At 43.4% G+C, this 72,089-nt stretch overlaps 1 long non-coding RNA gene across 1 annotated transcript; it reads right to left on the minus strand.

Annotated features, from left to right (window-relative positions):
• Nucleotides 1-39,920: 39,920 nt before the first annotated feature.
• On the minus strand, nucleotides 39,921-41,808 carry LOC139071665 (uncharacterized). Its single transcript, XR_011521494.1, has 3 exons — nucleotides 41,778-41,808; nucleotides 41,475-41,499; nucleotides 39,921-41,363 (listed from the first exon to the last, which is right to left on the minus strand). It is a non-coding gene; the product is annotated as an uncharacterized lncRNA (long non-coding RNA).
• Between the last annotated feature and the right edge of the window lie 30,281 nt (nucleotides 41,809-72,089).

Genomic DNA, 72,089 nt, shown 5'->3' on the forward strand with positions numbered 1-72,089 from the left:
ACAGCCTAACTGAGGGTGGCAACTGGTTCCAGAGTAACGGTGCTAGGACTGAGAAAGCCCGGTCCCCACGGGTACGACACCTAGACCGAGGGACAGCGAGCAGGCCTTGGTCAGAGGAGCGCAGAGCGCGTGATGGGGAATGTCTGTTCAGGAGAGTGGCCAGATAGGGGGGAGCACCACCCTGGAAGAAATGATAGACAAAGACGAGTATTTTGAATTGTGAGCGATAGGAAATCTGAAGCCAGTGCAGGGAGGCCAGAACTGGACTGATGTGGTCCCGTTTCCTGGTCCCAGTCAGGAACCTGGCAGCGCTGTTCTGCACAACCTGTAGGCGACGCAGTGTTGACTGACACAACCCTGCGTAGAGAGAGCTGCAGTAGTCAAGCCGAGAAATTACAAAGGCATGCAGTACCCGCTCCAGGTGGGCTCTCGACAGCATATGCTTGATTTTAGCAAGATTTTGTCATGCTATGTGCAGTTACACCCCTACTTCCCAGAATAGTATCACCTTATCATTCAAAAAGCAGCTATTTGGGCAGCCAAGCAGAACCCAGGAAAAAGAAAACCAGCACTACAGTATATTTCAAATTATGCCACATAAATATTTCAATCCTAATTACTAGTATAATGCAATACATTATATTAGTACAACAAAAAGTTGTATTTTGATCCAACATCAAATTTGTAAAATATGTCAAAATTGTTGCAACATTAAAAATTGATCAAAAACATTACAAACTGATAAAACAGTAATATTTATCCTAGTATTTTCACCATCAAACAAGTGGAAAGTAAGCTCCCTGCAGGGTGCACACCCAACTTTTGCTACTCCTAAGACCCACTGTTGTAAAATTACAACATGGACAAAACAAGCTCAAAATCTCACAATATCAGTATATTCAATGATGTCATAAAATCTGCATGATCTACACACATCAATTATCACAGAAAAAATACTTAAAGCTTTTTACATACTTGAGTCTTGATTTCTCCTGTTGAAAACTACAAGATGATGTTCTCCAAAGCAGGCTCTCAGGTTGTTTGACTTCACGGCCAGATAAACGGGCCTATTTACACATTTTAACAACCAATAGTGTTGCAGAACTGAACAATAGGACCTATTAGCAATGTAAATGTGTTTTTAAAAAGAAAAAAAATGGGGAAGGTTTATTTTTCTAGACTTAAATCTGATGTTGTAATATTACAACTGTGGGTCTCTGGGGGTTAATAGTGGCTGAACAATTGCATTTTTAAAAGCAGCTGGAAACACACCAGAGGAGAAGTTGGAATTGACAATATCCAAAACAGCAGGGGCCACCGCTGGAAGCACATTGTGCAGCAGTCTTGGGGGAAGGCTGTCCTCAGGAGAGCCTGAGGGCTTCATAGCCAAGATTAGGTCAACCAGGGAAGAGAGTGTCACATGAGCAAAGCAAGAGAATGAGGGTGGACAGTGAGGTTCCACACAGGTAACCCAGTCTGTGTAAGAGAAACTGGTCCTAATTTCCTGGATTTTATGCAGGAAAAAGTTTGAAACTCATTGCAAAGAGCCCCTGTAGAGAGAGAAGAGTTGGGAGATTCTCTAAGGGATAGTACAGAGGTGAGGACACTGTACAGTTTCTTCTGGTCATTTTTATGCCTAGTGATTATTTTTGCAAAATATCTGTTTCTATCTGTGCGGACAGCTTTCTCATGGCAGGTCAAAGAATCCTTGAATAATTGTTAGGAGATTTGCAGCTTGTCCTTCTGCCACCGGCATTCGCAGACTCTACATTGGCGTCTTAGGGCATGAGTCTCCTCAGTGAGCCAAGGGTCTGCCTCAGTTTTTTTATGCCTGGATTTTAGAGGAGCGACTGCATTTAAAACAGTTGAGCAGGTAGAGATGTAAGTGGAGATGATTGTGGACTTCAGGAAAGTAACAGCCCCATCTCTCCCCCTCGTCCTGACGGACACCCCCGTCACCACTGTGGACTCCTTCCGCTTCCTCGGAACTACCATCACACAGGACCTTAGGTGGGAGCCATCCATCAGCTCCCTGATCAAAAAGGCCCAGCAGAGGATGTACTTTCTGCGACAGTTGAAAAAGGCCAAGCTGCCAACCCAGATGATGGTGCAGTTTTACACGGCCATCATTGAGTCCATCCTCACCTCCTCCATCGCTGTGTGGTACACTGGAGCCACAGTGACGGACAAACATAGACTGCAGCGCATTGTGCGCTCTGCTGAGAAGGTGATTGGCTGCAGCCTTCCATCTCTCCAGGACCTGTACGTCTCCAGAACTCGGGGGCGTGCAGGTCGGATAGCAGCTGACCCTTCGGACCCAGGTCACAGACTTTTTGAGCCGCTTCCCTCAGGCAGAAGGTTACGGTCCATCTTGACCAGAACCTCCCGCCATAAGAACAGCTTCTTTCCATCTGCCGTTAGACTTGTGAATAGCTTATAAACCCACAACCATGCTCGTCTTCTGTACTCGACACAAAGTCACTTTATCGGCCATGTTACCATTACCTGCCATTTTTTATAGCTGAAAGTTTTATTCTAGTTTTTTAAAATTATATTTTCTTCTATTTTATTCTATTTTTAATCTTATTATTCATGTTATATGTAGCACATTAGTACCGAAGCAAGTTCCTAGTTTGTGAATTGTTTGTTCACTGACAATGGCAATAAACCTGATTCTGATTCTGATTCTGAAAGAGGTCAGCAGCTCCTCAACTCCTACACAGGTGGAATCAGGTTGGGAAGTGGATAGAGTCACAGCTAGGCTAGATGCTAATAGATTAGTGGTGGAAGGGGAAATTATTTTTGTAAGGTGTTGATTATGTTGCCTAGTGGGTGTAGGCGTCAAGCCACAGATATTAAAAATAATAGGAGAATGATCAGAGATACATGCAGAGTCAACAATCAGATCAGAGATACAGATCCCAAATGACAAAACCAAGTCTAAAATGTGAGACCCTGAATGGGTGGGTGACTGGACCTGTTGCTGGAGACCAAAACAATCTAAAATGTCTAAAAAGCCACCAAAAAGAGGTTTGTCAGGGCAGCAAACATGTATATTAAAATCACCAAGAATAACCCCACGGTCATATTTTGGAAGAAAGTATGTTAAAAGATCAGAAAATTTCGATAAACAGTTTGAATTGTACTTAGGTGGGCAATAGCAGAGAATAAACAGCAGCGGAGGATTAAAATCCACCTCAAAAGCCTTAAACTCAAAGCTGGTTTGAGTCACCGGTATAGTAAGTTTTTTAGGATGGAAAGAGGATCTGAACATGGTTAGTAATCCACCACCACGACCAGTGAGCCTGGGCTCGTTCAGAACCTGACAGTCTGAAAAACAGAGCTCTGACAGTGCAGCTGACTCACCAGGAAGAACCCAGGTCTCGTTCATGCAGAATAATGTCACCTCATGCTGGAAATAATAATCCCTTAAAATTTGGGTTTTGTTCCCAGATGACTGGGCGTTTAGGAGAGCTATCCTGAAGATCGGTGGAAGACCCGAATCAGCTGACCGGGGTAACTGGGCCGCTTGGGCCACCGTAGGATAGCAAAGGTTAGCTTGGTTGATGCCCCGGTGCATCCACGGGTTGGTGGTTGAGGCATTCCGACGACCGGATTCCCCAGAGAATCTTCGACAGTGCGATGGAATACAGAAGGTCCGATGATTTCCATGTATCAACTCTGGTGGCAGGTGAGGTTTACATCCCATGCACGAAAGGCTGGAGGAGGCTCTGAGCCACATTTTGGAACCCCCGCATTTGCCACATCTGCGGCGTTTCCTTGGTAGCCACGCGGGGCGGGGAGAGCGAAGCAGCAGAGCTGGGACCGCCGTAAACAGCGGGGCGAAGGACCGTCTTAGATCCGAACAGCGGTGACAGGCAAATCCAAGTTTATGCCGAAGTTCAAGAAGGGTGAGGCAATCATAGCAAAAATTTGAGCTACTATCCACCAAAGAGTAACACAGGAAAATAAAAAGCAAAAACAACAATTGGGAGAGCAGCTGGCAGGCCGAGGACGGCGCCATCTCTAACCCCTACATGTAAGACAAAATTTTGCCAAGCCAATGACCATATAATGACGGATGAGTTTTTTTCACTCAGCCAGTATTCATTTAGCCACTAAAAAGCAAAACAGTGATACTTTTTAACTGGCATATGTCCAGACCATCTCAACCACTCCAAAGCGGTCAAGGGGTCTAGGCACACAGTTGTCTCACAAATCTTGCAGGGTGCATCAAAAATAGACCTCCAGTATCTCTGTAGTTTCAGGGACGTCCAGAACATGTGAAGAAGTGTGACGGGTGATGATCTTCAGTGCTCACATATCAGGTCCAGATCATATGCAAATGGTGCACCACTTTGAACTGAATAACACCATGTCTTAAACAAACCAAGTATTTATGAATGTTCTGTGGAACCCTTTTCCAGACCTCCTCCGACAATCCAACACTCAGGTCTAACTCCCATTTTGGTTTTAAGATCCCCGGACAGGTCCCATGGTGTGAGCTGTCAAGACAGGGACAAGAATTCCTATTGGGTACTATCGCGATGTTGAGGGTCTGACCTCATGAGGAAATTACTATGCAGTGATTTTCTCCAAAATGATTGTGCTTAAATTGCTCTGAAAAGCAAATAATCACATCAGTGCCAAGAAACTTCATTTCCCATGATGCTTTGCACACGGAAGCATTGTGATGACGTCACCGCCTAATACCAGAAACACATTCTGTGCATGTGCGGGAGTCATGGAGCTTTCCCGCGAACTCAGACTATAAATCATTACGAAAGACAAAGGAACCTCGTTCTTTTGCCCAGGATACCTGGCGGTAAGGACACGCTTGTCGAACGCTCCGACAACTTGAGCACGCGGAAGCTCTAAGTGCCCAAGTTGAGCCACGCAACCGCTGGAAAGCCACTCCAACTCCATCGGGACCTGACTGGGAATGAGCGGAGCTCCATCCAGCTCTCAGAGACGCTGTAAGTTGTCAAACTCAGCACAAAAGAAACTTTGTTCTCTTTGTGTCCAGCCCGTGGAGAAACACTCACGGAGAACGCCAAACAACGGAGAAAGCATCAGACCGACGGACGACGCCGAGAACTGTGGAGAAACACGGAGAACCGTCAACTCAAACAGTGAGGGACGCCTCGCTCTTCTGGTGATCAGAAACTCATCTCTTTCTCTCCTTCTTCTTCCGTTTCCTCTATAGTCCAGAATAAGCAATAAAACCGCGCTATTGCTTAAAAAGTAGCTTCGTGTTTTCCTCTTTCGTCCCAAACACGTCCGTCGGGTCATTTTGAAAGAATAAACTGCTTATTGATCATTGTTTGGTATCTTTAAATGTTTTCTGCTTGGCCACGTGGTTAAACTAAAAGATATTATTCGTGATTAATCTTTTGTGTTGTTTCATGATCCTTTGAAATGTTTTGAGTGAATTTAAGGTTAAGTTACTTATGATTCTAAGTGCCTTGGAAGTTAAAGTGCAAGTTGCCACCCACACTTTAGCCAGACAAATGGGTCAGCCATCTTGTATACAGACTCCATTTTAGAAACACACACACACATACATACACACAAAACACCTTGAACATTATTTTGAATATACATCCTTTTATTATATCACATGGTTATTATTCATTTATGCCACTGTTTATTCATTTGACAAATTGTTAATTAAACGTTATAAAATTCAGATTTTCGTCTCCAGTAGCTTTGTTGTGTCGAAGAGAAGTCTCTGCTCCAAGGATTCTACGAACTTCAAGAAAGACTGATAAGAGTTTTGGATTCAATTTTTCCCCGGTAGAACGGGGTGGTGCCCCATAAGATACGCAAGAGTATCTTAATTAATTAATACATCGGTAAATATTCCCATATTTACAGAATTTATTGAAGAATCCAAAAGTAATTAATTAATTACTAATTACTCGCTCCTAATAACCCCAACAGCGAACATTAGTCAATAAAGGATCATAATTTGTCCCACAGTACATTTAAACTTGTTGGGGCTTGAATGTTAACCATATAACCCACTGTATCCGGAAGAGTCAGTAACTCTGAGATACCGGAACGAGGATCTGAAATGTGCAAAGGCATAGAGCCCTGCACGGGCCTAAAATCTGAGCCCGTGTCCGGTCCGGCCCGAGGGGGTGGAGCCCCAGCCCGACCCGGCCCGAAAAGGTTTTCAGGATTCTCTGGCCCGACCCGAGCCTGAGCCCGACTTTTTTTTAACCAACTAAATGAAAACAAAGTGCGTCAATCCTGACCAATGTGTTAAAAGACGTGCAGGATCCGATCAATTTGTTTTTCCCTCATTTACCGTCACAGAGATAACGGCGCACTGGCTCTGGTGGTAATCAAGTTAAATTTTATCTCTTTCCAACAATTTTCACAAGAAAACAAAACAGTCAAAAGCAGGGCTTGTGTTGTGTTGACCGGATAGCTCCCGTATTTGACAGTTTATTTTGACGGAGAAAGAATAGAAAGAATTACCCCGATGCATGCAGATGAACTGACATTTTATTCTACGCACATCGCAGATGTAGCTAAATCACCCAAGAAAAGATTCCCATCTGAACATCTGAGCTGGACACTGCTCAGCTCAGCTCGCTGTCAGCGCATATGCGCTGACAGCGAGCTGAAGTTGTGGAGATTGGCTTGGAGCACATTGCAGAACCAGAGCGCATGCGGGAAGGTTCCTCCCACTGAAGCGAGTGTTTTCCAAACCCTGTCTCTCAGAGACTTGTCACTTAGAAAATGTTCCCTGATTATGAAACTTTGGCTGAAGAGCGCTTGTTCCTGTCTCCAATGTGGCGACACATCCAGGAGCCATCTGAGGAGAAGCCCAGAATCTCATATCCTCTTCAGCTCAGGAAGTGCCTATGATTACGCACAAGCGTGACCCATCAACCCAGTCTCACAGTAAGACCGGGTGGGGCCTGTTCAGGTTTACGCAGACAATCTTTACATAGAATTGACTTAGATATAAAATTAATTCAGTAAAATATAAAGCATTTTATTTAAATATCCATTCATTATTTTACAAGCACAGAGAGCCGCATTAGATTCAGATCAGCGGGAAGATTCCTCCGACTGAATTCAGTCGGAGGAATCTTCCCGCATGCGCTCTGGTTCTGCGACGCGCTCCAAGCCCCTCTCCACATCTTCAGCTCGCTGTGTACCTTATGTAGTGCACGCTGACAGTGAGCTGCGCTGAGCAGTGTCCAGCTCAGATGTTCAGATGGGAATCTTTTCTTGAGCGATTTAGCTACATCTGCGATGTGCGTAGAACAGGGGTGTCAAACTCAAACTCATAAGGGGCCGAAATGAAACTCTGGGACGGAGTCGAGGGCCAAACTTAATATTTTTGAAAAAGTGAAGGCAAATTTGCACATTTTCTTTATCAACATATATGCAATTTTGAACCTTTAAATTTGGAAACAAACTTATTTCTGCATTAACACTGAATGTGGAATAACCAAATTACACACGAGCAAGTCAGTTTTAAATAAAAGGCATCAGTGGTATTCATGACTTGTGGTATAATCAGCATTTTTAAAATCTATTCAGGATTTATGTTTTCTTGTTTATTAATTTTTCTTATTTTTTATTCTCCTTTTTTCTCCTGTAATAAGTGTCATCGCTGCTGTGACATCTAGCTTTCCCCACTGAGGAACAATAAAGGGATTTTCTATTCTATTCATCTATCTGCAGCCTTTCCACTTCCTGTTTTACTGTAGGTTAAATCTTTTCTCACGGGCCAACAACAAAATAAAAATATCATTTTATCTTAAATGAAAATGCAATATCTCACCTGTTAACTTTCATGTTTTGGAGCAGAAAAAGAGCATAAAACCAACATATTTAAAGCTCAGTTTGTTCCACTGGTTTACTGTGATGCTCACCTGTTCCAGCCAGATACCTGCATCATGGGGTTGATCTGAGCTGAGGAGGAGACTCCTGTTGTTTTGTTCATCTTCATCATAATAATGACAACATTAGATGACAACAGCTGCTCACATAGGTTTGTGCTGATGAACATGTCTGAGCAACTTGACCACGTTGTCGGGGAGGAAACACGACAGCAGCCACAGAGTCGTGCTGGTTTGAGCGTGTCGCTGTTCGCTGGAGTTTTATCAGCTCTGTCTGGAAGTTAGTTGAAAAACTTTCTCTTTCAGTCGTGAACACATTACTGAGTGGCTAGAATCTCTGTTTCTGGGCATCAACGTCAGAAAAGAAAATAGCTGAGTGAACTCGGCGCTGAGTGAGAGGAGTGTAGTTTGTCCGAGACAGCGGAGCTGCAGACACCGGCAGCAGGCGCTGAAAAAACACAAAGGAGGGGGCTTCGTCGGCTCCGCGCTGACACCGCAAAGCATCATGGGAGTTGAAGTCTTTGCGGTAAAATCGGCCAGCGGGCCAGTTTTAATATATTTTTGATATTTATCTCGCGGGCCACATAAAAATCCTCCGCGGGCAGCATCTGGCCCACGGGCCTTGACTCTGACATATGTGGCGTAGAATAACGACGTGAGTTCATCTGCATGCGTCGGGGTAATTCTTTCTATTCTTTCTCCGTCAAAATAAACGGTCAAATACGGGAACTGTCCGGTCAGCACAAGCCCTGCTTTTAACTGTTCTGTTTTCTTGTGAAAATAGATCAAATTAAACTTGATTACCACCAGAGCTAGGCGCACTGCGCCGTTATCTCCGTCACTGTAAATGAGGGAAAAACAAAATGATCGGATTGTTTTCTGACCTTCCCCACCTACAAAGTTTAATTACAACAATCAAACATGACAGAGCCTGGATTTGTATTCTGAACAGTCTAAACATGTTTTAAAAAGAAACGTATGACAAAAGTGGCACCTGTTCAGTAAAACCACCAACAGGGTGAAAAATATCAAAATATTGTACGCAGAGACGGGCTACAACTTCTGGATCCATTTTATATAAATCGTTTTATTGATTATCTTTTTATGAAAAATAACGTTGACGTACACGAGCGACCGGTACCGGCTGCTGTCACCTGCTGAGAGCAGCTCTCTGCTGTCTGAGGGTAGGCCCCGTCCACAACGCCGCGGCTGCTGTGGCTCCCAGTGTTTTCTTTACTGTGGGAAATGGGTAATAATGGCTCTTTGATGGGAACAGGTTGCCGACCCCTAGTTTAAGTGTTTCAATTTTTTTTAATGAATTCGATAAAAATAAAGGCGCCCGGCCCGTGTCCCAGGTAATTACACAGTCGTTGTCCCGAAGCCCGCCCGAGGGCCGTCGGGCCGGGCCGACCCAAGGGCCTAGGGCTTCAGTGCAGGGCTCTACAAAGGCATCCAATTGGCAGAAAGAGAAACTTTATGTGTAGATCCAGAATACAAGATGTCACTGATATTGGGGTTCTGCAGTAAGGCAATAGGAGGATCTTTTGTGACATCAATGTTTATGTTTCTCGCATTGTACATGGGGGTGTGTGGCAAGAAACAGCATATTTTGCCATAATTTGGTTGTTTTGCACATTTGGAAGAGGATTTAGCAAAGCAGATGGATCATTCTTGATGTTTGGTTGGTTGTTCAGCCCGTGGAGGCTCGATAAAAAGTTTTAGAAAAGATGTTTTCAAAAACATTCTCATCTTTGTATATTTTTAAATCTATGGAGTCATGTTGTTTTCCTGTTGTGATTCAGGTGTATCAACCCACGATCATTATAAAAATAAATAAATAAATAAGGACAGATTATTGAAGACTTACTGTAGCATTCTATCAGCTACCGGACCCACACACACAAACCACAAACACAGCTTATGCTTTGCTCACAGCTTTATTAATACCTGTCACCCAGGTTAGCGTAGCTGCCACACTGAAATGCAGACAGGAGCTCACCCAGCTCCTGCAGTCCTCTGTCCTTTATAATCAGCCGATGGCTGATTGCTATTCGCCGCCCGGTGCACGCTGGCGGGCTCCCAGCAGCCCCACCTGTGAGCACCACCCCATTCCTCTCTCACTTGTTCCAGGCCAGGATCATCTCTGGTCTGGCCAGCTCCCCCTCCTCTGGTCGAAGGAAAGGAGTCATATCTTCGTGGGTCGGGTCCAGCTGTCTGCCTCCACGACATCCTCACACTCATGCTCCATCTCACCGCGCTTCCATCATTGATGTGGCAGCTCCCCTTCCTTGGCCGCTGGTCCTTGTCCCTGGCTGCGGACCAGTTGCACCATCAGCCCTATCTGCTCTGATGGGTGGGGGGGGGGGGGGGCACAGGCGGCGCAGTGCAGTAATCGGCCTTCTCTGCATTTGCCCGAGAGTTCCTCTGTACTGCTGCACTGCACACCTTCCGATCGCCTTCCGTTGGAGGCAGATGATTGGGTGGGTGTCCAGGCATGGCGGTCGGTGACCCTTCTCCGGTCCAATCTACCATTTACTGCAGAATCACCATCTGCCACTCTGTCACTGCAGTGCCTCCATCCGATGGCTGCAGCACTTCGCCAACTCGTGATTCTGCCAGACCATCTCAGCCAGCCTCCAGCCCAGCACCAATGTTCCATGCTGCATGTTGCCATTGTGTGTGTTGGGCACCAAATATAGCATTCTACCAGCTACCAGACTCACACACACAGACCACAGACACTGCTTACGCTTTGTTACTCCTGCTAATAGCATGACCATCGCTTTCTGTTTTCAGAAGAAATCAGCTCAACTTTCCTCAAAACAAAATAATCGTAGGCCTCCAGTCGTTTGAAGGTCTTTAAGTTTTTATGAGTCAAAAGCACAGGGCTTTCTGTTGAGTAGGAATAAATGTCTCCCCAGCAGGTTTGTGAAAAAAAAACACTGGCGAATGGAACCAAAGTTTTCCATCAATGGGGTGGTTGTCCCTTGATTGGGATCTAGGCTTGGACTGGGGGGTTGGGCCCTGGCTTGTATGCTGCTGGTAGAAAGGCGGGAGCATGGGGTGGTGCCTGGCCCTGGCTCGGGGGCCATGGGAGAACATTGGTATCTCTTGAATTGGCAGAAATACTTCTATTATCATGAGGGAAGGCAATCTCCAGTAAAGAGAGCATGCAACTTTACCTGGGGGTCTTATGTCATACCTAGTATGCAAGTGGATCAAATGCAGGGATGGGAGTAGATATTCTGCTGGGGTTGTGTTGAGTTAGTGACATCAGGCTCTGTGAGGTTCTGTGATGCTACTGTTTTGGGGTTACTGCACCCCAATTTTAATTTGCACATTAAACACTTCCACCAATGCCATTCCATAAAAATGTACACTTAGCGCCTTGGGCTGAGCACATTCGACGGCACCTGAAGAGGCGAATCTGTTCACTCAGCCTCACCACAGGGGCCAGTGCCCACTTCCAATTGTAAGCTGCACCTAGACACTGGGGGTTGTGTGCCTGCACCAGATGGTGTGGGCCAGACAATGCCTGCTTTGCTCAAGTTGATGGACAGCCCCAGACCAAGCACACGTTGTTCGTTTAGCTTCACCATTCAGGGACACTGCCAATTTACCTTGCATATGGTCAAGTGTTCTATCTAGCTGATTGAGATGACAAAGTTCAGAGTGCCATGATTACAATCCAGCCATTATTTTTTATACTAACACAGAGTTTTAGTGGAAAATATAACAGATGTATTAACTGAAAATACTCTGACTTTAACTGCTCTTACCAAAGGGATTTTTTAGAGTGTTCACCACTGAGCTGAGTATGAATTATTTTACAATAGCACATGCGATGTACCTTCTTATGTCTGACTGAAAATCTTTTTCTGGGGCACATTCATCACAACTGAAGTCCCACAAACATGCAAGTGTTTACAGCCGGGCCTCCGGTGATGTGCACGGCTGTGTGTGTCTTTGTTTCTTCAGTACCAATGTGGTCTCCTACATTATTCTACTCCTATCATGCAGAAATTGCCTGGACAGCCATTTGGCTCATGGTTGCCATCCATTTGTAATTTGGATAGAGGGGCCATGACTGCTCGGGCCTCGGGACGGCAGCAAAATCAATTGGCTAGAAATGACATCTGCCAGAATCTGCCACTGGAGCGCTCGTAGGTACCATAAATGAAATTACAAGCTCTAATTGTGTGCTGATTTATTCACTTGTCTGAATGCATCACAGTTGTTCCAGCAAGTAGCCCTAGAGCCTTTTCTGTGTGCTTGGTCATACATAACGCATTTATTTATTTACCCCATCTCTTCTGATTCATACCATCACTTGAGGATATACAGCCCAACACCCCCTCCCCCCACACACACCACACACACACACGCACACACACACACCAAGCCCAGCTCTCATTCGTTCTCTATCCCACATTTGATTAATTCAGTTTTCTTCCTCTTTTTCGTGGCCGCCTGTAAAATGAAATGGCTGTGGAGACAACTGTCACTTGGCTCAAGTAAGATAAATATGAAGACGCCTGGAGCAGTTAGAGCATGCCTGCATCTTTGACTTGCATTCAAAATAGAGATAGCTTTTTTTTTGGTAGCTCTTGTAGGGAGAGTGTAACAGGATTTAAAAAAACAATTTATTAGGTAATTGTTCAATCAAATTTTCAGTAAAGGTGAAATAAATTCTGCACCTGTCATTTTAACAGACAACCCTACTACTTCATGCACTGCAGTTAAACGTGATGCCAATCAGGCTCTTAGTTCTGCCTAAAATCAGTTAAACAACCTTGTTTGGCTCCAAAGTGCAATTTTCTCCATGCCAAAAGACACTTTCAAAATGTCTTTCTGCTGAACCTTTAACCTTGCTCCAACACCAGCCTAAATAAAATATGAAACAATGCCTGCAAAAGTGTCCATGAGGCAGTGCAACATCAAAAATTAATACAGCTTCTGTGGGCCACACCATGAAATGTATCTAATCCCTAGAGTTGCCCCTCCTGTCACCTAGGCGACAGTCATCGGAGGTTACAAAACATGTCTGAGATGATACCACACAAAAGAGATAGACAGAAAAAAGAACTGTGTTTTATATTATGTTATAGCAAAGGGAGAAGGTGAAACAGAGAAAATGATGAGGACAGAGGCTGAGTGAAATGAACTCAAACAGAAGAACAGACAGATAATGTGACAGTCAGAGAAAAAGAACAGCAGACAAAAACTGAAAGCAATTTCTGAGAATAAAAGCCGAGTTGCCATTAAATGACCTCTTGAAAATACAGGGAGGAATATTACACATTCAGGAGAGTCAAATTAAAGAGTCATATTTGTGTTGCAAAGATTTGATTTTGATGAAGTCATCCTCAAAATATCAAACATGCCCCTGTGGTTTTAGCTTAAATGACATTTTCCAATATTTGTCCTACATTGCTGTTAGCTACAGCCGGATGTGTGAACATGTCAGTGCGGTGGCCATTGGGGAGATGGTGCTACGGCATCATTTAAGCAGTGAACAGCCCTGCCTTTTCCAGCTCATTAGCCATCCCCGTCTTTGTCCCAGGCCATTTGATAGCAGCATTAATCTATGGCTCCACTAGGCTTCCTTTCCCTATTTACCAGTATTTCATGAAGATTACACCACTCAGCCGTATAAATATATGCTTTTTTGCCTCCCCCACTTAGAGTGAGCCCCTAAACTTGCATAAACTCCTGCGACAGACTACAGATTAAATGTTGCATTTCCTTAAAAGCCCTGAGAGATGAGAGGTGGGATTGAATGAAAGGTGATCAAAGTGTGTATTTTTTTTTCTTGCTGTTCATGGTTTTCCTCTGTTTAGCATGTTACCACTGAGGAAAATGGGACCGTGCCAGAAACACAGTTGTACTTTGGTTCAGATTTCCTATTTGATTCCAGATGTCTGTTGGGTTGCACAAATTATGTCTATGAATGATTGCATTCAAGGATGTAACCCAATATAATCTTTATATCACACTTGGTATAAACAGTTTCAAAACTGATTTTCATTCCAGCGTTAAGGGTAGATATGTGATTATTCTATAAGCGGTTATTTGCTTGGTGTCACTTGAAACCTGGAATTCCAGGTAAAGTAAACTCGGTGCACCTTCAGCCTTTAAATAATCCATGAATTATAGGATTTTGTGTATTTGGCATTTAAACAGTCAGTGAGATGTTTATTGAAATACTTTTATTTGCTCTTATGCTAATATCCCCTGCAGAATGAATCTCAAAATAAATGGTTTGACAAAGATATGACAACTCTTCTAGTCATTGTGACAGTCTCCGCTCCAATTCAGCTACATGCATGCAATAGCTGTCTAGAAGTACAGCAAGATAAATTAAAATGTTCTCAAGAAGCTCAGGATTCTCCTGGGGAATAATTAAAAGAGAAGATAGCACAAAAACAAAGCGCAGCACCTAAGGCTAGAAATAGACTTGCTGGTAAGAACACATTCACCTGCACAAAGCTAATCCAGTCTCCAGGTAAATGTGGAATAATCACTGTAGAACAAACTATATGTGTCCAAATGGACACTTGTTAGAACATGTTTGAAACACTCAGCACAACTTTGATGAGGCGGTATCTCTGTAGTGTGACATTTTGTTTGATAAGGCCTTCTTCCGGCTCTTGGAGAGTATAGACGCTTTTTTCTCCTCTCCCTCCCTCCTTATCCCAAGGCTGATTGTCCTGTCTTGTGTACATGGCGCTTCTGCATTTTTTTCTGCAAACTGGAAATTATTTTAAATGGACCTGGTCAGTTGGTCTCTCAACGCGACTGACAACATTTTTTCAATGATGAGAACGGGAGAAGGGGCTCCTGTATGACCCTCTGGGACGGAGCCATCTGGGTATATCATGGACTCCTGGAAAAAGTGGAACCTGATATGCCTCTCTCAACTTTCTGTAGAGAATTCTGAAGATGTTTGGATATTCGTCGTTTTGGTGTCGGGATTCCTGCTGTTTGGCCTGAGCGGCTACCTGGTTTACTGGAAAATTAACGAGCTTTCGAGGAATATTGGCTCAATCCCGGAGCTCAGGGATGGATTACACTGTGCTGTGAACACACAAACTCATATAATTGTCAAGATGAGTCATAAGCTTGGGACTTTGGCTGAGGTTCAGGCTCTGGCACAGAAGGTTGATTCCGTCAAGGAACGAGTGGACGGATCAACACGAATTGGGATGGATTAATTACACCATTATTGGATCTAGATGGGTTGAAGACCAACAGAACTCTAAGGCAGAGAGGAAATTATCTCTGTCTGTCCCAAAACAATTTTTATCTGAATCTGGTGTCCTTGGAGCCTGTGAGGCTGAAGTGATTACTCCCCCCTCAGAAGAAATGTGGAATGCTGCTGTCACTATGGAAACTCTTTCTCCCTTTCCCAGCCTGGGCAGGACTGCGACCGGTGAAGGCCGTGAAACCGTATCTAGGAGTCAATGTGCCCTCTAAACCATTATCTCCCTCCCCTGTCCAAACGGAGGTGATGGGCGCTGCTCCATGCGGCTGCACGCACTGAAGTTAGGAGAGTCCCAACCCTACCTCTCCACCTAGTGGACACTTATGTTGTGTAATGTCTGAAGTCTGTGTGCATATCTGTCTGAGGTGTTTTTTTGCATAGCAAAGCTGCCCTCTCTGTTGAGGGTAACTCTGAAGTGCCTTTTTTTCCCTCCCCCCGACTCTATCCTCATATAAACCCTCTTTATCTATAACGGTAGCGCGACTCGGGTTGCGAATGACCACAGTCACCAATTCTTGTTATGTGTCTATGTATGTATGTCTTATCTCAGAATTGTGCGTACTGAAACTCTAATTTCCCTCTGGAATTAATAAAGTATTTTTGAATTGACTTGAACTGAATTGATGTTTAGCAGCTGACTGGGGGATGGATGTGCAACAATCTATTCTGCCTTTTGTCAATACTTCAAACTGTTGCTGCTGCTGATGATGGTGGTGGCGGTGGAGCAGTGTTCTTGTCCCACTTTTGACCCCGTAGTACCTCCTGAGCCTAGTTTACCCACCACAGTCTACCTGAGTATTGTTGCTGACTATGTCCATCCTTTTATCACCACATGGACCCATCTTCTGATGCTACTTCCAGCAGGGTAATGCACCAATCACAAAGCTCAAATCATCTCTTAACTGCTTTCGAAAACATGACCATGGGCTCACTGGAATCCAACGGCCTCCACAGTCACCAGATCTCATTCCAGCCCAGAACCTTTTTGATGTGGTGGAACAAGAGCTTGTCATAATGACTGGAGCTAATGCTGTCATGTCAGTATGGACCAGCATATCTGAGGGGAAGAGGGGTCATGTCTGATACTGTAGTCTTACCCAACCCTGGTCCTCAGGGCACACTGTCCTGCATGTTTACCATGTCTCTGCTTCAGCACACCTGATTTACATTGGCTCCTCAGGAAGACATCAAGTGCTGCAGATACTGGTTAATCACTCATTCATTTAAGTCAGGAGTGTGGCAGCAGGGAAACACTGGTGTTTCAAAGGGCAACATGGAAAACATGCAGGATAGTGTGCCTTGAGGACCAGGGTTGGGAAACACTGTGATACTGTACCCGAGATAATGGCTGGTGAGTGGCCTAGCTGCCCAGCAACGTTAACCCCTACTTCACATTGGAAGGAGCAGTGGAGCGGAAAGGCAGCAGAATGGTTTACTCGCAACTTTTGCTGCTGTCCAGTACACACCGAGAGAGTCTTGGCCGTGGAGCAGCTTCCTCGCTCGACTCAAGAGATCCCAAAATCCCTCGAGTTTATGCCATCCATCATTAGATCAGAATAAAGGAAATCATGTTTGATATTGCTTTTTGTTGTCATATATGATGTTGATCTTCTCCACTGCCAGCATTAAAGCCATGAAAAACACACCACTGCACTTTTGGAGTGATACTGAGAGTACACTGAAACATTTTGTGATTTCCTGTCTAGTCCTATGTTAACTGGGGGAATGTTTGTGTCCCAGAAGCGGCTCTAGGCAAATCTGACCTTATCGTTAGCGGTGTAGCAAGCCACTTCAAAATTTCCATATCGTGGCTGGTTTGAACCACCCCCATAGGTAAAAATGAATTCTAATTTGAAGCAGTGCTGTTCTGCGCCATTGATGCTTCCTGTGTGACGTAGGGGTAAGTCCAAAGCAGCAGCTGCTATTTGCCTTACATCATTTATTTTGAGACTTTCTGGTAAATTGATCAGGTTTATCCGAGAGAGCATCACTGTAATAACCTCAAGTCACCAGCAGAAATAACACCCCTGCTTATCTCAGACTGACGTTTGAGAGATTAGATATTTTCCTCTTTTACAACAAACAATTTTTATTATTTCAGTCAGTCAATGTTAGCAGAATCATTTTGTTCACATGCTAAATTTTGGACTTGATTCATGATGCAGTAAGAGTATCCAAGTTTGATGAGAATCAGTGTAAACACTTTTGTATCTTTTGCTCCATTATGGTCTGATGTCTTTGAAGAAAGACAGCTTTGCAAGGATGTGTGGGCAGCAGGGAGCGAACCAAAAAAGACACATAACAGAGGTAAAATGGTCCAACGCTCATTTAACGAGTTATATCAGTGAGCCATCAAAAGACTATTGGTTCAACTAACACGGTCTGCTCTCACACTCACCAACATGCCACTGTCAATTGTGAGGGTAACTATCTCCCTGCAAGCCCTCACCCCACCCTTCCTTTTCCCCCCTTAGCAACAGATGCTGCACTGAAACAACAATTACATGAGCTAGAATTCTCATCTAATGTGAACGCTGAATGTCATCTCTTTGCTATCTACCCACATGCACCCTCCAAATTGTGTTTATGCACAAACAAATTAGCCCATGTCTCTCCATGTCATTAATTTCCCCCAATTCAAGACAGGAAGATGTGACCTCACAGGTGCCGGCTTCTAGTACTTACAGCAGACAACCATAAATCTTCCTGATTTTGATGAGAGCTTATGATTTCAAAGCGAGGCTGCTGCAACAGCAACACAGTTATGTTTATAAATCCAAGATACTTCCTCGGGGTATTGTAATTTTTGAAAACACACTAGGTATTTTGACAAATTGGTTTAAAAAAAGTTTCACACAGCAAAAAACAAAACAAAAACAATTTAGCAATTACAGTGGTGAAACCAACATATGAATCACCTGGCCCCCAAACACCTCCACCCACTTTTTGGATTGCACAGAGAATAATTATAAATCACCAGGCTGAGCCTGAGGCAGACATGCCAATTCTTCAAGCCACAAATAGAGACAACTTTTACACCATTTTTCCTCCTCATCTTTCTCGTTATCACTTCATTTCTTTGTGCCGGTTTTGTTTTGGTGTAGGAAGTTGCTGTCAATAAGCATGGCCGTGATAGTGTGGAAGTGCTGCCAGTTCCAATAAACTGGAAGAGAGATCACTAGAATGAAAGGTGACCTTCGCATAACTGAGATTCATCTCAGAGAGAGCCAGGCGGCCAATTTGACAAGGAACAGAGAGAATGAAAAGACTCAACAAACAACATAAATATTACCTTCATTTATCAGAAAGCAGCCAACTCTTGGTTACTTAGTCAGGCCAAGACAATGACTCTTCCTCCCTGCCTATAGAATAGGCAGCTCTCTTCAAACTGACGTGCTCTCTAGATAGCATCACACATTGCCTCTGTGTTTTTCAGCACATTTTGACCACAGAGGGAAACAATGTCAGTCCTCCATCATATTTTAACTTGTGCTACAGCAGCATGGCGCTGTACGGTGTTAAAGGCCCTCTGGAGAGATGCAAGCACTGTGTGGGATAAATGAGGTTGGAGGAGGGTATTGGCACACATGGGGATGGATTATAGTGTTGTTTCAGACCTGCACACTGTGTCTTTTAAGGTCTGGCCTTTACATAGCAGCCACACATAGCTCACACACTGGAAGGTGGGATCCCCTATACACCCAAGGTTTTCTATGGTCTACAACAATTGCCCACATTCTGGGTCCAGAACCCACCTGGCCTTGTCTGATAAATGGTTCTGAAAGAGGACACACGACATTCCATCCAGGATGCTCTTCATGTGCCCAAATACATCACTGCCTTTTCATATTTTTGGATGGGCCATTCGTTTGACACTGGTTATCAGACTCTAGCTCTGACTATTTCTTGGCTGCTTTGAAAAAAAAAATCTGAAAATGGCATTAAAATGATCTAAATTAAAGTAGACAAAAGTACTGCTATTATGGTGGGGCAATATGAAAAAAAGAATTATGATATATTTCAGATCACTTGATATTTTCATATATCACAATATAAAACAAATCACGTTTTGTCAATCTTAATGTTCTTTAATGGCCTAAAGTGCAATTTGAAGATATCAGAAGGTTATTTCTGATTTAAAATAATTATTTTCAGACTGAAAATGTTCTCAAACATAATATAATTGGGTTGGATTAATAGCTTTATTTAAAAATTAATATCTTGAAACATTACAGGAGAACAGAAAGGGAAATGGAAATGTTCTTCTGTTGATGTCCAAGTTAATAAAGTGGTCACGTGATGTAAGTTTCTTTCATTTAACGATTTTCTTTGAACAAGGAAGGACAGTGTCCTCGTAAGCAAAATCTTTCCAGCTGTGAAGAATTTTGTCTTGATCCATTATCCTCTGCCATGAAGTCAAACTTGAGGAACTTGGGTAATTGGACTGCCTGTTCAGACCAATCAATATCTCTTAAGGGCCACTCAAAAACATAAGTGATAAAAACAGTTTTGGACCTAAGAAATATCTCCAAACTGCGAAGGTTGGTGTCAAAACATGAACTTGAAATGGTCATCCATGCCTTTATCTTCTTCCGTCTAGATTGCTGTAACACACTTTTCACATGATTTAACAAAAAAGCCCTTGACCGCCTTCAGTTGGCCCAGAACTCTGCCGCAAGGCTCCTAACTGGAGCAAACAGAGGAGCTCACATCACTCCTATTCTAATGTCTCTGCGCTTGTTACCCATTATCTTCCATTTTAGAATCCTTTCAGGGCTCTACATGGTCGAGCTCCTCCTTATATTACTGAACTGCATGGCCGTTTCTTCCTATGTGCAACCTATGCTGTTGCATAGGGCCCCCCAAGCCACTAGGGGTCCCCAAAGCTGCTGCGGTTGTGTCGATGGCGACACAAACGGGCTTTCAGTTTCCCGTAACTCTTCGACAGTTTGCACAATCAACAGATTCTGAAAGCTGAGACGATGTACTTTCCAGTGGTATACAATACATTACGGTAACTTTACGCAAGTCCCTGACCGAGAACCAGAAAATAAACTGTCTGCCATGTGCCGTGCTTAGTGGAGCGGAGGAATTGTTTTGGACACATATTTTCAACTTCTATCTCTTCTGCTGGTGTAAATAATGATTATTTTCAGTAACTTTCCTACTTTATGTTTTTATTTAGTAATTTTAGATTATATTTAGTTATATTATACATTGCATTGCCGTTTTTTGTACTCGTTCGGTCACCTGTAGTTTTGTCTTTTTTCAGCTGCGTTTTTCACTCAGGCTTTTTATTATTTTATACGTTAGATTTGCTTTTGTAAATTGTGACGTGCACCGTCTACTTTTGGCCACAAGAGGCCCTCGGTCTGCTGCCTGCACGGCTGCAGGCTGTTAGGTAAATTGAGCTTCCCTGTTAAAAGGGAGCTCTTGAAGGTATTCTGGGAGAGATGTGCAGATGGGTGTTGGCACGGAGGTGTTTGCTCTCCTCTCTAGTTCTCCTCGCTTACAGACGTTAAAGTCTTCGTTCGTTCGTGGTATTTCTTCGTTCGCTACCTGAGTGGTATTTTCGTTTGTTCTGAAACCTTAGTGGTAATTTTGTGTTTGATAATATTAATAGTAGTTTGTGTGTCCTCGTTACAGAGAGACTTTGCTCACCCTTTTGGTGCAGTTTTGTGTTTACCGTTTAGCCTTATTCCTAGCCTTATTCCAGCCTATGTGCTGCGCTTTTAGTTTATTATTAGATACCGTTTTTCTTTATTGGGAAATTCCTTCGTTTATTAATACCCAGTTTTGGATGACCCTTTTGTTCCCTTTTCAGCCTAGATCTTCGTTTTTGTTTAATAAATATCTTATAGAGAACTGTAAAAGTGTTTGTTTCATTACAGTACAAAATCTTCTTTACTCCCTTAACCACATCGTGCTCCTAGCGAAGCCGAGGGACGTAAAAGAGTGGGGGCTCGTCCGGGATTTTTTGTTATTTATAACATTTTTACCCGAAATTTTAATTTGTACTGTGCTTGAAACTAACCTTTTATTTTTTCTCTTAGAGGCGAAGCAGGAATCATGTCTACCTTTGACGTACAGGCATTTGTGGAGGCTCCATCGCGCCGGCTGCTGGAGAATTGCAGAAAATCCGATCTGCAGCAGGTTGCCGCCCACTTCAGTCTGCTCGTCCCCAAGCCGCTAAAGAAAGACGCCCTACGTCAGTTCGTCTTGGATTTCCTGGTTGCACAAGAGATTCTTCCGCCTGTGTCACGCCCTCCGTCTCCACCTGTGACTAACGAAGAAGAGAGGATGGAGAAGCCTGAACTAGCCTGCTCCTCGGAGTCCGCTTCACCTCAGCAGAGCCCTTCGTCGTCTCCGTTAACCGGAGCTCGCCTGAAACTCCGACTGGCTCGTTTGCACATTGAGGCCGAGGAACGCGCTCTGGAAAGAAAGCTTCGACATGAGATTGAACTTAAAAGACTGGACGCGGATATTCGGCTGAGAGAACTTGAGCTCACATTACAGAGCAGGAAGCGTGATCCTGCCACGTTTCGGACTGTTCAACCAGCCGAGGACTCAGACGCCGCCATTTCGCCTCCCCTTGGGGATGTCCGACCGCCATCTGAGACTCCGCTTACTCCTACGTCTTCTACGACACCATTCGACATCAGCAAATGCCTCACGCTCCTGCCTCCCTTCCGAGAGACTGAAGTGGATGGGTACTTCCTTGCTTTCGAGAGGATGGCTGCGATACTCCGGTGGCCTCGCGATGTCTGGCCTTTGCTTTTGACCTGTAAGTTGACAGGTAAGGCTCTTCAGGTGGTGTCTGCTTTGTCTCTAACAGACAGTGCTAATTATGATACGGTTAAGTCTACTGTTTTGCACGCTTACGAACTCGTTCCGGAAGCCTACAGGCAACGGTTCCGCTCTGAAACGCCGCGAGACAATCAGTCTTTTGTCGAGTACGCTCATAACAAATCGGTTTTGTTTGAAAAATGGTGTGTTGCTTCTCATGTCACTTCGCTAGCTGAGCTCAAAGAGCTAATCCTATTAGAGGAATTTAAGAGACATGTCCCCGAAAGAATTGTGCACTACTTAAATGAACAGAAGGTTACTTCCTTCTCCGAAGCCGCCTTACTCGCTGACCAGTTTTCTCTCACACATCGAGTCAAAGAAACTCGTTCAGAGCCCGTACGAGGAGTCAAATCTCCTCCTAAACTTCGCCCTGCTACGGAGAGTTCTGAGTGTTTTTACTGCCACAAGCGTGGCCATGTCATCAGAGACTGTTATGCTCTAAAGCAGAAAAACAGACGAAACGGCGACTCGCCCAGAAAAACCCGACCGGAAGTGGCTCTTTGTTCATTGAAACCCTGTGCTGGGATGAACGTAACCAAGCCCAACTCATGCTACAAACCATTTTTGTCAGAGGGGCGTGTATCACTTCCGGGTTCTGCAACAGATGAAAAAGTGGTGATATTAAGAGACACCGGAGCTTCACAAACGCTAATTAAAAAGAACGTTTTGCCTTTTTCCGAAATGAGCCGAGCTGGCTACTCTGTGATTTTACAAGGCATTGAAATGAGAACAGTTCCTGCTGAAGTGCATCAGATTAATCTGTCTTGTCCTTTAGTTTCTGGTATTTTCGCTGTGGCTGTAGTGGACGATCTGCCAACGAAAGGGGTGGATCTTATCCTGGGAAATGATGCCGCAGGTGGTTTGGTTGTGCCTGTTCCTGAGCTCATCACAGAACCAGAGGTGCAAGAGAGTACCGACAGTTTACCAGCGTGTGTGTTAACTCGAGCTCAAGCAAAGAGGGATCCAGATATAACCCTCCAAGATTCCGTTCTGAGCAAGCTTTTCTCAGATTCTGGTAAACACCCCGATTCTGCAGTTCGTGTGTTGCCTCAGGTTAATCCTGAGAACTTCCCCATAACCTGTGATGCGCTAGTGGAAGCTCAAAATTCGGATGAATCTCTGAAGCCCTTCTTTGCCCTAGCTTGTGCTGATGGTCGCTCGGCTAGTGGCACTACTGCTTATGTGCTAGAAAAGGACATTTTGTTTCGGTGTTGGGCTCAGCCCTCTGCAAAAGGGGCTGACTGGGGGAATGTGAAACAGATCGTGGTACCTGTTAAGTTCCGTCCCCACATTTTGGCTTTAGCTCACGAGAGTGACTGGTCTGGACATTTGGGAATAAACAAAATGTATGAGTCCATATTGCGCCATTTCTTTTGGCCCGGATTAAAACGCCAGGTCTCGGACTATTGTAAGTGTTGTCCAACCTGCCAGACCGTGGGAAAACCGAACCAGAAAATAAGACCAGCACCCTTACATCCCTCTCCTGTGATCTCCACCCCGTTCGACCATATAGTCATCGACTGTGTAGGTCCACTTCCTCCATCTCGTTCAGGAAAGAAATACCTTCTCACTATTATGTGTTCTGCCACCCGCTTTCCTGAGGCTGTACCGTTATCTTCCATTACAACTGCTAACATCGTTAAGGCCCTAACAGGTTTCTTTTCTGTGTTTGGAATGCCTAAAGTCATACAATCGGACCAGGGCACCAACTTTACCTCACGGGTTTTTGCTCAAGTAGCAGAGACCTTGCTCATTGAACATCGCAAGTCTTCTAGTTACCACCCGGAAAGCCAGGGAGTCGTGGAAAGATGGCATCAGACTCTGAAGTCCATGTTAAAGAAATATTGTTTTACCTCTGGCAGATCTTGGGAAGATGGTCTGCCATTTGTGTTATTCGCTGCTCGGGACACCATTCAGGAATCTACTGGATTCAGTCCCCACCAACTTGTTTTTGGCCACTCTCCACGGGGCCCCCTCAAAGCCCTAAAAGAGAAGTTTTTGTGGCCAGCTCCTTCTGCAGGTGTTAGTGCACCTTTGTTTGTCAAGACATTCCAGAAAAGGTTAAGGGAGGCTAATCTACTAGCTCAGCAACACTTAAGCAAAGCAAAGCAGAAAATGAAAGTGAAGTTTGACAAAAAGGCAGTTGTCAGAGTGCTACACCCTGGAGACCAGGTTTTGTTATTGAGCCCTGTTGTGGGTTCCTCTTTGTCTCCAAAGTTTTAGGGTCCTTTTGAGGTTCTCTCCAAGCTCAATGAAACCAATTATGTAATCAGGACTCCTCTAATGAGGAAGAAAACCATGACTTGCCATATAAATCGTTTGAAGCTATTTCATGAACATGTTACTGCTGTGACTCAGCCTTGTTTAGTCTCTGCAGATGTTTCTCCCCCACTGCCTGCTACTGTGCCAGATGATACTGTGACGTGGAGTTCGCTTCCCCCTGTTACCCCACGTCTCTGCAACTCCGAAGCTCTCTCCAACCTGTCGTCCAGTTTGGGTCACCTCACCGCTTCGCAACAGGAGGAGCTTTCTCATTTAATTCACTCTTTTCTAGAACTCTTTTCAGATGTGCCCAGTCAGACCCACCTAATAACTCATGACATCAGCCTTACTGATTCCGTCCCCGTTCGTATGCACCCTTACAGGGCTAACCCGATGAAGAGGGAGCTAATGAAAAAGGAGGTAACTTATCTATTAGAACATGGCCTAGCAAAGCCCAGCACCAGTTCCTGGAGCTCGCCATGTTTATTGGAAAATAAACCTGATGGCTCATATAGGTTTGTTACGGACTACCGCAAGTTAAATGCTAAAACTGTCCCTGATTCGTTTCCTTTGCCTTGTGTAGAAGACTGTGTGGATAGTGTGGGGACAGCCACGTTTGTCACTAAACTAGATCTTTTAAAAGGCTATTGGCAGGTGCCACTAACTCCATTTGCTTCTAAAGTGTCTGCTTTCGTCACTCCAGATAACCTGCTCCAGTACACCGTGTTGCCGTTCGGGTTGAGGAATGCCCCCGCTACTTTCCAGCGTCTAGTGAACCAGGTTTTGGGTGATGTGCCTCATTGCAGTGCGTATCTTGATGACATAGTCATCTACACTCAGTCCTGGGATCTGCATCTCCAGATTTTAACTCAAGTCTTTGACCGCTTAAAGATGGCTAATCTGACCCTAAACCTCGCCAAGTGTGAGTTTGTGAAAGCCACTGTTCGTTATTTAGGGAAAGAAGTAGGACAGGGCCAAGTGAGGGCGCTGTCTGATAAAATCCAGGCTATTGTTTCATTTCCGCCACCGACCACACGCAGAGAACTCCGTCGATTTCTGGGCATGACCGGTTATTACCGCTGTTTTTGCCGTAACTTCTCCACTGTTGCTAAACCTCTCACAGACATGCTAAGCACCAACATCCCATTCTCTTGGACCTCCGAATGTAACCAAGCTTTCCTTGCTCTGCGTGACCTACTGTGTTGTGCTCCAGTTCTTACAGCTCCTGACCTTTCTCGACCTTTCAAGCTTGAGGTCGATGCCTCTGATGCCGAAGCCGGGGCTGTGCTTCTCCAGGAAGATGCTGGTGGACTTGATCACCCCATCTGCTACTTCTCAAGGAAGTTTAACATAGCACAAAGTCACTATTCCACAATAGAGAAGGAGACCCTAGCCCTTATATGGGCCCTGCAACATTTTTCTGTTTATGTTGGCAACAGTGCATTCACCACCATTGTTTTCACAGATCATAATCCGCTGATTTTCCTCCACCGAATGTACAACCACAATCAGCGCTTGATGAGATGGGCCCTCCTCCTCCAGGAATTCAGCTTGGACATCCGCCACAAGAAAGGGACGGAAAATCTCATGGCTGACGCCCTTTCCCGCAGTTTTTCGATTGAGACTCCCTTGTAGGTTTTAGATTGTTCGATCTCTGATAAGGCTAGTGTTGTCTGTTCATTCAGACATCTCGGGAACACTCCGCGGCGCTGGGGATCAGCGCCGTGAGATATTTTGTGTTTAATCTGCCCACCTTTGAGATCTAGGGGTTAGTTAGTTAGTTTTTTTTTGTGTGTAGATAGCGGGAGTTCTCTTTAGTTCGTTCGGTTACAACAACTGTGGTCATTTTTATTTCCTTTTTAGTTGTTGTTTTGAGGGGGGGAGTGTGACGTGCACAGTCTACTTTTGGCCACAAGAGGCCCTCGGTCTGCTGCCTGCACGGCTGCAGGCTGTTAGGTAAATTGAGCTTCCCTGTTAAAAGGGAGCTCTTGAAGGTATTCTGGGAGAGATGTGCAGATGGGTGTTGGCACGGAGGTGTTTGCTCTCCTCTCTAGCTCTCCTCGCTTACAGACGTTAAAGTCTTCGTTCGTTCGTGGTATTTCTTCGTTCGCTACCTGAGTGGTATTTTCGTTTGTTCTGAAACCTTAGTGGTAATTTTGTGTTTGATAATATTAATAGTAGTTTGTGTGTCCTCGTTACAGAGAGACTTTGCTCACCCTTTTGGTGCAGTTTTGTGTTTACCGTTTAGCCTTATTCCTAGCCTTATTCCAGCCTATGTGCTGCGCTTTTAGTTTATTATTAGATACCATTTTTCTTTATTGGGAAATTCCTTCGTTTATTAATACCCAGTTTTGGATGACCCTTTTGTTCACTTTTCAGCCTAGAGCTTCGTTTTTGTTTAATAAATATCTTATAGAGAACTGTAAAAGTGTTTGTTTCATTACAGTACAAAATCTTCTTTACTCCCTTAACCACATCGTGCTCCTAGCGAAGCCGAGGGACGTAAAATAAATAAACCAGAAACCAGGAAACCTTCTAGAAAGTAGAAACTTCTCTCAAACATTGTTGATGAGGAGCAAGCTGTGCCCACATTGTTTTTCCATCCCAAAAGCAGTAAGTATCTCTGCACTAAACACGTTCCAGTTTCTATTGTCTAGTATTTCTGCTAGTACTATTACTATACTATTATACTACTACTGCTACTTCGAGGAAAGCAAAAGGTCCATGTACATCTGTGGTTGAGGATTCAGGTGTGGATGACGATGATTTGCTATTACAGCTGCAGTAAGTTTAGCTACAGTTCAAATATATTTTTAGTTTTGCTTCTGTATTTTTTTTAAATTTGTTTACAGTTTTCATTTCTAGTATTTACCACTTGAGTATGTTTTATAAAATCTGATGTATTTATAATTTTAGAGATTCTTCTGATGAAGAGCCATCCACCATCACCAGTAACAGACAATGTCAGAGACAAGGTGCTGCTGGAGATGCTGCACATCTTCTGGACTCCTGGACAACAAAGTCAAACCCAGGTACCGCCGGCCAACAACACCCAGATTTATCCCCAGAAGAACCCCTGGCTATCAGCTACCTCTCACCACCAGCTCCACAATAAATCAGCAACAAGTAGCAGAAGGAGGCCGTGAAACATCAACAAAAAACCCTCCAGTGACCTCTGCTCAAGGTCACATCCCTGTCCCATGAACCAGTGGATAAGGAATAGATAACACACAGAGGACAGGTCAGAGGTGAAACAGGTACACTCTGAGCAAAAAAAAAAGAAAGAAAAAAAACACTCTCTGGATGTGCAAAGAGTGCAAGAAAGGGTTTTGTCTGCAGCAGGGCAAGAACTGCTCTGCAGAATACCACAACAGCTAAAAACACCTGAACATTGACAGACAATATCTACGGAAACTCAGACACTGAAAGTTGTACATGTAAATAAATCAATACAAGGTTGTAATTAGGGCTGAAACAATTCCTCGAGTACCTCGAATAATTCGAGTACAAAAAAGCCTCGAGTCAAATTCTCTGCCTCAATGCTTCGTTTAATTCATGTTTGATTAATTCATGGCTTTGCAATCGCCCGGGGTCATGTTTCACCCAGACCGAAATAAGTGACCCACATACACACTGCACTACACGGCACATGCGAGTAGCGAATGTAACGTGGACCCCGGTGGAGTGCGAAAAAGACAGAAAATGTCAAAGGTGTGGGACCATTTTTCACTTCGTAAGGCAGAAAACAAAGTCCAGTGTAAATACTGTAAAATGGATCTAGCCTACCACAACACCATATCCAGGGGCGTTGGACTGGGGGGGGGGGGTACCGTTTACCCAGGGCCCACTGCAGGGAGGGGCCCTGAGACAGCTTTGAATAAAAATGTTTTATTGTTGTTGTTTTTTCCCCCCAACTTACTTAATGTCTTAATAAACTTCCCTTTACCTAAATAAAGAGGTTAAGAAACAGAATTTCACCTTAAAAATAACTGAATAATCTCTGAGGTATCTATCACCCCTTAAAAATGTGCAAAGTGGTTTAGTCCACACCTGCTGCCAGGGGCTGCACAGCCGCATGTACAGCTAAAGCTTGGTTTATGCTTGACACATTCACTTTCCGCTTGGTGATGCGGCTCACAGATGGAACGCGCTTCACAACACGCAGCTTTTATGGTTCGTGCGGCTTGTCTCTGCGGTGAGCCAATATTCTCCCAAACTGAATGGGGCAGTATGGAGCTCTACGGCATGCATCCAACACTACACTATCGTAGAAGTAGAAATTACTGTTTACAACACGGCATTTCAGCATTTTTAACAGCGTTCTCGTCTTTTCCGACAGTGCGAGCTATTTCTCTCCAAGAATTATTAACAACATGTTGATCACGGTGATCTTTGAGAGCTGAATCATACAAATGTCTGTATTTACGAACCTCTGCCATACTAGTTTTTGCCGGTCCGCCATGTTTTTCCGCGTCCGTCCGTCCGTCCGCGTGGTTAGAAATTTTCCGAGGTGCGCGTTGTGGAAATTCTGGGCCGTGCGGAGGCGCGGTGGAGGGGCGTGGTTGTTAGAATGATGCAAAATGACGCAACTTTTCCGCGCGGAGCCGTGCGGACCTCGTGGACGCGTCAAGCATAAACCAACCTTAAAGCTTGGCTTGAAGAGATAGCGAAGGCGAACAATGGAGTCGCTCCACTTATATACCCACAGGGGTGCCCACCATTGGTGGGCGTGCATTTATGCTCTTCATGATTGGCTGAGATCACCCTTCCAATAGCAGCTAGCTTAAGGGCTAAGACCAGACGAACTAGAACATACTGTTTTGGTTTAAAATCCCAATTCTAAACCACACACCAGCTTTAAATGTTAATAGCCCAATAAAACCAGAGTTCTGCTTAAAATAATTAAATGTCAGACCATCAGAAAGATTGTCATCTTGACCACTGTGTTGATACAGTAATCTTTAATTAATTGTCATACTTGTTTACTTGCACTTTGCCCCTTTTTTATGGGATGTGTGATGTGAACACCCAACCCAGGGTGGAGGTCTGCACGCTGGCTGCTTTCTAGTTTTTATTATATTTCTTGAGTGAGTGTGTAATTTTAATACTGTACAATGTTTTGCTTGCAATTTGTTACAAGTCATGGTGTGTTTATAGATCATCATTTGCAGTTTGTCAAAATAAGGGGGCCTGTTGGGTATTTTATATGCGCCATGGTCCTTTACCTGAAATAACACACCTTACACCAAGAGAAACAGAGGAGAGAGAGAGAAGGCCCAAACCCCCTGCGGAGCTTTCCATCGTCTCTCTCCCATATTACCTCTCCTCTATTACTTTAAGAAAGTCAAAGCACATATAGATAATTTGGTAAATTGTAACAAACCTTAAAATACGTTACAAAGCTTCCTTTGCAACGGGTGAGGGAAAGGCACAGAGACACACTGGAGTCAGAAGCCATTTTCCTCTCACAAAGAGCCAAAGCTTGTGGAGAGCTTTTATTTGAAAACATACACACACCCAAAAATTCCTCAAACACCCTTCTTTGCCTCAGAAAACAAAAGGGATCCTTCTGATAGCGTGAAACTCCCCGTCTGACTAGTTTAGCTTCAAATAATGGAACAAAAACACCTCGAGCAGAAAGGAGGTTCTGAAAACATTCAAACGTATTTGGGTCAGTACTTTTCCTAAAAACATCTAAACATATATGGATGAGGTGAACTCTGCTTGATATTCAGCTTTTATCCAACAGGACCCAGAACATTATCTTGCATAGGGTCCCCACGATGCTAGAAACGGCCCTGCTGAACTGTCAAAGCCTTTTGCTCCAACTCGAGCCCTGAGGTCAACAAACCAGAACTTTTTAGAAGTTCCAAAGACCAGACATAAAAGTTGAGGTGATCACTCCTTCCAGACTGTTTCACCCAGACTTTAGATTGAACTTCCTCTTACATAGTATTGACAGTCGACCCTTTTATTTAAAGCTGCTCTTGCCTAAATCCTTCGTGTTTTCTTCTTTTTTAACTCAAATTTACAATCATCTTTCTTTTGTTTTGTGATACTTATGGTCATTTTTTAATTTCACAACTTTTTTTTCTGATTTTCATTGATTTTATATTTGCCATTTTGTTTTTTTAAAGCATTTAGATTTTATGACTTGATTTGTTTAGTTTTGTTTAGTTTGTTCAGTTTTGTTGGTCTCTGTGAAACCCCTTTGTGATTTTCTTATTGAAGCAGGGTTTCCGCTATGTGCAGGGTTTCCGCTTCAGAAGTATAAAAAAATAAAACAATTAAAACAACATACCTTCAGAACAAATTTTTGTGCTTTAAAGTCACAACCTGTGCTCAACATCAACATGTAGCAACTTTGTTCTTGTTTGACGCTAAAGCTGTTATCGTGAATCTACCAAACAAGCTAGGTTTTGAATGCAAACACGGTCACGCAACACTCACCTCTCCCATTGGGTATCTTCTTTGAGACGCCTCTGCCGGGACCAGAAAACCATGATGCTGGAGGAACTGAGAGCGATAAACACCAGTTTCCATTTTCTATGTCTAAATGTCTTTTGTTGTCCACAACTTCAAATGGTGTTTTTCATTTTGGGACTCTGGTAGTTTGTCCTAAAGTTAAAGTGGTAGCAGCCGGCTGCTTCTCCTCTCTGATAATATTGAGTGGAAATCCTGTCACAACAGTGGTATTCTGTTGCTAATTACACGAGTGTGTAATGAATGGAGAACCCAGGGAAGTGAGACCAACGACCAGATGGTCCAAGAGTTGCTTTCAGTCTGAAACATGTTATTGGCGGAGGTTTTTGGACAATTGCGAAAAAAATAAACACTTTTTTATTTTTTATTTATTTCCACCACATATTAATGTCTGTATAATGTAACGTGATGGAAGTGGAAACACTTATTAAATGATCATTAAGATTCCATACAAATATAAATTATCAATCTGATTGGTCTTTGAATATTTAATTAGATTCTTTGATGATAATGAGGATGAATGACTGAATCTCAGGAATAGGAAACAAGGAAATCTGGAGGAGGGAGAACACAGGAATGAACTAGGGAGACGGGATATGGAACGGCACAGGGTGACATGGACAGAAGACAGGAAATGACAAACTGTTGTTTACAAATTTAGACAAATACAAATGTAACAAGTTTAAAGGGTGTCACCAAAATACCTCAGACACCCTTCTCCAAACACTTAGGTTATTTCTTAATGTTAAGTAAAATCTTATTCAACATTACTGTGAAGTAAATGTTAAACATTCATAATAATATTATTAATGTGTGAATAGAATGATAGATTAACATTAAATTCAACAATTACTAATCTGGTGTAATGTAAGATCTGAAATAAATCTTTACAGGAATATAACATTCATGTTGATTAATTAATTAATTCATGAATTAATTAACAAATTAATTAATTAATTAATTTAGATTTAAATATATTGTCCATGAAACAAAATATGACTATATGAAACTTATACAATTGTATAGTCATTTTATGAGCCAGGAAAGATAAACTTTATTCAAAGAGGATAGAAATGAAGTCCTGTGTCTTCTGCAGCCCTGATGACTTCTGACATACCACAGGATGAGTTAAGAATGTTGGCTCAAGTTCATAGACCTCATATCAGCAACACAGTGTCAGATTTACCTGTATGAAGAAGTAAAATTTGGTCATAGTGCTTAAATACACATTGCTTTTGTTTAATTGCCCAGCCCCAAGTACGTCTGCAAAATGTTTTTTTTAAATATAAAATTGTAAATTCTCTTTCTTGCCACCTTCATCTGAACCTCAACAAATTCCATGTGTAATGTAAGCATTCTGTACATCTAGAAAAGCTTATTAGGATGTAAACAAGTAATTGCCTCAATGTTCTATAATTAACTGGCTTAATAATCTTTTAAGGATTAAAAGACCAACTAACACCACCCCTCTGCCAAAAAGAAAAAGAAATTAAGGAATTTGGGTAAATCAGAAAGGATTAATAACTTCTTATACTTTGCAAGGTTACAGTAATTACTTTCATCCACTTAAACAAAAAAGAGAATAAAATAATTGGTAGACACTTAATTAAAGGTTATGGCTTTGACATAATTGTGAAAGGCAAGACAATTAAAAATCCCTTTATTCAACCAAGATATACAAGGAGTAATTTGTCTGTTTTGGTCTCTAGAGGCTTGGCAAGTGTGGGCTCTGTGAAGGATGGAGAGTATTCAGTAAACACTGAGTGGATAAAGAGAAATATGGACTGCTGCATTATTGCCACCCATCCAAACAAGGTTACAACTAGGCTTCATACTTTGGAGACACCCCAGGACGAAACTCAGCTACCTCTGTAACAGATTATGGCAAGCCCCAAAAGAATTCCGAATGTGAAAACCTTTCATTTATGTCAAGGTTATATCAGTGAGATGTCTGAAAAAGTCGAAGGATTTACTCTCAGGAGGCTTGTTGTGATTTGTTACCATGACTTTTTCAACAGCAGCGCTGCACATACCTTGAGGATTGTGTAGGGGGTAAATGGCAGGTACTGCTTTAAAACTCTCTCGTTTGAAATATTTCCATACCAAGGAAGTGACAAGGCTTTCTCCAATTTAACTTTATTAGCAATATTTTATAAATGGTTCTATCCAGATAGCATAACTGACCATAAAACCTGCCAACCAACTGAAAATGTGTTCTTGTGAATGTAAATGTTTGATGCTGGTGATAAATGTGTCTGTAATGCCGTCAAACGGATAGATCATATTTGCTTCAATGAGTGTCTGCAGTCATTTAAACCATTAATATACTGTATTGTCTTTGGCTAATAGCCAAACTTAAGTTTGTAAAAACAAACTTTTTTTGATCGAAAAGCTAACATTGGGGCCCCTTCCAAAGTGCAGTTCACTATCTAAAAAAAAACAAGGTCACTCATTTATTTTCAATACAGTGGCCTCTAGTATAAATGAATGCCTCGTGAGATGATTTCTGGGAGAAAAAAAAAAGTTCTTGTGAACTCGAAGTGACCCAGAGGAAAGGTGAGATTTGCACACCACAGCAGGATTTGCAGTTTTATGTACTGATATTCAGACATCTGACCTCTGATTGGATTACAGTAACACAACTCCAATTGACTCAATTTGCTGTGCAACAATCCAGAAGAAGCTATTCTGTGTTGTGGAGTTGCTAATGCTGACAGTTAGCTTCTACTAGCCGAGATGTGCTCTGCTGTCTCCTGGATGCTGAGCCTTCCCAAGGTGGTGTAATTAATCAAAAGGGTCAATTTTTACCATCACATTTACACAGTAACCTTTCATACACGCCAGAGCTGCAAAGTCAAGGTTACACCAGCTGAAGGATTCAGACGCACAAATCAACCTTTTGCTCACTCATTGTTCTTCAACGCAAACATAAATAAAGTGTAAAGGTCTCCCACAAAAGCCCTTCTCTCTCTGCCCAGACTGCTGGATCCTACAAGGCTTTACAACTTACATGTTAATTAATCATATGGTTGAATGAACAAGATGTTTAAATGAAATGTTTGAATAATCTTTGCTTAAATCAATGAAGTCGAAATGAATATTGCTCTTACAATGATCCATGGCAGATCTTATGATCAATATGTGTTTGATTTAATAAGTTAATCATTATCTACACTCATACACATCTTCATAAGATACAAATTAAGGGTAAGGTTCACCTCACATAAAGTTAAAAGATTCTTATTCATAGTGTTATGAATCTTGCATCTGAAGGAAGGTGTGGCTTTCTGAGGCATACCATAAATCCTCTAATACAGGCCGGTATCCAATTAAAGGCCGGGTCTCCAATTTTGGCCGGTGTCAGAGTCAGCGGAGGTGAATAATGGCCGGCCTCTTATTGTGGCCGGGTGGAATGTGGTAACAAGCAAGTACGGGAGGCGGTTGTGTCATCGTCTCACTTTTGATTTGCCAGTGATAGACCGCGAGGGTAACTTTAACCGTGCGGAGACGAAGAGGAGGCGAAAATTCTATATCAAGTTCAAAGAGAACGTGCTGATTATGCTGCAGAACACTCTGGGGAGCAGTAGCAGAGGTTGTACGAACTAGTCAACTTCACTATAGTGCAGGGGTCGGCAACCTGTTCCCATCAAAGAGCCATTATTACCCGTTTCCCACAGAAAAGAAAACACCGCAGCAGCCGTGGCGTTGTGGGCGGGGCCTACCATCAGACAGCAGAGAGCTGCTCACAACAGGTGACAGCGGCCGGTACCGGTCGCTCGTGTATGTCAAAGTTAACTTTCATAAGAAGATAATCAACAAAATGATTTATATAAAATGGATCCAGAAGTTGTAGCCCGTCTCTGCCTACAATATTTAGATATTTTTCACCCTGTTGGTGGTTTTACTGAGCAGGTGCCACTTTTGTCATACATTTCTTTTTAAAACATGTTTAGACTGTTCAGAATACAAATCCAGGCTCTGTCACGTTTGATTGTTGTAATTAAACTTTGTAGGTGGGTTAGGTCCGAAAATGATCCGATCATTTTGTTTTTCCCTCATTTACAGTGACGGAGACAACGGTGCAGTGCGCCTGGCTCTGGTGTTAATCAAGTTAAATTATATCTATTTGCAACAATTTTCACAAGCAAACAGAACAGTTAAAAGCAGGGCTTGTGTTGACCGGATAGTTCCCATATTTGACCGTTTATTTTGACGGAGAAAGAATAGAAAGAATTACCCCGACGCATGCAGACGAACTGACACTTTATTCGTTTCGCGCAGATGTAGCTAAATCACTCAAGAAATGATTCCCATCTGAGCTGGACACTGAGCTCAGCGCAGCTCGCTGTCAGCGCGTACGTACGGCGCACAGTGAGCTGAAGATGTGGAGAGGGGCTTGGAGCACGTCGCACAACCAGAGCGCATGCAGGAAGATTCCTCCGACTGAAGCGAGACTTGTCACTTAGAAAATGTTCCCTGATTATGAAACTTTGGCTGAATAGCACTTGTTCCTGTCTCCAATGTGGCGACACATCCAGGAGCTGAGGAGAATCCCAGAATCTCACATCTTCACCTCAGAATGCGCCGATATGATTACGCACAAGCGTGACGCGTCACCCCGGTCACACAGTAGACCGGGTTGGAACTGTTCAGGTTTACGCAGACAATCTTTACATTTAGAATTAGCTTACAGATGTAAAATTAATGCAGTAAAATATAAAGCATTTTATTTAAATATCCATTCATTATTTTCCAAGTACAGAGAGCCGCATCAGATGGATGGAAGAGTAACAATCAGGTGTCGCCACCTCAAAAACTAATTTAACACGCGATCGTTCATGTCGGTTCATTTCCTTTGATGTTTTCTGTCTTTTATTTGCGCCTGATGTGTTTTGCTGTGGAGCGGGGCGCATCACCTTGTCCTCCGGTGACGCACTGATCACTGATGTGGCCGGCAAGCAGCGAGCACTCCGCTGTTTTTGCGGTCGGTAGATCTTTTAGAACTGCAGCTCAAAGGTAACTCATGAGGTGAATATATATGAACCCAGGTAGCAGTTTCTCTTTAGGATTGAGAGGAGATGCAGGAAGATAATAAACAGAGACAGGACAGAAAAATAGTCAAATAAAAACAAGTTAGTTTTTGTACCTGGTGGTTGCAACAAACAGACACCATTGAAGGTAATCAGAAGTGAGGAACAGAAAATGAAATAATTATTTTAATGTTTAGAGCAGAAGGAACACTGAGAGGCTGCAGGCGCATCAGTGAGTTTGCGGCCGCTGCGCAGGGGAGGGGAGAGAGGGCTGAAGCAGAAACCACCGTTGTTAAAAGAAATGTGTTTAACTTTGAAAATATGGGCGCAATTTTAATAGTCAAAAACTCCAGCGAACCATTAGTTCATTTTGCTCAAATGGAAATAGAGGCCTGTCTCTAATACTGACCCTCCTTCCAATAAAGGCCTGGAGCTTGATGAGCTTGAGTCAAATACAGGCCCGGGCCTGTATTAGAGGATTTACGGTATTTTAGTAAAGCCTTCCAGACATGGCACATTCTGATTTGCCAGAATATGCCAGAGATCATAACAAAGTAGTTTGATAAAACAAGAATTTCTTCCCGAGTAATTCCATTTCTAGCGGAGTTCCAAACCGGTCATTTCGGAAAAAGCATCCTTGAGACTTCTCTTTTGACATACAGTCAAAACCTGTTTGCACGCTGCAAGCTGACACAGCCAGATGCTCCCTAAGAGCCTTATTCACTCTGGATGCAAGCAAGCATTACAGCTACATTGGTGACCTTGAGACATCTAAGACTGGACGGGTCATATCGGAGTTTAATCTACTGGCTCCCGGTGCCGTGAGGTCCACCCGACTTCTGACAGTCCGGATCTGCTGGGGGTCTCTGCCAGGGTTTGTAGACACAACAGATTGCGTCTGATGCTGTTTTATCAATAATAAACTCTCTAGTTAATAGCAGACAACAAATTATTTTACACCCAGATTTCACAATTTCTTTCAGATACAAAGATTCTGATAAACATCTAGCTTACATCACACCACCTACACATCACATTCCATCACCGCATGTCCACTCCATCACATCTCATTATTCACATCTTGTCATGTATAATCATTAGTTTAGAAAATAATAAAATTCCTTTTTAACTATATACCTGACTCTGTCTGAATTAATACGAAGTGTGTTTATGGTCCCTGAACAAGTAAAAGTAACTATAATCTTCCGATTAAACATTCAAAGATCAATCAGATTGATATTTCATATTTATATGGAATCATCACATCTTATTGGTCATAATTAATGTGCAGTAGTCACGTTGCAAAGTGTGACCACTACAGTGGGTGAGTCCATGAGTGCTAATTTTCATCGTGAAAATTAATGTAAAAATGTCAGTGTCTAATTGGAATGTTTCTCTGTCACTTTTATTGGCAGCTAATACAGGAAATAGGGGTAGAACATTTTTTTCACATTTAGACTGCATGTGAAACTTAAGAGTAACCGACTGTATTAAAAAAATTAAAAGTAGTAAACAGTTTCTCAGTAAACTTGGTGCTTAACTTTGGACAGCAGTAACTCAGGAGGTAGAGCGTGTTGTCCAGTAATCGGAAGGTTGCAGGTTCGATTCTGACTCCAACCAGAGAATCCTGCTGTTGTGTTCTTGGGCAAGACACTTAACCCCCCTTGCCTGCTGGTGGTGGTCGGAGGGATCGGTGGCGCCTGTGCTCAGCTGCCTTGCTTCTGTCAGTGCGCTCCAGGGCAGCTGAAGACACATTGTAGCTCATCCTCACCAGCGTGTGAATGTGTGTGTGAATGGGTGGATGACTGATTGAGTTGTGAAGTGCCTTGGGGGGTTATAGAACCCTATGAAGGTGCTATACAAATGCAGGCCATTTACTATTTTTAAAAGGAGCAGCAGTAGCTCAGGAGATATAATGGGATATCTAGTGATCAGACCCACTGTGCAAAGTTACGTCCCATTGGTGTCTTTTCTAGTTAATTTCTACACATCTAGATTATGTCAGCTGAAATTGCAGACTTTGATGACAGGTGACATCTATTTTTTTGATGTATTCTGGACATCCTGTAGCAGTGTCCTCAGGACATCTAGGACTGAACTAATTTTGGTCCAAATTAGGCCAATGTGGACATTAATTATAAGTCACCTAGACAAGTTGCAGTGACAACTTTTCTAGGTCATTCCTGCACGTTAAGTTCTGGTCCAGGTACAGGCCCTCTTTATATAGGCTACTTCTAGTCAGATTAAGGTTGTTCCTTCCTGCAACATTTATGCTAATTTTAGACAGGTTAATGAACACCTGACTTGCTGGAACTACAGCTACACATAACATGCTACACAAATAAATCAAGCCCAACGATCTTATTCAGTATTCTTTTTATTTACCACGCGCACATGCACACGCATGCACGCACACACACACACACACACACACACACACACACACACACACACACACACACACACACACACACACACACACACACAGTCTAAGTGAAATTGACAGGAATTCCACATCGACCTCCTTTGAATCAGCTTTAGCCCATGTCTGGAGGTCAAGGAGCTGTCGATGAAAGACGTGACTGGCATCAGTCTACACCTTCAGTGGACCAAAACTGGATGTTGAGAAACTACCTGGAAAAGACGTCGCTACAACAGGTCTTTGAGCAGTGAGCTACAATAAGTTACCCAATCCAAGGTCCACATGTTTCACGTTATATTGATGTCCAAGTGCGGACATATTTAGATGTTCAAACAATGGGCCTGGTTTGCACATCCAGCAGACATCTAGAATTGGTCTAGACTGATGGATTCGATATAGACTTGATCTGCACGTCCATGTGAAGTTGATTGTTTGGTGGGGAGGGGTTGCAGGGTTGATTCCAGCTCCTGCCAGGGTACTCTGCTATTGTGTCCTTGGTCAAGAAACATCACCCAACCTGCCAGTGTTGGTGGTGGATAGAGGTTGATAAAGCAAATGGCAGCCTCTTTCAGACTGCCCCAGGGTGGCTGTGACTACACAGTAGCTTACCATCATTAGCGGTGTGTAAAGTGTGCGAGTTCATGGATAATATGTAAAAGGCTGTGCGCCTGATTACGATCGCAGCAGTCTGGCTCCGCTTGTAATTTAACAGTCCCAGTCCATATATGATCTCCACAGGTGACCAGCATGACTACAGCCTCGCACGGGAGCCAGTCTGCCATGCGGGTGGGATATCCCAGTCCAAGGAGCCCTTCTTACCCCGGCTTTCCACAGCAGCCGTCAGCAGCACGTTACTGCAGCAGCACGTCATAGCTGCTGATAGGAACCGCTGTGGTCAACAGAACCTTTTCCACTGGAGCCATCAGCAGCCGTCAGCAGCGCAAGTCAGCCGCGTCTCAGGAGCAGCATGTCGTGGCCCTTACGCGCCGGTTCTATTTTCTACGCGCGACGCCTCTGAAACGGGTCAAGTACGACATTTTTGGGGAAGGAAAGACAGGAAATCGGACGTGGAAATGGAGAGAAGCTCGCGAGATTTTCAGAATAAAGAAAGTACTGCCTTCCGGTTGCTTTACTTTTAAAAAACGTTACTAACTGTGCGTCCCTGTGAGAAGTTATCACCTAACTAGCGGTCTCCTTTGTTTTTCAGGTCCGTATTGGCGATTATAAAACGGACAGAACATAAAACACAAACCATGTTGTAGTTTTCTCCTGCTTGTTGTTGTGTTTACTGACGAAGTCACTCGTGTGACTTCGTGCTCCGTCGGTGACAGCTGCTCCCCTGCTGCTTCGCTTCTCGTGGGAAGGGCCGAGCAGCAGCTTACGCGAGCATGACGTGCTGCTGCAATAACGTGCTGCTGATGGCTCCTGTGGAAACCCGGGGTTAGCTTCTTGGGTTAGTTAAGTTAGGTAGTAGCTACACTGGTTAATTTGTTCCAACCCTGTTCCAAACGTAACAGCCCCACCCTTAGCTACACCTCTTTTCCCAGTTTTGGATTATCTGGACGTGACGGGACCTGTGACACGGTCAAAATGGCGGTGGTGGGAAGCTCCCATTTGGACATAAAAACTTATAATTCAAGCCCATGGATATGATTTGTCCAGTATATATGTCGATGGTATCATTTGACAAATTTACTCATTTCCATGCTTCAACATCAAAGACGTCCTGAAATGTGCCGATTGTAACCGGGTCACCTTAGTTCCCGGAAGTTATTCTGGTTATACCTGTCATGCCGCTGACAGGGGATCCAGGTGTGTAATCAGAGGGCTGCTATAATTAGGGCAGCTGGGATCTAGCTGCAAACGCTGAATGCTTCGCTTTGGGTCCAGACGTGCGTGCGGCTAAGTGGTGAGTGACCTGGCCTTGCTTTAGTTTAGTTAACGGTTATATTTTTAATTGGTTCCTCTTTACGAAGGGTGAGCAGGACTGAGGGGTGAACAGCCGGAATTTTCATTGGCAAGCGGTCGGCCGATGAGGTACTGGTTTATAACATTCACAGCATTTTTATGGGTCGTTAGAATAGGACTAACAATGCGTGTTTTGTTCACAGACCTTAGCCTGCTACTGTTTTCCCAGTTCATTTTATTAAATCTTTTCTAGTTCTTTTAGTAAACCGTTTACCGGTTTTATCTTGTTATTAATCGTTTTCCTCCAGAGGGGGAAGGAAACTTGTTTGAGTCGGGTGGTTAAGTGTTAAGCACAGTGCTGTCTCTGGGAGGCTAGTTTCTTTTAGCGTATCCGCTGTAGGGGTTTGTCGGGGGTTTTACTCACTTCTGGGTGACGTGTGTATGAGCTTTAGTTAAAGGGAGCACTGAGTGTTTTTCTTTATATTATTGTCTCTTGTCTCGGGTCCCTACAGCGGCTTTGTGCTTTTAAATAGAAATAGATGGCGTTGCGTGTGTAGTCCCAGGGCCAGCATTGTCGTCGCTCCTCCCTCCCGTGTTTTAGAGTTTTTAGTCTACTTTTTATCCCGACCTGGGTTGTCTTCAATAAATCTCCTGTGTTGTATCTATCAATAAAAATTGTTAAACTTGTGAATAAGCCTCTGCTGTTTTCATCAAGGGTTATTATCACCTACGGTTTTAGGATCTTAAGCATCCAACCCTCTAGGTCACAATTGGCGTTGTTGGCAACTTTTTGAAAAAAAGTAGATGTGCTGTGGAGATACTTTAAAACAGCTGGTTTACTGAATAGATCGGGTGTAGGAGTAGTTTTCTGGAGTTTTTTTTTTCTTTCTTCCTTTCCCTCCGTTTTTTTTCTCTTCTTTAACTGGAACAGTAGCAGGTTTAGGGTGGAGCCACAAGCCTCACGGAAGGTGGATCAAGGCACAATGGATGCTGAGCTACAGGAGCTACGGAGCAAGCTGCGACGGCTGCAGGAGGAGAATCAACTTCTGCGAGAGACAAATGAGGATAAACAAGACTCACAACCCTCTACATCAGGTGGCACATGTCATGCAGAAAGGGAATCAGCCACAGAACGGATTCTCAACATTCCAAGGGAACGAAAGTGTCCCGTCTTTAGAGGTAATGTTGGTATTGGAGTGACTGATTGGATAGAGGAGGTCCGGGCAAGCCTGAGGGCAAGGTATTTATCTCCTTTGGATCAGGCTTACTTTGTGTATGATCACCTTGAAGGGGAAGCAAAGGAGGAGATTAGATATAGGCCCCGGGCTGAAAGAGAAGACCCTGAATGCATTTTGACTATTTTACAGGAACTGTATGGGTGCTCAAAATCTTACGTGACTCTGCAGGAAGATTTCTTTTCTAGAAAGCAAAAGGAGGGGGAATCATTACAGGAGTTTTCACATGCTCTTTTCTGTCTGATGGAGAAAATAACTGTAAATGCACCTGGTGTTGTGTCTGATGCTGCTGTGCTCTTACGAGATCAATTTACTGAACATGTGCTTGAGCCATCTTTACGTAGAGAGTTAAAAAAGCTCGTTCGGGGAAACCCTACTCTTACATTGCTGGACGTAAGGAAAGAGGCTATACAGTGGGAACAAGAGGGTCAGCCAGCTGATGTAAGAAGTAGAAATAACCACCTGACATCTTTTTGTGCTGTGCAGAACTCCCAAAGTAATAGATCTGCCTCAGAGTCGGTCCCAAGGGCCTCAGATGGTCTGTCAGAGATCAAGGAAATGCTGGTAAAACAGCAGGAACAGATTAACCTGTTGTCTCAAAGTCTGTTGCAGCTACAAGGGCCTCCTGGGTCCCAACATCTAAACCGAGCATCCCAGATTATCTGCCGACGTTGCCAGAAGCCTGGTCACATAGCCAGGAACTGTCGCCAAAAAAGGGCTACTGCATCACAGCCTGGTAGAGAGGAGATGGTGGTCTCCCACCAGCAGATGGGAAACTAGCCCCTTCTGCTTTGCAGGGCCTCAGGGCAGAAGGAGGGGGATTTGGTCCAAAGATTCCTAGTGTGACAAGTTCTGTGTCAAAACTGGTAGGAGAGTGTCCCACAGTTCTGGTGCAAATGGGGGGTGTTCCACTTCAGTGTCTTCTAGATACTGGTTCTATGGTGACCACTGTTACACAGAGTTTTTTTAACCAACATTGTCAAGGGGCCTTGCAGGCATGTTCTTGGTTGGAGCTTCATGCAGCCAATGGGCTGAGCATCCCTTATGTTGGTTATTTTGAAACTGATCTAGAAGTTTTAGGTAAAGTGGTACCTAGGAGAGGGGTGCTGGTGGTTGAGGATCCCCCGCCCCATTCTTCCCAATTGAAAGTGCCAGGGGTATTGGGCATGAATGTCATCAAGGAGTGTTATGATGAGCTTTTTAAGCAACATGGTGCTGCTCTATTTGAGCTACCAGGACTCAGTCAGGCTGCTTCTGTGTGGCGTGTGGCTTTTCTAAAATGTCAGGAGGTTTCAGTACAACAAAGTGACTGCAAGATGGGTCTGGTCCGAGTAGGGGGTCGCAAACCAGTATGTGTGCCGGCTGGCACAGTAAAGCTGGTTCCAGCGACGTGCCCGCGAGCCAGGCTTGGCCCTCCATATGGCGTGTTCGTAGAGCCACTTGGAACAAAAGGGGGCATCCCGGGGGGGGCAGTGGTGTCACAAAGTTTGGTAACAGTGGCTAGAGGCAGCACATATATCCCAGTTATGAACGTGAGTGAAAGGGATGTGTGGTTGCGTCCTCGTACGCCAGTAGGGATGTCTGGTCCAGCCCACATTGTCAGTTTACCAGAAGGGGTGTGGGAGGGGGTTGGATCAGTCCAGGCTACTCTCTCTTCCCAGGTCAGCTCAGTGTCCCAACAGTCAGACAAAATGGTAAATGTTGACTTATCATCTATAAGCAGTGGGGATCAGGAAAGGGTCCGGTCCCTCCTAAGAAAGTATGACAGTGTGTTCTCCGCATATGAAGGGGACCTGGGTTGTACAGACCTGATGGAGCATGAGATCCCTCTGTCGGATGACGTGCCAGTGCGTCAAAGATTTAGGAGAATCCCACCTTCAGAGTATGAGGCAGTAAAAGCACACATCAGACAGCTGTTGGAGAGTCAGATGATACGTGAGAGCAGTAGCCCCTATGCCTCCCCCACTGTCGTGGTGAAGAAAAAGGATGGGAGTATTCGTCTATGTGTTGACTATAGACAACTGAACAGTAAAACACGTCGTGATGCTTTTCCTCTACCCAGGATTGAAGAGTCTCTGGATGCTCTATCAGAAGCAAAGTGGTTTTCCACCCTCGACTTGGCAAGTGGCTACAATCAGGTACCAGTGGCTGAAGCAGATAAAATGAAAACTGCCTTTTGCACTCCCTTTGGATTGTATGAGTTTAACCGTATGCCCTTTGGTCTGTGCAATGCACCCAGCACATTCCAACGATTGATGGAACGGATGTTTGGGGCCCAGCACTGTCAGTCTCTGTTGTTGTATCTAGATGATGTTGTGATCTTTTCCTCTTCAGTCGATGAGCATCTGCTGCGCTTGGAAGCGGTGCTGGATCGCCTGAGACAAGAAGGGCTAAAGGTGAAGCTCGACAAGTGTGCCTTCTTCAAACAGGAAGTAAAGTACCTGGGCCATGTCATCTCTAGCGAGGGGGTGTCCACGGATCCAGACAAGATCTCTGCTGTAAAGAGCTGGCCTCGTCCAAACAGCCTTACAGAGCTACGATCGTTTCTGGGATTTGCCAGCTACTACAGACGGTTCGTAGAAGGGTTTGCAAAATTGGCAGCTCCACTTCACCAACTTGTAGCCCAGCTACAGCAGTTACGAGGCCAGCGACGGCAACAGCAAGTGGGTAATCATTGGTCCCAAGCATGTGAACAGGGTTTCGAGGAACTAAAAGCCAGACTGGTCAGTGCACCTGTTCTAACATATGCAAATTTCTCCCTGCCTTTTATTCTTGAGATTGATGCTAGTTATGGTGGCCTGGGAGCAGTCCTTTCCCAGGAGCAGGAAGGCAGGGTACGCCCTGTTGCCTTTGCTAGCCGTGGATTAAGACCCACAGAAAGGAACATGTCTAATTACAGTTCCATGAAGCTGGAGTTTTTAGCTTTAAAATGGGCCATGACCGAGAAGTTCAGAGACTATTTGCTGGGTCAACGATGCATTGTGTGGACTGGCAATAATCCTCTCAGCCATCTGAACACAGCTAAGCTGGGTGCAACTGAACAGCGCTGGGCAGCACAGCTAGCAGATTTTAACTTCACTATTCGTTACAGATCTGGCCGAACCAATGTGAATGCAGATGCCCTTTCAAGGAAACCTGGGGCCCCCACGGAAGCTGACATTCCCCTTCCAGGAACTCCAGTGCCGGTGCTGAGAGTGCCCAGAGGTATTGACCTGGCTCAACAAGCCATCCAGGCAGCCGTATCTGTTTTTCCGTCCTATTCCCATGATGACCTCAAGGCTCTCCAAGAAGCTGATCCCACCTTAAATACATTTATGGGGTTTTGGAAGACCCAGAAACGCCCAGACTGGGCAGAAAGAGCGAGTCTCTCGCCTCAGGTTTTGGAGCTGTGTCGACAGTGGAGTAAAGTCGTTCAGCTAAATGGTTTGCTCTACCGACAAGCGCAGCGGCCTGAAGGTGGGGAGGATATTAATCAACTGCTACTTCCAGAGACATTGAAGGTGGAGGTCATGAAGCAGCTGCATGACTACCATGGCCACCAGGGGGTGGAGAGGACTACAGAACTCATCAGAGAGCGATGTTACTGGCCGCTGATGCTGAGAGATATTAAGGAATGGTGCCACCAGTGTGAACGCTGCACCTTAGCAAAAGCCCCTCGTCCTCAGAGTCGGGCACCTATGGGACATGTACTGGCATCAAGACCAAACCAAGTATTGGTGATAGACTTTACACTGCTGGACCCATCTCAGGATGGTGTAGAAAGTGTGCTTGTGATGACTGATGTTTTTTCAAAGTTTACCCAGGCAGTGGCAACCAGGGACCAGCGAGCGGCGACGGTGGCTCAAATACTGGTGCAGGAATGGTTCTACAAGTTTGGTGTTCCAGCAAGACTGCATTCGGACCAAGGCCGTAATTTTGAGAGTGCACTAATCCATCAGCTGTGTGAGCTGTATGGGGTTCAGAAGACACGCACCACACCGTACCATCCAGAAGGAAATGGCCAATGTGAAAGGTTCAACAGAACGTTACATGATTTGCTACGCACTCTCCCTATTGAAAAGAAAAGCCGTTGGCCCCAGTATTTACCACAGGTATTGTACTCTTATAATACCACTGTTCACCAGTCTATGGGTGAGTCCACTCACTTTTTAATGTTTGGTCAGGAACCCTGCTTACCTATTGACTTTCTCCTTGGAAGGGTCCCAGAGATTCAAACGGGCAGAGTGGAGGACTGGGTTCAAGAACACCGCCGTAGACTCCAGGTTGCCTTAAAAGGGGCACAGGATCGTATACAAAAGGCAGCGGATCGTCGTAAAGAGCGCCATGATGGAGAGGGTCTGGCCAGCGAACTGCAGGTACAGCAGTTGGTTTATGTTGAGGACCACAGTAAAAGGGGCAGGACCAAGATCCAGGACAAATGGAGCCCTAGGATCCATGTGGTACTAAAGTCCCCGACACCAGGGGGATCAGTGTATACGGTGGCGCCCCTGGACAACCTACAACGCCATAAGACTGTCCATCGCTCTTTGTTGAGGCCGGTCCCTGAGGGGCTCTGTCCTAAGCAGTCCAGGGTGAGAGAGGAGAGCCCTACCCTGGAGGAAGAGGATGAACCAGAGTATGTATTTTTAGTAACCAGAAAATTAGAGGGAAATTCACAGGGTTTGGTGTCCCATGGAGCTACGAGTATAGGTCATCTCGACCTACCTCCACTGGCCCCTGCAACGACCCCCCAAGAGCACGGAGAAAGTAAGGCGGTTACACGAAAGTCATCCAGAAAAACAGCTGGCCAGCATTCAAATCCTCATCATCTCCCAAGGAGGGCCGGGGGGACGGCGGATGGGGCTGCTGTCTCTTAGATCACCAGTAGTGGCAGTATTGAAGCAGCAATATTTTGACCGTGGTGCTAGTTTGTTTTCATATCGACGGGCCGCCGATACATTTTCTAGGGGTGGATTGTAACCGGGTCACCTTAGTTCCCGGAAGTTATTCTGGTTATACCTGTCATGCCGCTGACAGGGGATCCAGGTGTGTAATCAGAGGGCTGCTATAATTAGGGCAGCTGGGATCTAGCTGCAAACGCTGAATGCTTCGCTTTGGGTCCAGGCGTGCGTGCGGCTAAGTGGTGAGTGACCTGGCCTTGCTTTAGTTTAGTTAACGGTTATATTTTTAATTGGTTCCTCTTTACGAAGGGTGAGCAGGACTGAGGGGTGAACAGCCGGAATTTTCATTGGCAAGCGGTCGGCCGATGAGGTACTGGTTTATAACATTCACAGCATTTTTATGGGTCGTTAGAATAGGACTAACAATGCGTGTTTTGTTCACAGACCTAGCCTGCTACTGTTTTCCCAGTTCATTTTATTAAATCTTTTCTAGTTCTTTTAGTAAACCGTTTACTGGTTTTATCTTGTTATTAATCGTTTTCCTCCAGAGGGGGAAGGAAACTTGTTTGAGTCGGGTGGTTAAGCGTTAAGCACAGTGCTGTCTCTGGGAGGCTAGTTTCTTTTAGCGTATCCGCTGTAGGGGTTTGTCGGGGGTTTTACTCACTTCTGGGTAACGTGTGTATGAGCTTTAGTTAAAGGGAGCACTGAGTGTTTTTCTTTATATTATTGTCTCTTGTCTCGGGTCCCTACAGCGGCTTTGTGCTTTTAAATAGAAATAGATGGCGTTGCGTGTGTAGTCCCAGGGCCAGCATTGTCGTCGCTCCTCCCTCCCGTGTTTTAGAGTTTTTAGTCTACTTTTTATCCCGACCTGGGTTGTCTTCAATAAATCTCCTGTGTTGTATCTATAAATAAAAATTGTTAAACTTGTGAATAAGCCTCTGCTGTTTTCATCAAGGGTTATTATCACCTATGGTTTTAGGATCTTAAGCATCCAACCCTCTAGGTCACACAAGCAAACATAAAAAAAAGCAAACTTTGAAGATCCTGGCAGTGTAAAGGGCTGTTTGGCAATGTGCTGCATATAATTTAATGCCTTTTATGTTTCATTGTTGGCTTAATGTTATGGTAACTGAACAGGTAATAAGTGATGGCCTAAAGCCAAAACTGGGTGATTTGAGAGAATATTAACTTCTGTAAAAATAGCCAGTCATCAAACATTAATAAAGTAGGTTCGACTCATTATCTGAAGTTGTTTTAATATGAATCACATGTATGATAGTAAGGAAAAAGCATCTGACAGTGCGAAAGCTGTTTATTTTCAGCTCCAATGATAAAAGCGATACCAGATTTAATAAATGTTAGCTAACTGCTCATTTACTGCTCATTCATTCACATTATTTTTGTAGCATAGTGTCTTTTCTGACCATCAGTAGAACTAAATATTCACAATCATGCATTTACATGTTTATTGTTCTTGGTGTAAGTGCATCATTGGTATGTGTGGTGCCAGATAGTATCTTGGGTTGCTAAAGCAATGGCCATTTGGCTAAGCAACAGCCACCCGCTCTTTAGTCCGAGATGACGGAGAACGGCAACCAGTAAAAAGTTGCGATTTGTCATTTAAGTGTCTCATTTTGTGTCTTTGAGGGCTGCTATAGGTTGTTTGACCGCTGTAGTTCATTCTCGTCTTCAGTCTCCATCAAAGTTATGAAAAGACAAGTTGAGTTTGTGCATGCTGTTCATGCACACAACCATGCAGCAAATGATTATCATTTTACTCTGAAATCTACAAAATAAAGTTGTATAAGAACGGGTTGTTTAACCTTTTATTTATTTATTTATTTTTTGGCTGACAGTTTCGACCACTCCTGCAGTCTTCTTCAAAGCTAGCTAGCGGTGTCACTTCCTTTTCTGTTTATTTGCGAGCAGCAGAGGAGCTGCCCGTGCTCTTCTCGCCTATGACACAGTCCCATGCATGATCCAATGTGTAGACCCCATTGTCTCTGTTTATGGTTGTGTGTCCACGTCTCCTTATTTCTATGGCTTCCTTAATCCATCTTTTGTATTTCTGTTGTTTGGTGTTAATGATCCTTGTGTTGTCCCAGTCCATTATACGGTTTTCCCTTGTGCAGTGGTCTGTTACGGCAGATTTCTTTTTTGTGCTTTCTGCTTCTCGCGCCGGTGCTCTGGTGTCTTCGGCTTTTTTCTTTCTCACACTCTTTTTTTTTTTGTATGTTCCATTGTTCGTGTGTTGAGTTGGCGTCCGGTTTCCCCAATGTATGTTTATTGCAGAGTTTACATGGTATTTTGTGTGTGACCAGTTATGTCCTGCTGATATCTTGTCTTTTGGATGTAGTACTCTTTTTCTAACTGTTGTGTATGGTTTTGTTGGTGTGTTTATGTTGTGTCTTATCATTGTTGCTGTTAATTTTCTGTTATGTCTTTGAGGTATAGAAGGGTTATGACTGGTTTTGGTTGTTCTTGTCTTTCTGTTGTTGTTTGTTGTCCGCAAAAAAAAAAGGTGAAATACTATTTCCCGTGTTTAAAAAAGAACAAAATAATGCAATCAGAAGAAACACACAGACTGAAAATACAAAGAATTAAAGAAACTTAACAAACGTTTAAAGAAAAATATGGACGAGTAACAAAGGACTTCCACCCTTTGGATTGTTAATTCCAAAAACGAGCATGTCTAAGGAACCACCTCCGCTTCAACTTAAGATGCCGGGACGAGAACGTCACGCCAACAAGCCTACAGCTGAAAGCTCCAATCCAAATCAAGACGGCACAGCACATAATGGAAAGAACACAGAAAACACTACTCAGACAAAGGATATGAAACATCACAACCAAAAGAACCTGGACCTCAAAAGAAAATACAAATTAGATGAGAAAACAGAGGAACACATTAAAGGACACATGATAGAACAGCAAGAAAAATAATTCATAAAAGTAAAAGAAAGACACATAAGAAAGTTAACCAAACTCATCAACAAGAAAAGGAAAAATAACAGGATAATGCCACCAAAGGTAACCTTTCACAATGCAAACTAACAGAAGTAGAAAAAAGCATGTTTAAAAAAAGGTTTAAGCTCTGCCATAACACCTGAAAACAAACCATATCATGAATTTATTGTAGTGTACGGTTGGTAAATTGAGTGCTTTAAGAGCTCAATATGTTATCTCTACTTATGACCAATAAGCTGTGACACTCTATATAAATGTAGAATATCAACCTGCTTGGTCTTTGGATGTTTAATCAGAAGATTCTAGGATTCTTTGTTTTATTTAGGGATTGTAAACACTTCGTTTTGATTCAAGGAAAGAGTCAAGTTTGTAAAAGTAAGAATTTATTTTCCAAACAATTAAAACATGACAAGTTAACTAATATTTACTGTGATGGATGGATCTGGATGGAGATGTGGTATATGGTGCCTATGTGTGAATGTGATGTTATCAGAACTTCCGTATCTAGGAAGGCTGAGTCCTGGACGTAAAAGAATTTGGTTTGTGTTAAGCTATGAAGTTGATTCTTATCAAAAAGCATCAGACGCAATCACACTGTATTCTACCTCACCCTTCGCAGACCCTCTTCACGGATCCGGAGGTCATCGAGGTCGGATGACATCTGAGCACCCAGGTCCAGTAGATTGACCACAGCGCCGACTTCTCCAGTCCAGAGATGTCGCCAGGCACAAAGGTTGGATGGAACTGTTTGCGTCTAGACTCTTAAGGAGTCTGATCAAAATCAGCTTTGTTCTGCAGGAACCGTTTGCTGTGTCAGCTTTGCAACATCCTTGACAGGGTGTCAAAGGCTGCTTCTTAGTTAAAGAGAATTCACCACGGACAGTAATTTCCGTAGCTTCCTCTAGAACTCTGTAGAGCTGGAACACTGAGTGATGAGAGCTGGAACTCGAACTGGAACTGCAACTGCTGAATCACCAAAGTGATTCTGTTTTAATATTCTCATGTTATGATTTGTGTGGCCAATCGGAGGTTGACATGCTGAGGAATATTACCAATGCAACCTCGGAAAGCACGCCTTCTTTCAGATATCGGATGCTTTGATCTGGGGTAAAGAAATATCTATGTGTCACGCGTTTGACTTAACTTTGCTTTGTCCTTGTGCTAGTGTAGATGGTGATGGCCTTGTTATATGAACATTACTGATCCATCTATAAATCAGTGTAATCATAACAACACTCCTTTCAAACTTCAGTCATTCAAGCACAGATTAATGAAAGAATAAACAAATGTCTATTTAATGATTATCTAACTTTTAAGTTTTAAATGTTCACATTATATTTAAAAATTCATTCTTTGATTAAGCAACTAATCTGAGTTCACTTTATTCAGAGGCATGAAGAATCCTGTAGAATGATAAGGGAAGCTTTAGACCTTGAGGAGGGAACATCATTGTTGACAATACGTTATCATGTGTTCAGAGCTGCAGAGAGGCTCTGACTCCAGCTGATGGGCTGAAGGCAGATATATTAAAGGAAACACATGCAGACTTGTGTCTCCATTTTGACCAGATATCGAAGGGTCAAACTGTACTTAAACACTGGCCATTACTGGACATTACAGTAGCAATAGAAATGGCATGCCAACAGATCACAGATGGAGGGAAAAAGCAGAACATAAAAATAATGCAGTTGGGATATTAAAGAACAGCAAAATACAACACAGAAGAGAGAACAACCATGACAGCACTACAGGGCTGCCAGCTCTCATGCACTGAGCATGAGACACACACATTTGACCCTCTTTGCACACTCTCATGCCACGCCTCCAATTTCTCATGCTGATTCTGATCTCACGCTCTCCCTCAGTGAACAGGATGCAATGGTCCACGCAAAAGACTAGTACTAGTGTCCTTTCCTGTCTTAAAAAACAAAACAAAATAATGCCACCGGAAGAAACACACAATGAATGTACAAAAGTTGTTTAAAAAATTCTATAAGGCTACAAACTGTCTTGTTGTCACGTCCACAAACGTTTGAATTCAAGCCCATGGACATGAATTGTCCAGTATGTATGTCCATGGTGTCATTGGACAAATGATAAATGGCAAACGTTTCAACATGTGTTAATAGTTTCTCTGCCATCCATCATGGCTAAGAGGGCGGTCCCATGAACAGTGTGACGTGACCAGTGGCGGAGCTTGATATGTGCAACATGTGCGGCCGAACAGGGCGGCAGTCTGCAGGGGGCGGCATTTAATTTCCTTTTTTCTTCTTTTTTTTTTTCTAAAAAAATTTTTTTTAGCATCAACCAATACATAAACAAAACATAGAAATCACATGTTCTTAATAATAATAGTGATGATAATAATAATATTTCTGTAATAAAAGCACAACAAAGTGTAACCCATATCAACTACTACCTGTCACATGACCCACGTCAGCTGATGTGAGGTCCCTCTCCTGATTGGCTCCTTCCACGTCGCGGCAACCCGGAAAGCTGCTCCTGCTGTGGCTGTAAGCTTGTTGCTTGTAGAACGGCGTTGGAAAACAAAGCGTTTTTCTCCCCTCAATTCATTTATACTCTCATTTTACCTCAGCGGTAAGTGTTCTTAACATCTACCAATAACACCCTTTTACTTGTCAGTGACCAGTGGATCGTTTTCGCTATAAAAAAATGACCTTGTTCGGCGGAGTTCCCACCGCGAGCAGAACTCCGGTTCAAAAACGCTGTTTTTGAAACACTTATTTACTTAAGCACTTTAATGGGCTTAACTTGAAACCAAGAGCAATCATATGATTATTGTTATGTGTTGCCTTGAATTCGGCTATGCTGTCTGTCAGACAGATGTTTTCCTTTATTGTTGTTTTTATATTTGTTTGTAGCAAACGCTACTGGAATGCATAGATTGAGCTACGTAGCCAAGATGATTAATAATTGACCTGTTGTACATTCGTGATATGTTTACCGGTAAACTGAATCGAACTTGATATGCTAATGAACGTTTCTCTGGCCTACAGGTCAGGTTTTTTTTCCCATGTTGAACTGATCTTCTTCATATTGAAGTGGCGAGCTGGTAGGACCATTCTTTCTTTTTGGAATCGGGAAATTAGCTATTATTTACCCCATGAAAAACGGAGCGGCAGCGGGCCGCTGGAAGTGCCCTGCTAGTATGATCCCGTTTAAACTGTAAACTGCCATAAAATAAAAACTATAATAGCTAGAGTGGTCTTTTTTTAGCTGAAAGTTGAGACTCTCGCCTTTCAGCACATCTGTACTGTACAAGTCGATGATGCCATCATGTTGCGTTAAGTGTGTCCATTTCAGTAGAACTTTGACAAGTGGTGAGAAGGTGGCCAGGAGCTGGATGTTGTATTCAGTTAGCAAACGTTGTTATATATACACTCCACACAATTTGAAACAAAGTTGTAGGTGTAATGTTTTCTTCTTGTGTGTGTGTGTGGGCGGGGGGGGGGTCACAGGGGTATCTTAACAGGGCGCCATTTAGGCCAGCTCCGCCTCTGGACGTGACAGTATGGGCAAAGGGTCAATATGGCTTTGCATGGATGTGTTTAATAAGACTATTAGCTATTTTTGCTAACCATCCATCCACATGAACCATCAACAGTTCAAACAAGGCTGAAGCACCTAAGGACATGGCAGATGTCCTGATGGCGTTAGATATTTCGTAAAATAAGACATTTTCAAAATATAGCATTTTTTATTGAATAAAGCAAATGAAGATTAATGTATCCTCTCCAGAGACCACAATTTTTACCTTTGCCAGAATCCAGTAAAATCTCTAGCTGGGTGTGTATTTATCTTTCATACACTGAGCCAGATTAAACGTATTTCATGTTTGTCCCAGAAGCAGACCGAAAGAATCCTGCATCTGGGGTGCAGCAGAAGTAGGTGCTGTGGTCAATTTTACGAACTATCGTTTCTGTGTACACCCACACAAAAGTTGTAGTCTCTGCACAAAGTCAAACTAATTCCCATTTCTTGTTTAATTCTGCCAGGGCCGCTCCTTGCCTCTATTTCTTCATGGTGTTGATGGATAGGATCTCAAGGCCTAGTCATAGAGAGGAGGATGTGTGGTTCTGGAAACTAATGGCCTTTATTTCTTCTTTCTGTAAACATATATGGTTCAGTTAGTGTTCTCCAAAGCCCCATTCCCACCTGTACCGGGTCGGCCCGGGCCGGGTAGCGTAGGTTGTTTACATATCTGGGTGGCCTGGAATTTTCCCGGGCCAACCAAGGCTCATTCTCGGCCCTCTTCCCGAGGGGTACTGCTTCAGGCCGACCAGGGCCAACACGCCCACTGCTGACAGCAAATTCACACCTTCCATTAGAGCAAGCCTCTGATTGGTGGGTAGAATCAGCCCATTCACACCTTCCATTAGAGCAAGCCTCTGATTGGTGGGTAGAATCAGCCCACATGGGCTTAAGACAAGGATGTGTGGAATCAACCGGGCCAGGCTGGGGCCGACTGGGGCTACCCGGCCCGGGCCGACCCGGTACTGATGGGAATGGCCCACAAGTCTCAGGCTGTGGCTCTTGAGAAAGGGTGAGTTCTCTCTTGGGGTTGGGAGTGAGTCTCTGCCTCACTGGAAGCAGTGAATGCATCATGGTGTGTGGAGTGAATTAAGAACGGACTAATCAAGGCTTACCCCTCCTTTCCACCGGAGCCGTCAGCGGCACGTTACTGCAGCAGCACGTCATAGCAGCTGATAGGAACCGCTGTGGTCAACAGAACCTTTTCCACTGGAGCCGTCAGCAGCGCGAGTCAGCCGTGTCTCAGGAGCAGCATGTCGTGGCCCTTATGCGCCGGTTCTATTTTCCACACGCTACGTCTCTGTAACGGGTCAAGTTTGACATTTTTGGTGAAGGAAAGACAGGAAATCGGACGCGGAAATGGAGCGAACGTTCCCGAGATTTTCAGAATAAAGAAACATACTGCCTTCCGGTTGCTTTACTTTAAAAAAAAACATTATCACCTAGCTAGCGGTCTCTTTTGTTTTTCCATAATGGACGACGAAAGGTTGATTACTGAAGTGGAGAAGTACACATGTTGTAGTTTTCTCCTGCTTGTTGTTGTGTTTACTGACAAAGTCATGCGTGATCTGGAAGCCTCACTCTAAGGGAGTTTGCAGTGTATTAGTGAGCCATATATTGTACAACCACAGTCATGAAGTTTTCAATCAGTAGTTTTATTTCAGTATGTATTTTTCCAGTATCACAAAAAATGTAATTTTATATGGTTAAAACCATCTAGCTTATGTGCACTTTTTAAAACACTGCCCAGCAAACATTCGGACGTTTAATGACAGTTGAACGGTCACAACTGTAAAATAATATCACAGGAATTAGGAAAATTTAACATGACATCTACTCTATTATCCTTGCCCGGAATCGAACCTGGATCCCCCGGAGGGAGAGTCACCCGCTCTCCCAGCTGAGCTATGCCAGCAACTACTGAATATGAGACTTTTTTATATTGATAGGTAGAGGGTAAAGTGCGGGGTGAACTAACCACAGGCCACGCCTCCAGAGTGCCAAAACCCCTTACAGCCGAGCGAGAAGGATTCAGAAACCGAGCGCGCAGAGAGGCTGCCGAGCGCGCAGAGAGGCTGCCGCGCGCGCACGTTTTCCTCTGCCGTGTGCTCGTTGACAACGCGCGCACGCAGGTTTGTCACTTGTGCACATCCTTGTGCTCTCACAGACACAATTTGCTCCCTCTCAGTGCACAAAAGACCTCTCGCCATGTATATTTTCGCTCGCGAGTCCCGTTCACACGCGCGCTGCCATGTATATTTTCGCTCGCGAGTCCCGTTCACACGTGCGCTGTGGACCCAATCCGCGTGCACGGGTTGTGGCACGGGTCTGGCGCCATATAAGAAAGGCTGAAAGACGACCACCACTGAACAAGACACACAAGCTGAAACGTCAAGACTGGGCCAAGAAATATCTCAAGACTGATTTTTCTAAGGTTTTATGGACTGATGAAATGAGAGTGAGTCTTAATGGGCCAGATGGATGGGCCCGTGGCTGGATTGGTAAAGGGCAGAGAGCTCCAGTCCGACTCAGACGCCAGCAAGATGGAGGTGGAGTACTGGTTTGGGCTGGTATCATCAAAGATGAGCTTGTGGGGCCTTTTCGGGTTGAGGATGGAGTCAAGCTCAACTCCCAGTCCTACTGCCAGTTTCTGGAAGACACCTTCTTCAAGCAGTGGTACAGGAAGAAGTCTGCATCCTTCAAGAAAAACATGATTTTCATGCAGGACAATGCTCCATCACACGCATCCAAGTACTCCACAGCGTGGCTGGCAAGAAAGGGTATAAAAGAAGAAAAACTAATGACATGGCCTCCTTGTTCACCTGATCTGAACCCCATTGAGAACCTCAAATAAATTTGTCAAAATAAGTAGGGACCTCTGAATAAATATACATTTCATAAAGACTAAAAGATTGTGTGTTTAATGTCTTAAATGAGAAAAAATACTGCAAAGTAAAGTACTTGTGATTTTTAAACTTTATTTATTTTTTACTCAACTTTGAAACTTTTTTGGGCCCCTGACAGCTGTGGGCCCTTAGAATCTTCCCAATCTTTCACCGCTTTACGGCGCCCCTGCCTGCAGCAATGACTTGTGGGTAATGCCCTTGCCCGAGGTCCGCATCGCTGCAGATTTGGGTGAAGTGCAGATTAGGGGTGCAATTGGGGGCGTGGTCAACTTCCACACTTGAGAATCGGGACACCCTACGCACCCCTGGCCGGGAATGCACAAATGAGGGGCGCGAGGGTGCAAGTGCGAGTATAGGGATTGGGCCAAAGTCTCTGGGTGACGCCATATTAGATGTCATGTTTCCTTCTACGGGAGCCCATGAGGACAAAATACATTTACTGATTTGTAACAAACAGTTACAAAATTTTCATCATTCTTAAATGTTGTTGTTTTACACATTTACCTCTTCACTTGTTGCCAGTGATGAAAGGGAGGCTGATGTGCTTGTTATTTTGCTAAAGTTTGCGCTCCCCAGGGCTTTTTGACCCTAATGGGCATCCATTGGTAAAGTCTTACTCCAACACAAAAATACTGATTGCTTGCAACAATTTAGATATTTACTGCCCTTATTTCTAGGAAAAATACACACTGTCAATTTAAGGTTGATTTACACGTCTCCATCAGCTCGGGTGTGGAGTTGGATACATGCATGTTTTACCTTCAGACTTCTCTGTCACCTGGGGAGTGTTGCAAAACAAATCCCCGCCAGGACAACTGAGGGCGTAGCACTTTTCTGGGGTATTCTGCTGCCATTACAGCCGCATATCCAGTCCAAGACAGCACATTTACTATTGTGTTTGTATTGTGTTTAATGTATTTCGAGGACTTTTTAACACGAAGGAATTTGCCTCTCATTCACTTCCACCTCTTAATGCACCTCTAAAGCCATGTTTCATGTTTCTGTCCACAAATATGAATATTCATGGGTGAATAAACATTCATATTTTCAGACTTTTTCCACAAGGTGTTCTTCAATCGTTTCAGTGTCTGCTGCTAAATATCTTTATACTTTGAGGGGGCAATGAGAAAAAACTCAATAAAGACAACAGTCCTTTATCATCACTGCTGTCTGTGGAACACTCAAAAACACAGCCTTGTGTTTGGAGTGAATAAGAATTACTTTATTTCTTATTGAATGCCTTCACCTGTCACTGTTTATATTTTAGAAGACTGAATCATTTGTTAAAGAGTGAATGAAATAAAATTTCTTGGCGTAACCATAGAAAAAAAGTTAAGTTGGAAACCGCATATTGACTCAATTAAAGCAAAGTTATCTAAATCATTAGCAGTTCTCTATAAAGTTAAATACTTTTTAGATGAAAAAGCTTTATATCTTTTGTATTGTTCCTTAATTCTGCCTTATTTCATGTAATGTGTTGAAGTGTGGGGAAATACCTACGAAACCCACTTAAAGTCTTTGTTTATAATTCAGAAGAGAGCAATCCGACTTGTAAATAAAGCAGCTGGTAGAGAGCATACACATTTACTTTTTACTCTTTTAAAAGCTTTAAAGTTAAGAGAATTAGTTACATTAAGAACTGCACAATTTGTGTATAAAGTGATGTATAATTTGATGCCAAAACAAATTCAGGATCTGTTCCAGATCAGAGAGAGTGTTTATGATCTCAGAGGGTATAAAATGTTTAGAAAGCCTATAGTAAGAACTAAAATGAAACAACTTTGTATTTCTTGTGTTGGGGTTGATGTGTGGAATAAATTAGACCAGGAGAAAAAAGATTGTTCAACAATGGTAAAGTTTAAGGGTATGTTTAAATCAACTGTGATTACATATTATGAATCAAGTCAATGAAAAAATGCATAAAACATTAAAGATCATTATTTTTTTTTATAAAGCAAGAATGGGGATTTGAATATATTCCCATAAATTTCAAACATGATGTAAAAATTATGGAATCGGTATGCTATTCTAAAAATTTGTTTAAGTTCAAAGGGTTTGGGGGGCTGGGCTTATAAGCTTCTGCTTCTGCCTGCACCCATTCTTAGCATTGTGTAAGTTGTGTGTTTGCTTGTAAACCTGCAAATGTTTCTTTGTTATACTATTATATTGTACTATTGATTTTAATTTCTCATTAAACTTCTCATAATGAAAATGCAAAAACAACTAGTGCTCCTTGTATGTACATCATTACACAAAATAGATGTCAAGTTGCCCTTTTTTAAATGAAAGAATATTTACAACTGTGGTACTGAAACTGTTGTACGGAGTATGTGCCTTACTACTGCACTTATTTTACTGATTTCCTTCTGCAACCAGGTAAGTTGAACAGCTAATCTCTGCTCTAGTGACTGATTTTGTTACACATTTTAACTTCATGCCAATTCCAAAATTAGCTAAAACTAACAGCTAAAACTACAATGTCAAGTCAGTTTTTCTAAAGTGAGTATTCTTATGGTGAAAAAGAAGTCATTATACTGGGAATCTCTGCAAATATATCACAAGGTAAGATTGTGAAATGCTCAGAAAAACAAAAACCCAAGAGCTTTACCTCAGACCCCACAGTCCTCGATCGGTGTAAAATGTTTCATAACAGTAGAGATCGAAAAAGACAGAACCTTTATTGGTAAGGGTCCCAGGGGAAACCCGGGTCTACTTCTGAGATGGTTTCACATTTATCATTGCACTGGGCCATTTTTAGGTGAAAGCCTAACAGCATATCAGCACAACAACCTATTCCCATCAGTTAGCACAGAAGGGGAGAGCTGATGATGTGGACACCTTGCAGTCAAACTTGAACTTCTCTGTATATAACTTTGTTGCTGAGTGATCTCTCTGAGGGTTCAAATTTGAACAAAACTCAGTCAAGAAAAAGAATCAAGGTGCTGCAATAGTCAAGTCAAAGTCTAGATGCAGACCTAACTGAGATGCTGAAGTTTGAGCTGAATAAAAAAGTCTTTGTTAAAACCTCACACACACTAAAAAGGGCAGAGTTTTGGAAATGAAAATGGTGGCAACAAAACTCACTGACGACTTGCTGGAGAGGAGAGAATGTTAATGAGAACAGAGTTCCTGCAAGTGGTTCTCCTTCACTCCCGCTTCTCAGCTAACAGTTTCACAGTTTTTTGTGAAAACCTTTAATGTCAAATAAAAACGATATAAAATTAAATGAGGTGTTTAATGGAGTCTGCAGCAGCAGGAGCACACCGGTCCGACAGGATTTCTGGGGTGAATTCTAATAAGAAATAGATCCTCTGACTGGCTGCAGAGTGGGAAAAGGGGAGCCGGGGGTTACAGTGAGAAAGGTAAAGTGACTTCTGTAAAGAATGTGGGTTTACTGACAACATAAGCTGTGCCGAGCTCGTTGTGCTGCTCCCCTGCATACAAATGTGCCATTTCTGTTTACCATCTGTGCCGTGCTACCAAGAAATTATGTGCATTTTAACATGTTTAATATTTAAAACCATACACAAGGAGCTCACAAACAGGAAGAATGAGTCTCCTAGAAGATTGCTTTATGTCTCAACTTGGAAAAAAAAAACTCGGAGATTATTCTCTGAGTCACATTAGCGGTCATTCAATACCTGCGGACATTTTTTCACTCTCTTCTGATTCAATATCAACTCCTCACTGCCACTGCCGCTCATGTTTGTCAGATCAATGGCACACCCGGCAAAATTGATCAGAATAAGAATCGAAAGGAAGACTCTGTGCTCAAAATTGAATCAAAATCAAGAGCTACTTCAGCAGAGTCTCACTTAGGATTGATCTGCAGATATGAGACGTAGACAGTAACACAGACAAACAGGTACATCTTGGGTCCATGCTGGGAATAAACATCAATATTGGATTCAATATAGCATAATATGATTTATCAGGCAGGGTTTAAAATTCTCGGGCCATCTTAAGTCAGCCACACTGTTAAAGTGGAGGTGGTGAGGACCATTGCCAGACTTTTGAAGGGTAAATGTTAAATCTTTTCCTTTCTAAATAAAACGTCCTTCATGTTTTGTGTTTCCACTCTGTGTCGTGAGCAGACTATTATCTGTGACATATGTACAGTGGGTGCTGTAGATGAGTGCACGGTGCCCTTCAGCTGAGTTATAGTTGCCTGTGCAATGTTATAATATGTGACTTAAAGTGATGATTAGGCCTTGTTCCAGATTTATTTTCATTTTTTTGTTAAACTCTATAAGCTCACTTGTCATTTTGCAGCATCCTAAGGTGGGTCCTTGCAGCATCTCTGGATTACTGTAAATTGCTGTGAAGATAAAGCTGTTGCCTGGGAGCCAGACAGAACAGTAATTCTCCACTCCACTCCTATTATGGGCTTTTCATTTATTCCATTTATTTCATAGTGACTGAATGGGACTGCACTTTTCACCATGCTTCCACTGTTACCATCTGCTTGCATACCTGCCCCGCATGATAACGAATGCCATCTGACAAATAGCAAAGCTCAGTCAGGCTTTAAGGAATAATAAGAAAGCAGATTGAATGTTTATAACGTCCATTGTCTTCACCTGCTGAAGCTCAACAAAAGCTCTCTGCTAGCATGAATGACTTCTGTCCTCCAACCAATGAGGAGCTTCGCACCGGAATGTGATGCTAATCCTGAATCCATGAGATTAAAAGTTTTGCTTATTGGTATTAAAGCAGGAAATAATAATCTGGCGGTCACACTTCATTTGCTGGATGCGGACATGCAAATGAGACTAATTTGTATAATCTTTTCAAATGAAAACAGATAATCAAATACCATCAGAAGACATCAATATTCAATTAGGTGTCACTTATGCAAAGTCATGCAGTTGGAGGCAGTAAGAGGGTTGGGAAGAGGGCCACTTTGAGAAGAGAAGATTAATTTGCAAACATGTGAAGTGAGTTGAAGCCATGCTTTTAATGTCTGTCACCCCATTGGTTATAGTCTCTCATATGTCTGTGGATCCCAACACACCTTTGGCCTTCCTGCATTTAATGTTATATTTTATAGGAACAATAACATGGTAAGCATATTTTTTTTATTCTCAAGAATTAAAATCACCAGTCAAAAATAACTGGTAGATCCTCATGACTGTCACTGATCATTTGTATTTAAACTTCAGCAACGCAAATGTAAAATGGTCTGGGTCGTGACACATTCCAGGTAATAGCTGGCAGTAATCAGCCTCTAAAACGAAATTGGCAGCGAAAGGAGAATTTACTGAACATTCAGGGCCACTAAAGTTTTGCTTTTGTAGGCACAAACGTGGGTTTGGCTCCTTAAAAGCTCATAGGAAATCCTCCTCTGCCACCACACAAACAGTAAATATCTGCCCTGTTACAGTTTTCTACCATCTAAAAGAAGTCTTATACCTTAATTTAAAAACAATTGTCAATCATTCTCAGGAAAAAGGTATCACATTTTCAGAAGCATATTTCCTATTATATATTTACAGTGTCAAGACAGTTGTTGCTTTTTGCATATCAGGGAAAGAAAATAAGGAAAGAAGCAATATGCTGTCTTCTTGTCTTAGGCAGGTAGGAAAATTCAAACTGTTCCTTATAGTAATGAGGTTCGCGTAAGGTTGCATTTACAAAGACGCTTCCCATGGTGTCCCACAAGGTTCTGTGTTGGACCCATTATTGTTCCCCCTTTATTTGCCCTCTCTTCAGAGCTCATCTAGAGCTCTTAAAAGGAATCCTCCTTAATGCAGATGACATTCAACTAAATCTTTAAGCCCCATAAGATGTCTACAGCTGTTATACGTGTTTGGTGTAAAAAAAAAACTGGATGGCTGGGATCTTTCTACAGCTGAATGAAGACAAGACTGACATCCTCAGCTCTTGCCTACACTCAGTGTTATTTGAAGTGCTCAGAAGTGACTACATTATTTTCTTTTACTAGGGCTAGCCTTTTTTGTTCCTATATGACTAGCATTTTTGAATGGGAACAATAAAGGGATCTGAATGTTGCAGTCCATCTTTATTTTTTTTACTTTCAATAGGAATAGATGATATTACCATGGCTTTGAGGTTTAAATGCTTTGCAAACATTAAAAAAACTAACTACAAAAAATCCCCTATCAGTTGAAATTGGTGAGATTTAAATGTGATCTTGTGGTTGCAACCATTTCACCTGCTGTGTGCCAGTTTATTCATTCTAGACATTCCCTGCACTTTTGCACAACTATCATTGGGTTAAAACAGAAGTGACCCAGCCCAGATGTGGTACCGCCTTGACCCATGCAGCCAGCCTCATCACAGATCCTCTGCTGAATACTGATGTGCACCTGCTTTGGTAGCATGGTCTAAATAGATTCCTTGTATCTATTTAGACTCAGATACTGTGGCCTCATGTCTACTTTCTTTAACCTTTGTTTTCTCTGAAGACATATCATGAGAAAACAAGAAATCATTTTAATTATGCATTTGCTTTGAGTGTATCAACATCCTCTGGATTGGAGATTGATTCATACATGTGGATGCAAAGCATGTGGGAAATAGTTACAAGGCTCACTCCCACATTTGCTCAGTATCTTTCTCGTGTCTTTTTCCCCCAAGTTAGAAATCTTCTTAGGAGAGAATTTCCAAAATAACATCTTCAAAAAACATTTCACTTTTAATCACAGAATTTTCCCCTCCTTTACAATTCATCATAGTATTGCATCTCTTTTGAAGCTGTTCTTTTTCTGAGTGTCCACTGGGATTTGCTCCCCTGTGGTCTCTGCGTACACCAAAGCTTCTCTTTTCAAACCAGGCTTTGAGTAAAGAAGGAAAAAACGGAGGAAAAAAGAACATCTCATAGGGAAATCGGTGTTGATCTGATGAGCAATTCACCTGTGCACACCTGATGGGAATAGTGATGTTACCACCTTGTCTGTTCTCAGTAACACAGAAATATCATTTCTCACTGGACATTCCCATGTCAGTCAGAAAGTTAGTTTGATGCACCAAAACAGCTCCTTACACATAGCTGTGCATGCTGTAATGACCCTACATGGAAGTATAAAAGAAATGCCTTGATGCTTGCTTGTTTCAATTGATCTCACTTTCTTCTGATAGTAGTTTGACTTTTCAGGAGCACTTGTAAAATATTCCCTTCCTACTGAGTGATGTATTATTAGGAACTAGATGGTGGGTAGCCAACGTGGATAGCTCAGCACGAAGTTCACTGCAATGGACACAATTAACATCTTCTCTGATACATCTTCTCAGAAATTTTGGGAACAACTATAATCTTTCATGTTGCCTTCTACAACTGCCATGCCTTCATCTGCTGGTCATTTCTACATGTTTATTGTTTTGCAATCATTTTAGTTCAGTTTTTTTCCCCCATCATTATTACTATTACAAAACAAAACATTGAAGGACAATTCTAATTTGTTTATGCTTTACTCCATTGGAGACTGGTCCAAAACATTCTTGGTGGGGCTCTGCATGAAAAAATTTATTTTCTTAGTCAATAATAATAATTCAAATTAACAGTTGAAAAATTACAACAACTCCAAAGCAATCATTTATCTCCCTTATCCAAACAAGAAGTTTAACAGGTAAAGCCAATTATCAAATTGGCATGTAAATTAGACTATAATAACATTAAAATATGAAAGCATTCCGATATTTCCATTTTTGTCCTTCACATTTTATTTGGGCATTTTGGTTTCCTTGTTGAGTTTTCAGGCTACTTATCTTATTCATCCTGTCAAAGCATGCACACCTCAAAGTGCAATACTCAGTTTCACCAGTTAGTAGCACTTACATTACATGGCAATTGAATTAAGCCACATTTCCATCTGGGTGACCTTGCCTTGGGTCAGGCAACAGGTTTCTCCAAGCATGTGGGCAGGGCAAAAGATGCTGGAATAATGATCTTGCATCCGTAAAGTGGCCATATCATGGAAAGTCCACATTTTGGATCCTTTTACCATGTGGTATTTTATGTAATTTCATTAAAAAAATAATAAAATATGTTAGGCTGCATTTTCCTGTTTCAGATGCAAATTTTGAGTATTACCTTGAAAATCCTGTAAATCGTCTGTCACGGATTTTATCACATGTTTATCAAAAAAAAACATTTCCTGCAGCTAGAGAGAGTGACAAGAAGCAATAAGGCAGACGTACAACCAAATCATGATTTAGTTGCAAGTGCGCAGGGCTAATGCCCTGAACAGCTGGTCACAGAGTTTATTTAAGCAAAGAGATAAGAGAGGAATGGGAGTGGATCGTGTGTGAGAGGGAATGAGTGTGTGGGGGAGGACAAGAGTGTGTGTGTGTGTGTGTGTGTGTGTGTGTGTGTGTGTGTGTGTGTGTGTGTGTGTGTGTGTGTGTGTGTGTGTGAGAATGCTTTCAGGACATTCGGGTAATAGATCTGTTAATAGGACCACAGTAATGAAATATAAAATTTCCATAACATAATCCCTCCTGTTTATCCGAAATAGGATAACCAAACAAAAAGAAAACAACACACCAAGAAGAAATAAGTAAAATAATAAGGAACAAATAAAGAAAGAACAAATAAAATAATAAAACACGATAAGGCAAACACGACTGACAATAACATCAACAGCAGTTTACAAGATACAAGTGAGACAATGGGAATCAGTTAAATCAACACCAACTTAAACTTAAGAAAAGCTATTTCATACATATTTAAGTGAATTTACTATAATGCAACAGTTCTATAATTTATAGCAGTTCCTGTAAAAAGGCTGGGAAGGGTTAGCAAAACCATATACAAAAAACATCAGTAGAGTTCATTGAAACATCAGGTGGATTTAATTTAAAGCTTCAAGTTGCTGACCACTCTTTCTGTGAATGAGGGAAAATGAACGTGTAATATTAATTTATGCAGCTCTATGGCAGAGCTGAGGCAAATCAAGCACTCTTCATCAAAGGCTTGTCCGTGGGCTGGCAGTCTCGGTTGGAGAATAGTTTAGAAGGTCAGAGTCCTCTTCAGTTGATCAGGATGGTTTCAGTCTCACGTTAATGAGTACCTTGAAGTCCAGGTCTGGAGTGCAATAGGCGCGCACAGTTCAACTACTCAATAGGAAGACATCAGGGTCTTTCTGTAGCATGTTGAAGTGGTTGTCCAATTGTCAGGGAGCTGATCTTGTCCCCGAAAAGTTCTTCTGATCCTTTGACCGTGAAACCAGGTCGGCGATTGGGTGCAGGTGATTGAAGCAGTTATCCTTTTCCAGCGTCTCTTCGTTGCTGTGTCCTGTCGTAGTTGCTTCCAGGGGGTCTTCAGCCGAGGTGGATGCAGGTTACGTTGTCATGTCCGTCATTTCAGTTCCAGTTCTAGTACCCCCTCAAATGCTGCTGTCTCAGTCGTTCCATCAGGTGCTGAGAGGCGGCCCAACTGCGGGCCATGAACATGCACCAACATCAGCAATGTGGTGAAACCAGCAAGCTTGAAGCAGATCTTTATCTTTATATAATCTTATCTCCATCTTCACCGGCTTTGAGACGAGGACCCTAGCATTAGACTACCGCTTGGTTCCGCTTCCGGTCGGTAACAAGATGGCGCCTGTGCTTGGCTTAGCCGCAGTCACCGGCCACTTTTTCTCCACTAACCTCCTCTTTTCCACCTTGCTCCTGTCTGCGATCCTCTTCAGTAGTGTCCCTGCTACCATCGCCTATGATCGCCAAACTCTTTTGTCCTTCCGTTCGCTCACTATTTCCGAAGATGCACCGAGGACGTACCATCCTGTTTGTTTACCTGAGTGGCGCACTGGTCCGGAGCCAAACGACGGTCCCGAGCTGCGCGCCTCCAGCCATGATTGTCCGGTCCCGGGAAAACATCGGAGGAAAAGAGGTAAACGAGCAGGAATCCAGGTGAGAATAAGACTTATCTTAAAGCGTGGTTTATCTAGTAAACATCGGCGTGATCTTCTAGCTTCTCTTCCTTTATTTTGTGACTCGAGCACCACTTCCGCATTCCCGCCAGGCCGCATTGCAGTGCGGTTCATCCGTCCAAGTTTTTTAAGCTCGGTTTATCCTCATTCCTCAGTGGCTTCGCCTCCTGTTCCCTCCATAAGTGGGTTTTATAAACACCGTGTATCTAACCCCGCTAATTTACGTCCACTAACTCCAGCTGTTTCTGTAGTTTCTGATTCCTCCACCTCACTCAGCATGGCTCTATTAAATTCCTGCTCTGTTAACAATAAGACCTTCCTGCTCAATGATCTAATTCTGTCGAAAAAACTGGATTTTCTGTTTCTGATTGAAGTTTGGCAGCAAACATCTGATTATTCTGGTCTGACTGAACTCTGCTCGAGTGGTTTTTCTTTTCTTAGCCAGCCCCGGGGTTCTGGTCATGGTGGAGGCCTAGCTGTTGTTTTCAGAGACTATCTTCCATGTAGCTCTACAGCCTCTGGTCACTTTGCTTCCTTTGAAATGCAGCTGATTAAAGTCGGAAGTAAGGACCCGTTCTACTGTGCTGTGGTCTATCGTCCACCTGGTCCAAACAGTTCTTTCCTTCAGGAGTTTAGTGACTTTCGATCCTCCACTGTGAAGCTGTCCAGACTGGTGATTGTTGGTGACTTTAACATCCACGTTGATGATCCCTCTGATCACTTTGCCATGAATTTCTCCAGCCTCATGGACACCTTCAGCTTTACCCAGCATGTTTATGGCCCCACACACACCAGGGGGCACACACTAGACCTTGTTTTTACCCTGAGTCGAAATGCTGACAGTGTTTGTCCTGAGGACGTTTATATTTCAGATCACCATTGCATTTTCTTTAACTTGTCAGTTTCTGCGTCCCCACCTCCTGCTCGCCGTATGGTTAGTTCTCATTTTCTTAATGAGAGCACAGCTAGCAATTTTTCTGCTGCTTTTGATCCACCCTGTTCTTCTGATAACGACCCAGATTCCTTAACTTCTCAGTTTAACGAGCACTGCCTCTCCATTCTGGACAACATCTGTCCTGTCAGAACCAGATCAGTTCCTGCAGTGAACCCTACTCCCTGGTTTAATGACAGCCTTCACAGCCTGAAGCGCCAATGCAGAAAAATTGAGCATTTGTGGAAGAAAACCCATCTCCACGTCCATCTGCTGCACCTAAAGGATCTTCTGACATCCTTTAACTCTGCAGTCAGAGACGCGAGGGTTTCCTGTTTCTCCAACCTGGTGTTCCAGAGCAAAGGGAACCCCAAGGTGCTGTTTAACACCATCAGCAGCATCGTCTCTCCTGCCTCTCCTACAGCCTCCATCCACTCTGTTACAGACTGTGAGAACATTCTGTCTTTCTTTGCGGACAAAGTCAATAAGGTTAGATCTAGCATCTCTCCTTCAGCCTTATCGCTGCCTCTCCCGACTCGAACCAGGCCCATCATCTTAGATAGCTTTGCTCCTGTTTCTTTGTCTGAGTTAACCAAACTAGTTAACTCTATGAAGACCTCTGCATGCCCCCTCGACATCTTACCCTCATCTTTGTTTAAAAGTGCTTTTCAGTCCATCGGTCCCAGCGTGCTCTCTATAGTTAATGCTTCTCTGATCTCTGGTCAGGTCCCTGCTTACTTTAAGAATGCTGTAATCCACCTGCTTCTTAAAAAACCAAGTCTTGACCCCTCTCTCCATAGCAGCTTCAGACCCATCTCTAAACTTCTGTTCATCTCCAAGATCTTGGAAAAGGTTGTGGCTAAACAACTCACAGCTGCTCTTGATGAACATAACATCTATGATAGCTTCCAGTCAGGTTTTCGTAGAGCTCATTCTACTGAAACAGCTCTTCTTAGGGTCTCCAATGACCTTCTGACTCACAGTGATGCAGGGGACTGTTCTGTTCTGGTCCTGCTGGACCTGACTACAGCATTTGACACTGTTGACCATCAACTGCTACTGGAGAGGCTGAGAGACTGGGTAGGCCTATCAGGATCTGCTCTGGAGTGGTTCTCCTCTTATCTCTCTGAGTGCTCCTTTTCTGTGACCATCTTTAAGTTTAGGTCCTCCACCACCTCTCTTACCCATGGTGTTCCACAAGGTTCTGTGCTGGGGCCTCTGCTCTTCCTCCTCTATCTGCTTCCTCTTCAGCACATCCTGAGCTCCTTCAAAGGAATCTCCTACCATCTTTATGCAGATGACATCCAACTGTACATCTCCTTTAAGCCCCATGAGATGTCTAAGCTGCAGCTGTTACACACCTGCTTAGACTCTATCAAAACCTGGGTGGCTGGGAGCTTTCTACAGCTGAATGAAGATAAGACTGAGATCCTCATCTGTGCCCCAGAAAAGTCCCAAAGTCAGTGACTCTCTTGGTCAGCTTGCTTCTCACACCAAACCTTCTGTCAGGAATCTTGGCGTGACCTTTGACCCAGCTCTCACCCTGGATTCTCATGTCGGTTCTCTTCAAATCAAATCAACTTTATTTATATAGCACCTTTTATACAAAAAAATGCAACTCAAAGTGCTTCACAGATTAAAATGGCCCCATAGGTCCCATATTCCCATCCCAGCACCCCTCCCCAAGTATAAAACAATTGACAACTACAGTTCCCCTCCCGCAACCAATTTTCAAGGTGGACATACAATAACCCAGACACACACACACACACACACACACACACACACACACACACACACACACACACACACACACACACACACACACACACACACACACACACACACACACACACACACACACACACACACACACACACACACACACACACACACACACACACACGCACACACACACGTGAACAACAGAGTAAACAATAGGCTGAGTTCAGATGGGTCAGGTAATGACACATCATCAGCAGAGCCATCTGCCTCGACAGCAACAGATCCACGGCAGCAGCCAAGACACCGGCCCATGACGCCCAGGGAGAGAGGCGGAAACCCCCACCACTGCCCAGGCACTACCCGAGGAGCACCCCGGCCCCCGCCGCCCACCGGCCCCAAGGCAGAGGGCTCCGCAGAGGAAACACTGGAGGATTAAAATATATAACTGTATAATAACAAAAGCTAATATGGATAGAAAGTAACCGATAAAAAGTGATTATAAAGATAGTAAAAGAAAACATAATCATGTAAAAACACTAAGATGTAAATAAAATAATAAAATTTATTAAAAGAAATAAATAGGTATATACATATAAATAAACAAATATGACAGACAATTCAGTTAAACAGACTAGATAAATAGTAATCAGATAAAAGCTAAGCTAAAAAGGTGGGTCTTGAGCCTATTCTTAAAAGCCTGGATGTTCCCTTCTTGTTCGCTCTTCCTTCTTCCATCTCAGGAACATTGCTAAACTGAGTCCCATTCTGTCCCGCTCTGAACTTGAGACAGTTATCCACACCTTCATCTCCTCACGCTTAGACTACTGTAACTCTCTTTTTTTTTTTTGACTTTGAGCAAGATGGCGCCCATAAGTGGCTGTGCGTCTGCTAGACTCCTGATCTGTGTTGGTTATTTGTTGTTTTTTATTGTTTTTTCTCTATCTGGTGCGGAGTCCCTACTAACATATGATCGAGACTTACTGTTGTCGATCAGGTCCGCGATGATCAACCTCCAGAACTCCGATACCGGACCCGCTTTCCCACCGCCTCTGGAACCTGGCGTTAACCCAGATCTCGGCCCTCTGTTACCTGTCGGCCTGCCGCTGCCCAGGAGGCCATGGAAGAGGAAACGGGGGAAGAGAGCCGGCTTCTTCATTCAGCTTCGAAAGATCCTGAGAGGGGAAGCTCTTCCCGATTGCTGCTCCGCGGCTGTGTTGTGGCGGATCCAACAGAAACTTAACGGAGTTGGGCTGATCTCGCTGCTAAATGGAGCCCCTGATGCGGGAAGCTACCTGAAGGCGTGGGAGACAAAGAACCTCCACGGGCGTAGCCTGGAGTCACTACGTAGCTTAGCCCGCCAGCCGCCCGCCATTATCGAGCCCGCGGCACACACATCGCCAGATTCCTCTGCGAAAATGATGTTGATTAACGCGCGCTCCATCGCCAACAAGTCTCACATCCTCAACGATCTGTTCCGGACCAAAAAATTAAACTTTTTGTGGATTTCCGAGTTGTGGCAGCGCGAAAATGACGTCACTCATCTCCGTGAGCTCTGTCCTCAAGACTGCTCTTTCTTCTCTGCTCCACGAACCACAGGCCGCGGTGGAGGAACAGCTGTTATCTTTAAGAAACATTTTTCATGCCAAATTATATCCTCAAACTCCTACAGCTCATTCGAGATGATCATGATTAAAATTGGTTGAGTTCAACCAGTTTATGGAATTCTGGTCCATCGCCCACCTGGATCTACTTCATCCTTCCTGTCTGACTTTCAGGATCTCCTATCTTCAACTATTAAACTAGACAGGATAATCATTGTTGGAGATTTCAACATCCACGCTGAGGATCTATCTAACTGCTCCACTAGGGAGTTCCTAAACATGATGAACTCTTTTAACTTCTCTCAACATGTGTCTGGTCCCACTCACAGAGCAGGCCACACCCTGGATCTGGTCTTTTCCTACGGACTACTTGTTGATAAGCTGCAGATAAATGATGTTGTGTTCAGTGACCATAAGTCAGTTTCTTTTCATATCAACTTAAATTCTGAATCTCTTTTACCCGTCTCTGCTAAGCAAAGACGTATTATCAACAGTTCTACCATTTTAAATTTCTCCTCCCTCTGACTTTGTACCTCCTTCCTCTGATGACGTAGAGCTCCTTACCAACTCATTTAATGATCACTGCCTCAAAATTCTAGATCAGGTCGCCCCTTACAAAACCAGCCGCAGTTCCAGTGCCTCTAGTTCACCCTGGCTGAACAACCAGATTCTTGACCTTAGACGCTCCTATAGAAAAACGGAACGACGGTGGAAGAGGACAGGTCTGGTTGTTCATCATGAATATTTTAAAGAACTTCTTGAGTCATACAACGAAGCTGTAGAAAATGCCAGGTCTTCTTTCTTCAGCAACCTCACATGTCAAAATAAGAATAATCCTAAGGTTTTGTTTGATACCATCTCCAGCATCGTGTCTTCTCCTCCTCAGCAGGCTCAGCTATCTTCAGCTGATGACTGTAACAGATTTCTCCACTTTTTGAAAACAAGGTGCTGAATCTGAGATCCAGCATTCCACCAGCCCTTGCCCCCCCAGGAGGGGAGGCCCCCCAGTGCTCCGAGTCTTTCACCTCCTTCTCCCCAATTACACTAAATGACTTAACCACAATAATCAGTCAGATGAAACTCTCATCATGCTCTTCAGATATCTTAACTCCCTCTGTTTTAGTTGGGTCCCTTGCCTCTATCAGTCCATCTGTTGACTATAATCAACAGCTCATTGAGCCAAGGCTGTGTTCCATCTTACTTTAAAAATGCAGTAGTGACTCCTCTCTTAAAGAAACCCAACCTTGACGCCAGCTCCACCAGTAACTGTAGGCCCATTTCTAAGCTACCTTTCATCAGCAAAGTACTTGAGAAGGTTGTTGAAACCCAACTCAGATCCTGGTTTTCTAAGTCAAAGATCTCTGACCCCTTCCAGTCTGGCTTTCTGAAGCAGCACTCAACTGAGACTGCTCTAGTAAGGGTGCATAATGACCTCCTGATGGCTGCTGATGCAGGGAATTGCTCTGTCATGGTCCTGCTCGACCTCAGTGCAGCTTTTGACACTGTAGACCACAGCATTCTACTAAACTAGTTAAATGCCCTGGCTGGGATTTCAGGTTCTGCTCTAGACTGGCTCTCTTCCTATCTCACTAACAGAACATTCACAGTGAAGTCTGAAACCTTCTCTTCAGATACTGCCTCTCTAACATGCGGGGTCCCACAAGGTTCAGTTCTAGGGCCTCTACTATTTGCATTCTATATTCTTCCCCTAGCTGGCATCATTCAGTCTTTCCCAGACATCTCCTACCACATCTACGCTGATGATATTCAGCTCTATATGTCCTTTATGCCACACCAGTTGGACAGGCTGGCCACACTTGTACTCTGCCTGACCCAGATCAGTAACTGGCTGTCCAGCAACTTTCTTGTCTTAAATGCTAACAAGACAGAGACCCTGATCGCTGCACCCCCAGAACTTCAGCCAAAAATGGAGCAAGAAATTGCCTCTTTTTGCCCATCAGCCAAGGCCAACATTAGAAACCTAGGAGTTATTTTTGATCCAGCTTTAAGTTTAGACTCACACGTCAAAACCATCTCCCGCTCTTGTTTCTTTCAACCGAGAAACATTTCAAAAGTCCGTAAACTGGTTTCTACTGCAGATCTGGAAAAAATCATCCATGCCTTTGTGTCATCACGCTTAGACTATTGTAACGCTCTTTTTACTGGTCTCAGCAAAACCTCCCTCTCACGCCTTCAAGCCATCCAAAATGCAGCAGCCAGACTCCTAACCAAATCCAGCAGACGAGCTCACATCACCCCAGTTTTACAGTCCCTCCACTGGCTCCCGGTAGAATATAGAATACAGTTTAAAGTTTTAGT

The sequence above is a fragment of the Nothobranchius furzeri genome, chromosome 9 (assembly GCF_043380555.1).
Source record: "Nothobranchius furzeri strain GRZ-AD chromosome 9, NfurGRZ-RIMD1, whole genome shotgun sequence".
Lineage (NCBI taxonomy): Eukaryota > Metazoa > Chordata > Actinopteri > Cyprinodontiformes > Nothobranchiidae > Nothobranchius > Nothobranchius furzeri.